This window comes from Cervus elaphus, chromosome 20 (genome assembly GCF_910594005.1).
Source record: "Cervus elaphus chromosome 20, mCerEla1.1, whole genome shotgun sequence".
Classification (NCBI taxonomy): domain Eukaryota; kingdom Metazoa; phylum Chordata; class Mammalia; order Artiodactyla; family Cervidae; genus Cervus; species Cervus elaphus.
Window position 1 is genome coordinate 34641489 of NC_057834.1, and position 72089 is coordinate 34713577.

Genomic DNA, 72089 nt, shown 5'->3' on the forward strand with positions numbered 1-72089 from the left:
GATGTACTGTGCATTATATATTAAATAAACAGGGTGACAATATACAACCTTTCCAAATTTTGAACCAGTCTGTATTTCCATGTTTGGCTCTAACTGTTGCTTCTTGACCTGCATGCAGCTTTCTCAGGAGGCAGGTAAGATGATCTTGTATTCCCATCTCTTTAAGAATTTCCCACTGTTTGTTGTGATCCACACAGTCAAAAGTTTTAGCATAGTCAATGAAGCAGAAGTAAATGTTTCCCTGGAATTTTCTTGCTACTTCTATATTCCAGTGGAGGTTGGTAGTTTGATTTCTGGTTCTTCTCCCTTTTCTATATCCAGCTTGTACATCTGGAAGTTCTCAGTTCATGTACTGCTGAAGCCTAGCTTGGAGCATTTTATGCATTACATTGCTAGCATGTGAAATGAGTGCAAGTGTGAGGTAGTTTGAACATTCTATGGCATTGCCCTTTTTTGGGATTGGATTGAAAACTGACCTTTTCCAGTCCTGTGGCCACTGATGAGTTTTCCAAATTAGTTGGCATATTGAGTGCAGCACATTCACAGCATCATCTTTTGGGAAATAGCTCAGCTGGAATTCCATCACCTTTACTAGCTTTGTTTGTAGTGATGCTTCCCAAGGCCCACTTGACTTTGCACTCTAGAATGTTTGGCTCTTGGTGATGAATCACACCATCATGGTTATCTGGATCATTAAGATGTTTTTTTTTTTTTTTGTATAGTTTGGTGTATTCTTGCCTCCTCTTCTTAATATCTTCTGCTTCTGTTAGGTCCATACTGTTTTTGTCCCATCTTTGCAAGAAATATTCCTTTGGTTTCTATAATTTTCTTGAAGATATCTCCAGTCTATCCCATTCTATTGTTTTCCTCTATTTCTTTGCATTGTTCACTTAGGAAGCCTTTCTTATCACTCCTTGCTATTCTTTGGAATTCTGCATTCAGATGGGTATATCTTTCTTTTTTCTCCTTTGCCTTTCACTTCTCTTCTTTTCTCAGCTATTTGTAAGACATCCTCAGACAACCATTTTGCTTTTTTGCATTTCATATTCAAAATCTCTGAATATATTTTGCTCAAATTTCTGGTTGACTTCTGAAGCATATATGTGAAAAAGACTCAAAGCAGTACAGAAGTACAAAAGAACTAAACAGAGATTTGAACTACCACCCAAGTTAAGAATTTTTCAGTTTTGATCTAAGCTTTTTATCTGCTAAAACTAAAAGTACCATCAATTTTCATTTTAATACAACAGAATCTCTACAACATAATTTTCACTAGATTGTAGTTGAAATCCAAAATTATTTTATGTAAAAAAGCCAGGATTACGTGATGATTTGCAAGACATAAGGCAGTCAGTGTAAAGCTAATGATATATATAATTCAACATTGAAATTACTAAACAGATTTTACAACAGCTCTGATAACTATGTTCAGTGATATAAAAGAAAATGTGTTTTCTTATAAGCATACTAGAAACCTTAGAAGAGAAATAGACACCACAGGAAAACAAAAAAAATGGTAGAACTAAAATACATTATCTGAAAAAAAAGAAAAGAAAGAAAGCTTCATTGGATGAGATTCACAGAATTGAGATAACAGAGTAAAAAAACAGTGACTGTGAAGATATATCAAAAGAAAGAATACAATGTGAAGAGAATTAGAAAACAATGAAAAATGTAAACAGATCCTCAAGCACCTGGAAAACTATGTTAAATTATGCAAAACAAGTGTAATGAGAGTTTCAGAAAGGAATGAGCTAGAAAATAAGGTAGAAAAAATTTGGAAAAAATAACAGCCAAAAATTTCATAAATTTGCTTAAAGATTTCAGTTTATAGATTTGGGGGGGTCTCAACAAACATCTAGCATGGTAAATGGGAAGAAAATCATACCTAGGTACATCATAGTCAAATTGCTTAAAGTAAAGGATAAAAAAAATTCTTGAAAGAACAAAAGAAAAAAAAATAAAGTATCATACAAGGAGTGAAACAGCAGTGAAATTAATGCTGGCTTCTCACCAGAAACTTGGAGCCCAGAGAACTGTGGAACACAAACCTAAACATGATGAAAAAATGATAATTAATAAAAATACCAATTCAGGATTGTATTTCCACTGCAAATATTTTTGAAGATTAAAAACAAAACAAAGACAGTTTTATACAGGAAAAAGAAAAAAAAAAAGAGAGAGAAAGAGAATTTGTCATCAATAGATCCATACTACCTGAAATACTTAAAAATTTTTTTTTCAAAAAAAGGAAATTACACTAGACAGAAATGCAGGTAGGTGTCATAAAGTGAACATTTTTATTTTTCATCTTAGTTAAGTTTTCTGAGTAAAGCAACCTGAGATATAACTTAAAGGACATGTTTTGAAATCTAAAATATAGTGAAATAATTATGAGATAGCCATCTTCCCACAATTGAAATTATTTTGAATTTACATTTCATTGAGGAGGGTTAACAACTATTCATTTTCTACATAAGCTCTAGATTTCCAATTTCAGGATTTCTGTTATGCAGTGCAGGCCCTCATATATGTAGAGTGACATCTGGCTCTCATCAGTAACCTCAGAAGGACTCAGTTTTGTTCAGTCACTCAGTCGTGTCTGACTCTTTGTGACCCCATGGACTGCAACACGCCAGGCTTCCCTGTCCATCACCAACTCCCAGAGCTTGCTCAAACTATGTCCGTCAAGTCAGTGATGCCATCCAACCATCTCATCCTCTGTCATCCCCTTTTCCTTCTGCCTTCAATCTTTCCAAGCATCAGGGTCTTTTCCAATAAGTCAATTCTTCACATCAGGTGGCCAAAGTGTTGGAGCTTCAGCTTCAGCATCAGTCCTTCCAATGAATATTCAGGACTGATTTCCTTTAGGATTGACTGGCAAGATATCCTTGCAGTCCAAGGGACTCTAAAGAGTCCTCTCCAACATCACAGTTCAAAAGCATTAATTCTTCAGCGCTCAGCTTTCTTTATGGTCCAACATTCACATCCATACATGACTACTGGAAAAACCACAGCTTTGACTATACAGACCTTTGTCAGAAGGACTAGGTCAATAAAAACCTATTCAGCTATTGCTTTAAAGAGTAATAATCTATTCTTGCTCCAAAACTTCATCTTTACATTCAGGATGCTATGAATACATGTAGATACTAAAAACTATCATCAAGAAGAAATTGATGAGCATTAAAATAATAAATACTTGAGAAAACATAAAAGACTATTTTTTCTTTATTTATGAATAAATGTATGTAGTGAATATGTATGAATAAAGCAAAAAATTATTACATTTCCTTATGGGTTTTTAATGAAGAGATGAAATACACTTTAAAATAAAGGATAAGTTAGTGGTAAATGGATCTATGCAATTCCAAAGCTTTTACATTTCAGGTATAGTCATACAATATTAACTCTATGCAGACTGTGAAAGTTAAAAATGTAATTGCATTTCAGTTCTAAACTTTCTTTTAATTGTCCTATGATCATGGAACATTTCTCCCTTGCCAGCTGACACTGTACTAAGCTTTGTCCGTAGAAGGTGATAATTGGACTCCAGAGTTAGGAGACAGTTCTGTACCTGTTTCTGATGTGTTTGCTGCTGTCTGGAGGTTAGCGGCATGTGGGACACACAGAAGAATCTCCCTCTGTTTCAGCAGGAAGGTTCCCACAGACATTTTCCCCGTGAATTCCATATTGAGGCAACTTACCATTGACAGCCTCCTCCAGCTCCCCAGAAGGTGGCTTTGCAGCAAGTTCTGCAGTATATCACCTTCTCATATATGACAGAAAATGGAAACAAGAAAACACAACCCAGAGGAAATTATACCAAGACTTATTTATAAAGCTACATTTAAATAGACAGTTTGGTATTAGTGTGAATATAGACAAATAGATCAAAATATGGTGTCCAGAAATAGATCCATATTGATAAAGTCAATTAATTTTCTATAAAGCTGCCAAGGTAATCCAGTGATGAAAGTAGGGACTAGAAAATCTCCTGACTGATTGGGAGGAGGAGCTAATGATGAAAGTGTGACATCTACTCAAGAATGATGAAGAAGATGGTCTTCTTTTCCTCCCCACCTTTCCCACTGATTATAAAAATATAGCCCACTAAACTTCCTTGCCTGCCCACTTGTATCTCTCACAAGTGCCCTATACTAATAAACTCATTCCTGATCTGTCACTCTGCCTCTCAATGAATTCTTTCCTAACAGAGACAGAAGAACATATGCTTTACAACGTCCTAAGAGGATAACCTTTTCAACAGAGTTGCTTTTGGATAGGTGAAAAATAAAAACGTACACTCTTCTCACATCATATAAAATAAAATCAACTGAAAATGAATTATATCCTGGCTGCAAAAGCTGATATTATAAAAGTTTTTGAAAATAGCATTGGATAAAATGTCAACTAGCTTATGTTTTGCAAATATTTCTTGAATATAAGACAAAACACATAAACCATAAAAGTCAAAATCAGTATATTGTACTTCTTTAGCAATCCCCCCAAAAAAATTGCTCTTCAAAAGACACTGATAAAAAAGCAAAAGCAAATTAGAACATGGTAAAATATTTGCATAATATATATGTGACAAAACTTATGCCTAGAAAATATAAAGAACTCTTAAAATTCAATAAAGAGAAAAATGATCCAATCTAGAAATTGGGAAGACATTCAAATTAGGAAATGGATAAAAGATGTGAGAGGAACTTAACTAAAGAAATTACAGAGACGGCCAATAGATACATAAAACAATAATCAGCATCTTTAGTCATCAAGGAAATTCCAACCACAATTTGATACCACTGCCTATCCACTTGAGGGATGAAATTAAGACTGGCGAGTTATATTGAGCATGTCAAGCAATTGGTAACCCTCATATATTGCTGTTGAGAGTGTGTGTAGAGTGTAAAATGGCAAAATTCTTTGTCAATCTCTTATAAAGCTAGCATATATTTACATACAGAGATCATCAATTCCACACCTAGATATTTACATAATAGAATGAAAAATATCTCCACACAGTTATGTAAATGCATGTACACTAATATTTCTCCAAGGAAAGTTATGGCCAACCTAGATAGCATATTAAAAAGCAGAGACATTACTTTGCCAACAAAGGTCCGTCTAGTCAAGGCTATGGTTTTTCCAGCGGTCATATATGGATGTGAGAGTTGAACTGTGAAGAAAGCTGAGCGCAGAAGAATTGATGCTTTTGAACTGTGGTGTTGGAGAAGACTCTTGAGAGTCCCTTGGACTGCAAGGAGATCCAACCCGTCCATCCTAAAGGAGATCAGTCCTGGGTGCTCATTGGAAGGATTGATGCTGAAGCTGAAACTCCAACACTTTGGCCGCCTCATTCAAAGGGTTGACTCATTGGAAAAGACCCTGATGCTGGGAGGGATTGGAGGCAGGAGGAGAAGGGGACGACAGAGGATGAGATGGCTGGATGGTATCACCTACTCAATGGACATAGGTTTGGGTTAACTCCGAGAGTTGGTGATGGACAGGGAGGCCTGGCATGCTGCGATTCATGGGGTCGTAAAGAGTCGGACACCACTGAGCGACTGAACTGAACTGACTGAACTGATTGCTAAGAGCTATAAACTGAGAAAAAGCTAAATGTCCATCATCATGTACCTGGATACATGAAGTGTGGTGTATTTATACAATGAAACAAAAAGAATGTGAACTATTTCATCACTCCAATATGGATACATTTCAAAAATACATCCAGTGAAAGAAACCAAAAAGTAAAAAATCATATACTATGTGATTCTATTCACATGAATTTGTAGTACTGTCATAGTTTTAGTGACAAAAAGTTGGTTTCCTGGGACTAGTGGCGACATAGGGTACTCATAAGGAAGGAGCATGAGGAAAGTTTAGGGGTGATGGATATGTGTTGTATCTTGATGATGGTGGTTACATGGGCGGTTTTGCATGTCAAAACACATCAAACACATTATATAAAATATAAATAAGTATATTTATATTTATTAAATATAAATAATTATATTTAATTATGTCTCAATGTATTTGGTGAAGAGATGAAACATAAACTCACAGCATGAATAAAAGCTAAAGCTATAAAACTTCTAGAAATAAATGTAAGGGAATATTTTTTTAGGCTTGGTTTAAGAAAACTCTTCTTAGACAAGACAAAAGAAACACCAAATATTTAAAAAACTCTGAAAAAAAAAGACAAATATATAAATATTTGTATATAAGTCTAAATATATGGGTTTCCCTGGTGGTTCAGTTGGTAAAGCATCTGCCTGAAGTGCAGGACAGTTGGCAAAGCATCTGCCTGAAGTGCAGGAGACACAAGTTCAATCCCTAGGTTGGGAAGATCCCTTGGAGAAGGATATGGCAACCCATTCCAGAATTCTTGCTGGGAGAATCCCATGGACTTAGAAGACTGACAGGCTACAGTCCATAGTGTCACAAGGAGTCAGATATGACTAAAGCGCTGAGCATGCATGCATGCATATACACATTAGTTCTCAGTAAAATGTATTGTAAAAATTATTTTTTATTTATCTATAAAAAAAGCTTATACTGCTTTTTTGCAACAACACGAATGGATCTTGAAGGCATCATGCTAAGTGAAATATGACAATCAGAAAGGCAAATACTGTATGCTTTCACCTGTATGTGGAATCTAAAAACATTAAAATCATAGACATACAGAGTAGAATGGTGTTTCCAGGTATTGTGGTTGAGAGAAATGGAGAGATATTTATCAAAGGGTATAAGCTTCCATTTGTAAGATGAATAGGTTCTGGAGATCTAATACACAGTATGGCAATTATGTTAACCATACTACTGTATTATCTAATTCAAAGTTGCTGAGAGAGTAGATCTTAAATCATCTTAACAAAAAAGAGAGATAATTATGTGATATAATTGTGGTTTTATATAACCTTATTGTGGTAATCAGTTTGTAATATATACATGTATCAACCATCACATTGTATACCTTAACCTTCCAGAATGTTATTTGCCAATACATCTCAATAAAGCTAGATCAGAGAAACCAATACCATGTTTTTCTGAGGTAGGAAGTCAACTAGAAAATGGCATAAAATAATTTGTGAGTGACAAAAGTCTTGTATTTCTTGATTGGTGTGGTAGTTAAATGGGTTATTGTAAAAAACATACAATTGTAAAATTGTAAAGTTATTGTAAAAACTCACAAATAGCTTACACTTAATATACCTAAACTTTATGCAAACTACCCCTTAATTTAAATGTAAGATAAGGGAAAATGTGAGTGCAAAAGGTACACTGAGACTCCAGAGGTCACATTGCAAAAAGCCAATCGACAAAATATATTCAAGGAACTCAAAATTTGGTATTAAAATTGTGGAAGAAAAATCAAAGAAGCAAATTCTTCTGACAGTCCTAATGTCATGAGAACAGCAAGGACAAAAAAGCAACTTCCAAAAGCAAAAACTCAAAAATCGGTTGGCCAATCTGAGAGCATCAGCCAAAAACAGAAAAGTCTACAGCCTCCAATTAAGAGTTGAATACATTTTAATGACAACACAAGAGGGAGCCCTACTGTTACAAGGCAAGCAATACTATGTTATAGCAGCCTCCCCTTTTAAAAGTACCTAAAAATCAGTCTCACTGAAACATGAACCCAGAAAAAGAGCATGCTCAGATTCCATATAAAATTATTATTGAAAAAAAAGCATAACAGTATCCTTGTAGAAAATTACTCTGTGCTTATGTAGTGGAAACCAAGATGCCCAGTGCAAATTCTACTTCAAAGAAAGGACTTGTTGCCCCAGTGTTGGGTAGTCAGACTTCACAGTCTGTCTCTCTAAGCTTTTTGGCAGCAACATAGACACCTCACACAAATCACCACCCTTTCTGTAGCAGCCATATCCAAACAATGATTGACACAGATTTGTGAACTCCTGGCCATCTTGGCCCAACTCAGAACACCTTTGAAGAGCTCACCTTCAGACCAGCTGAGGCTAACACTGGGAATGCCTTCAGCTGGGCTTTTCTCCCTGCCCAATACACCCCCTTCATTCCCCAGTTGTTAATCCCAGGTATTTGTTAATACATATTCCACATGCCATTGTCTCTCAGAGTGTGATTCTCAGGGAATACAACCTTCAAAAGCCTGGAAGATATACTCACAAATAAGTGGAAACTAGCCAAACATTTCAAAATAAGTTAAAAGAAATTTAAGAAGCCATAGAATATGTGAAATAGCAACAAAGATCAGAATTCAAAATAATTCAGTTATGAGTGGTTGGAGAAAGAGTTTTGGGAATAGAGGAGCGTCTGGAAGCAGTTAGAAATGAAAGTATTAATAAAACCATTTCTGAGAATGTAAATTGGTGCAGCCACTGTGAAAAACAGTAGGGCAATTTCTCAAAAAAACTAAAAATAGAACTATCATATGACCCAGAAATTCTACTCCTGGGTAAAAGCTAAAAAAAAAAAAAATTCAAAAATGTATGTGCACCCCACTATTCATAGCAGTGTTATTAAAAATTGCCAAGATGTAGAAGCAACCTAAGGTTCCATCAACAGATGAATGGAAAGAAAAGTGATGTGGTGTGCATATATATGTATTAATATGTTGACAAAATTTTGCTATTTTCAGCAGCATGGATAGACTTGGAGTGTGTTATGCTAAGTGAAGTGTCAGATGTGTGTGTGTGCTTAGTAAGTTTGTCATGTCTGACTCTTTGTGACCCCACGAACTGTAGCCCTCCATGTTCTTCTATCCAAGGGCTTCTCCAGGCAAGAATACTGAAGTGAGTTGCATTTCCCTCCTCTAGGGAAATGTCAAACAGATAAATACAGACACTGCATTGTATCACTCATATGTAAAATCCAAAATACACAACAAACTAGTAAATAAAACAAAAAAGAAGTAGTCTCACAGATATAGTGAACGAACTAGTGGTTACCATTGGGGAGAGGAAAGGGGGGTGGGCAATACAAGGGTAGGGATTAAGAGGTACAAATTGTTACATAGAAAATAAATTGTAAGAATAGATTGTACAACAAGGGGGATATAATCAATATTTTATATTATTACTAAATGGAATATAACTATAAAATTGTGCTTCCCTGGTAGCTCAGATGGTAAACAATCTGCCTGCAATGGGGAAGACCTGGGTTCTATCCCTGGTTTGGAAAGATCCCCTGGAGGAGAGCAAGGCAACCCACTCCAGTATTCTTGCCTGGAGAATCCCCATGGACAGAAGAGCCTGGCAGGCTACAGATCATGGGGTCTCAAGGAGCTGGACACAAGTCAGTGACTAAGCACAGCACAGCAGATACTGTACAATATGGGGGAAGTTTCAAAAAGAAAAAGAAACTATCTCATACCTTGTTCAAATTTGGAGAAATAATAAGACTGAATAAACATGATAGACAAGGCCATACAGAGAAAGCAGATTATAAAGAGAGGGGGAAAAACAGGAGAAAACTATAAAAATAGTTCTAAAGCATACATTCTCTGTAGTTGTACCATTATAAAGTTTTGAACTAGAAAAATGCTAATGTATGATATTAGAAGTCACAAGTTTTGTCTCTGTTGGATAAGAGGGAGTGAGTAATGAGTGTGTAATATTCTATTTTTGACCCATTCATGTTCACTTTGTGATAATTTATCAATATGCCAACCATGATTTGTCAACTTTTCTATCAGTGTTTTTGTTTCCATAAAAAAGTGAACATAATGTACTGTTCTTTCATAAATATACTTCACATGAGTAAACTAATTATATTTTCTATTCTATGTACTTTTTACATTTCCTCTGAGAATGTGTGTGACAATGTATAGTGTGGGGAATATAGTCAATATTTATGTAGTATCTTTGTATGGTGTTATATAACTAGATTTATTGCGGTGAGCACTTTGAAATTTATAGAAACATTGAGTCACTATATTGTGTAACAGTAACTAATATAGTGTTGTAGAACATTTATACTTCAAAATCAAACAGACAGACAGACATACAAAAAGAGATCATATTTGTGGTTATCAGAGTTGTTGGATGGGAGGAGAGGCAACTGGAGGAAGATGGTAAAAAGGTAAAAATGTCAAATCACAAGATAATAAATATCAGAGACAATGTACATCATGATAATTACAATTAACACTTCTGTATGATATAACAGAAAGTTAAGAAAGTAAACTCTAAGATTTCACACTAAGATTCAATGTCTTTAATTTTGTATGTGTATGAAGTGATAGATGCTCATTAAGCTTATTATAATAACCATTTAATGGTCAACATAAGCCAAAGCATTATGCTGTATACATTAAACTTGTACATTCAGTTCAGTTCAGTTCAGTTGCTCAGTCATGTCTGACTCTTTGCGAACCCAAGAATCGCAGAACACCAGGCCTCCCTGTCCATCACTAACTCCGAGAGTTTACTCAAACTCATGCCCATCGAGTCGGTGATGCCATCCAGCCATCTCATCCTGTGTCGTCCCCTTCTCCTCCTGCCTCCAATCCCTCCCAGCATCAGGGTTTTTTCCAATGAGTCAAAGCTTCACATGAGGTGGCCAAAGTATTGGAGTTTCAGCTTCAGCATCAGTCCTTCCAATGGACACCCAGGACTGATTTCCTTTAAGGTGGACTGGTTGGATCTCCTTGCAGTCCAAGGGACTCTCAAGCGTCTTCACTGACGCTGATTTCCACAGTCTGACACTGTTTCCACAATCTCCCCATCTATTTTCCATGAAGTGATGGGACCAGATGCCTTGATGTTAGTTTTCTGAATGTTAAGCTTTAAGCCAACTTTTTAACTCTCCTCTTTCACTTTCATCAAGAGGCTTTTTAGTTCCTCTTCACTTTCTGCCATAAGGGTGGTGTCATCTGCATATCTGAGGTTATTGATATTTCTCCCGGCAATCTTGATTCCAGCTTGTGTGTCTTCCAGCCCACCATTTCTCATGATGTACTCTGCATATAAGTTAAATAAGCAGGGTGACAATATACAGCCTTGTTACTGTATGCCAATTATATCTCAATAGAAGGGAAAAAATTAATTTTAAGTATTAAGCAACTTTTATAGAATTTGATATTATTGAAACATCTAATCAGTGAACACATTTTTTAGAATAGAGAATGGAAAAGTTAGGTTTTTCTTTTCTTTTTTTCTAGCAATTCATTTTTGTTGCATTTTGCTGAAGTATTGGCTTGTGAGCAAATGAAATAAGTAAACTAACTCATCCTTCATGGCAGATGATTTGAGAAGCACTGACTGAGAAGCTGTTTCTTAGGAAGATGTTAAAGAAATCTTATTCTGAGAGACTCACTTGTGAGGAGGATTCCAAAAAGTTCTGTGCTGTGAACCGGTTCCTTTTGGTTTATTTTCCACCTTGTGCTGCTCTATTTTCAGCACTTACTCTTCTGCTTTTTTCTTTGATTCTGTAATTTTTTAATATCTCCTGTATTCTGTCCTTTCTTGTTTGACTTCTTAATAAATGCTTTTATGTTTCTTTCTTTTATCCTCTTCTCATAGTGCAATTTATTTATTTTTAATTTATTTATTTTTAATTGAAGGATAATTGCTTTACAGAATTTTGTTGTTTTCTGTCAAACTGCAACATAAATCAGCCATAGGTAAACATATACCCCCCTCCCTTTTGAACCTCCCTCCCATCTCCCTCCCCATCCCATTCCTCTAGGTTGATGCAGAGCCCCTGTTTGAGTTTCCTGAGTCATATAGCAAATTCCCACTGGCTATCTATTTTACATATGGTAATATAAGTTTCCATGTTATTCTTTCCATACATCTCACCCTCTCCTCCCCTTTCCCCATGTCCATAAGTCTATTCTCTGTGTCTGTTTCTCCATTGCTGACCTGCAAATAAATTCTTCAGTACCATTTTTCTAGATTCCGTATATATGAGTTAGTAGACAATATTTATCTTTCTCTTTGTGACTTACTTCACTCTGTATAATAGGCTCTAGTTTCATCCACCTCATTAGAACTGACTCAAATGTGTTCCTTTTTATGGCTGAGTTATATTCCATTGTATATATATGTACCACTACTTCTTTATCCATTCATCTGTTGATGGACATCTAGGTTGCTTCCATGTTCTACCTATTGCAAATAGTACTCCAGTGAACAATGTGATACATGTGTCTGTTTCAATTTGGTTTCCTCAGGGTATATGCCTAGGAGTGAGATTGCTGGGTCATATGGTGATTTTATTCATAGTTTTCTAAAGAATCTCCGTACTGTCTTCCATAGTGGCTGTATTAATTTACATTACCACCTCAGTGCAAGAGTGTTCCCTTTTCTTCACATCCTTTCTAGCATTTATTGTTTGTTTTGTAGACCTTTTTATGATGGCCATTCTGACGGGTGTGAGGTGATATTTCATTGTAGTTTTTATTTGCATTTCTCTAATAAAGAGTGATGTTGAGCATCATTTCATGTGTTTGTTAGCCATCTGTATGTCTTCTTTGGAGACATATCTGTTCAGATCTTCTGCCCACTTTTTGATTGGGTTGTTTGTTTTTCTGGTATTGAGTTATATGAGCTGATTGTATATTTTGGAAATTAATCCTTTGTCAGTTGTTTCATTTGTTATTATTTACTCCCATTCTGAGGGTTGTCTTTTTACTTTGCTTATAGTTTCCTTTGCTGTGCAAAAGCTTTTAAATTTAGTCAGGTCCCATTTGTTTACTTTTGTTTTTATTTCCGTTACTCTCAGAGGTGGGTCATAGAGGATCTTGCTTTGATTTATGTCATCAAGTGGAAAACCTATGCTTTCCTCTAAGAGTTTTATAACTTCTGGTCTTGCATTTAGCTCTTTATTCCATTTTCAGTTTATATTTATGTATGGTGTTAAAGTGTTCTAATTTGTTCTTTTACATGTAGTTATTCAGTTTTCCCAGAAACATTTATTGAAGAGACTGTTTTTGCCCCATTGTATATTCTTGCCTCCTTTGTCAAAAATAAGGTACCCATACATGTGTGGGTTTATTTGGGGGCTTTCTATCATGTTCCATTGGTCTATACTTCTGTTTTTGTGCCAGTACCATGCTGTCTTGATGACTGCAGCTTTGCAGTATAACCTGAAGTTAGGAAGATTGATTCCACCAGCTCCGTTCTTTCTCAAGACTGCTTTGGCTATTCAGGGTCTTTTGTGTTTCCGTATGAATTGTGATTCCCCACCCCCCACCCCCAATTCTGTGAAAAATGCCACAGGTAATTTGATAGGGATCACATTGAATCCACAGATTGCATTTGGTAGTATAGTCATTTTCACAGTATTGATTCTTCCTACCTGGAAACATTAAATATCCCACAATCTGTCTATGCGGTCTTTGATTTCTTTCATCAGTGTCATGATTTTCTGTGTACAGCTCTTTTGTCTCCTTAGGTAAGTTTATTCCTAGATATTTTATTCTTCTTCTTCTTCTTTTTTTTTTTTTTTTTCATTTATTTTTATTAGTTGGAGGCTAATTACTTCACAACATTTCAGTGGGTTTTGCCATACATTGACATGAATCAGCCACGGAGTTACATGTATTCCCCATCTAGATCCCCCCTCCCACCTCTCTCTCCACCCCATCCCTCTGGGTCTTCCCAGTGCACCAGGCCCGAGCACTTGTTTCATGCATCCCACCTGGGCTGGTGATGTGTTTCACTATAGATAATATACATGCTCTTCTTTCGAAACATCCCACCCTCGCCGTCTCCCACAGAGTCCAAAAGTCTGTTCTGTACATCTGTGTCTCTTTTTCTGTTTTGCATATAGGGTTATCATTACCATCTTTCTAAATTCCATATATATGTGTTAGTATGCTGTAATGATCTTTATCTTTCTGGCTTACTTCACTCTGTATAATGGGCTCCAGTTTCATCTATCTCATTAGAACTGATTCAACTGAATTCTTTTTAATGGCTGAGTAATATTCCATGGTGTATATGTACCACAGCTTCCTTATCCATTCGTCTGCTGATGGGCATCTAGGTTGCTTCCATGTCCTGGCTATTATAAACAGTGCTGTGATGAACATTGGGGTGCACGTGTCTCTTTCAGTTCTGGTTTCCTCAGTGTGTATGCCCAGGAGTGGGATTGCTGGGTCATATGGCAGTTCTATTTCCAGTTTTTTAAGGAATCTCCACACTGTTTTCCATAGTGGCTGTACTAGTTTGCATTCCCACCAACAGTGTAAGAGGGTTCCCTTTTCTCTACACCCTCTCCAGCATTTATTGCTTGTAGACTTTTGGATAGCAGCCATCCTGACTGGCGTGTAATGGTACCTCATTGTGGTTTTGATTTGCATTTCTCTAATAATGAGTGATGTGGAGCATCTTTTCATGTGTTTGTTAGCCATCTATATGTCTTCTTTGGAGAAATGTCTGTTTAGTTCTTTGGCCCATTTTTTGATTGGGTCATTTATTTTTCTGGAATTGAGCTTCAGGATTTGCTTGTATATTTTTGAGATTAATCCTCTGTCTGTTGCTTCATTTGCTATTATTTTCTTCCATTCTGAGGGCTGTCTTTTCACCTTGCTTATAGTTTCCTTTGTTGTGCAAAAGCTTTTAAGTTTCATTAGGTCCCATTTGTTTATTTTTGCTTTTATTTCCAATATTCTGGGAGGTGGGTCATAGAGGATCCTGCTGTGATTTATGTCAGAGAGTGTTTTGCCTATGTTCTCCTCTAGGAGTTTTATAGTTTCTGGTCTTACATTTAGATCTTTAATCCATTTTGAGTTTATTTTTGTGTATGGTGTTAGAAAGTGTTCTAGTTTCATTCTTTTACAAGTGGTTGACCAATTTTCCCAGCACCACTTGTTAAAGAGGTTGTCTTTTTTCTATTGTATATCCTTGCCTTCTTTGTCAAAGATAAGGTGTCCATAGGTTCTTGGATTTATCTCTGGGCTTTCTATTCTGTTCCATTGATCTATATTTCTGTCTTTGTGCCAGTACCATACTGTCTTGATGACTGTGGCTTTGTAGTAGAGTCTGAAGTCAGGCAGGTTGATTCCTCCAGTTCCATTCTTCTTTCTCAAGATTACTTTGGCTATTCGAGGTTTTTTGTATTTCCATACAAATTGTGAAATTATTTGTTCTAGTTCTGTGAAAAATTCTGTTGGTAGCTTGATAGGGATTGCATTGAATCTATAGATTGCTTTGGGTAGAATAGCCATTTTGACAATATTGATTCTTCCAATCCATGAACACGGTATGTTTCTCCATCTGTTTGTGTCCTCTTTGATTTCTTTCATCAGTGTTTTATAGTTTTCTATGTATAGGTCTTTTGTTTCTTTAGGTAGATATACTTCTAAGTATTTTATTCTTTTTGTTGCAATGGTGAATGGTATTGTTGCCTTAATTTCTCTTTCTGTTTTTTCATTGTTAGTATATAGGAATGCAAGGGATTTCTGTGTGTTAATTTTATATCCTGCAACTTTACTATATTCATTGATTAGCTCTAATAACTTTCTGGAAGAGTCTTTAGGGTTTTCTATGTAGAGGATCATGTTATCTGCAAACAGCGAGAATTTCACTTCTTCTTTTCCTATCTGGATTCCTTTTACTTCTTTTTCTGCTGTGATTGCTGTGGCCAAAACTTCCAAAACTATGTTGAATAGTAGTGGTGAGAGTGGGCAACCTTGTCTTGTTCTTGATTTCAGGGGAAATGCTTTCAATTTTTCACCATTGAGGGTAATGCTTGCTGTGGGTTTGTCATACATAGCTTTTATTATGTTGAGGTATGTTCCTTCTATTCCAGCTTTCTGGAGAGTTTTAATCATAAATGGGTGTTGAATTTTGTCAAAGTCTTTCTCTGCATCTATTGAGATAATCATATGGTTTTTATCTTTCAATTTGTTAATGTGGTTTATTACATTGATTGATATTAAAGAATCCTTGAATTCCTGGGATAAAGCCCACTTGGTCATGGTGTATGATTTTTTTTTTTTAATATGTTGTTGGATTCTGTTTGCTAGAATTTTGTTAAGGATTTTTGCATCTATGTTCATCAGTGATATTGGCCTGTAGTTTTCTTTTTTTGTGGCATCTTTGTCTGGTTTTGGAATTAGGGTGATGGTGGCCTCATAGAATGAGTTTGGAAGTTTACCTTCTGCAATTTTCTGGAAGAGTTTGAGTAAGATAGGTGTTAGCTCTTCTCTAAATTTTTGGTAGAATTCAGCTGTGAAGCCATCTGGTCCTGGGCTTTTGTTTGCTGGAAGATTTCTGATTACAGTTTCGATTTCCTTGCTTGTGATGGGTCTGTTAAGATCTATTTCTTCCTGGTTCAGTTTTGGAAAGTTATACTTTTCTAAGAATTTGTCCATTTCTTCCAAGTTGTCCATTTTATTAGCATAGAGCTGCTGGTAGTAGTCTCTTATGATCCTTTGTATTTCAGTGTTGTCTGTTGTGATCTCTCCATTTTCATTTCTAATTTTGTTAATTTGGTTCTTCTCTCTTTGTTTCTTAATGAGTCTTGCTAATGGTTTGTCAATTTTATTTATTTTTTCAAAAAACCAGCTTTTAGCTGTGTTGATTTTTGCTATGGTCTCTTTAGTTTCTTTTGCATTTATTTCTGCCCTAATTTTTAAGATTTCTTTCCTTCTGCTAACCCTGGGGTTCTTCATTTCTTCCTTCTCTAATTGCTTTAGGTGTAGAGTTAGGTTATTTATTTGGCTTTTTTCTTGTTTCTTGTTGTAAGCCTGTAATGCTATGAACCTTCCCCTTAGCACTGCTTTTACAGTGTCCCATAGGTTTTGGGTTGTTGTGTTTTCATTTTCATTCATTTCTATGCATATTTTGATTTCTTTTTTGATTTCTTCTATGATTTGTTGGTTATTCAGAAGCGTGTTATTTAGCCTCCAGGTGTTTGAATTTTTAACAATTTTTTTCCTGTAATTGAGATCTAATCTTACTGCACTGTGGTCAGAAAAGATGACTGGAATGATTTCATTTTTTTTTAGTTTTCCAAGACCAGATTTATGGCCCAGGACGTCATTTATTCTGGAGAAGGTTCCATGTGCACTTGAGAAAAAGGTGAAGTTGATTGTTTTGGGGTGAAATGTCCTATAGATATCAATTAGGTCTAGCTGGTCCATTGTGTCATTTAAGGTTTGTGTTTCCTTGTTAATTTTCTGTTCAGTTGATCTATCCATAGTTGTGAGTGGGGTATTAAAGTCTCCCACTATTATTGTGTTACTATTAATTTCCTCTTTCATACTCGTTAGTGTTTGCCGTACATATTGCGGTGCTCCTATGTTGGGTGCATATATATTTATAATTGTTATATCTTTTTCTTGGATTGATCCTTTGATCATTATGTAGTGTCCTTCTTTGTCTCTTTTCACATCCTTTATTTGAAAGTCTATTTTATCTGATATGAGTATTGCGACTCCTGCTTTCTTTTGGTCTCCGTTTGCGTGAAATATTTTTTTCCAGCCCTTCACTTTTAGTCTGTATGTGTCTCTTGTTTTGAGGTGGGTCTCTTGTAGACAGCATATATAGGGGTCTTGTTTTTGTATCCATTCAGCCAATCTTTGTCTTTTGGTTGGGGCATTCAACCCATTTACATTTAAGGTAATTATTGATAGGTGTGGTCCTGTTGCCATTTACTTTGTTGTTTTGGGTTCATGTTTATACAACCTTTCTACATTTCCTGTCTAGAGAAGATCCTTTAGCATTTGTTGAAGAGCTGGTTTGGTGGTGCTGAATTCTCTCAGCTTTTGCTTGTCTGTAAAGCTTTTGAATTCTCCTTCATATCTGAATGAGATCCTTGCTGGGTACAGTAATCTAGGTTGTAGGTTATTCTCTTTCATTACTTTCAGGACGTCCTGCCATTCCCTTCTGGCCTGGAGGGTTTCTATTGATAGATCAGCTGTTATCCTTATGGGAATCCCTTTGTGTGTTATTTGTTGTTTCTCCCTTACTGCTTTTAATATTTGTTCTTTGTGTTTGATCTTTGTTAATTTGATTAATATGTGTCTTGGGGTGTTTTGCCTTGGGTTTATCCTGTTTGGGACTCTCTGGGTTTCTTGGACTTGGGTGGCTATTTCCTTCCCCATTTTAGGGAAGTTTTCAGCTATTATCTCCTCGAGTATTTTCTCATGGCCTTTCTTTTTGTCTTCTCCTTCTGGGACTCCTATGATTCGAATGTTGGGGGTTTCACATTGTCCCAGAGGTCCCTGAGGTTGTCCTCATTTATTTTGATCTTTTTTTCTTTTTTCCTCTCTGCTTCATTTATTTCCACCATTTTATCTTCTACCTCACTTATCCTATCTTCTGTCTCCATTATTCTACTCTTGGTTCCCTCCAGAGTGTTTTTTATCTCATTTATTGCATTATTCAGTTTTAATTGACTCTTTTTTATTTCTTCTAGGTCTTTATTAAACATTTCTTGCATCTTTTCAATCTTTGTCTCCAGGCTATTTATCTGTAACTCCATTTTGTTTTCAAGATTTTGGGTCATTTTTATTATCATTATTCTAAATTCTTTTTCAGGTAGATTCCCTATCTCCTCCTCTTTTGTTTGACTTGGTGGGCATTTTTCATGTTCCTTTACTTGTTGGGTATTTCTCTGCCTTTTCATCTTGTTTAGATTGCTGTGTCTGGAGTGGGCTTTCTGTATTCTGGAGGTCTGTGGTTCCTTTTTATTGTGGAGGTTTCACCCAGTGGGTGGGGTTGGACGATTGGCTTGTCAAGGTCTCCTGGTTAGGGAAGCTTGTGTCGGTGTTCTGGTGCATGGAACTGGATTTCTTTTCTCTGGAGAGCAATGGATTGCCCAGTAATGAGTTTTGAGATGGATCTATGTGTTAGGTGTGACCTTGGGCAGCCTGTATGTTGACGTTCAGGGCTATGTTCCTGTGTTTCTGGAGAATTTGTGTGGTATGTCTTGCTCTAAAACTTATTGGCTCTTGGTTGGTGGTTGGTTTCAGTGTAGGTATGGAGGCTTTTGGATGGTCTCTTATTACTTAAAGTTCCATGTAGTCAGGAGTTTTCTGGTGTTCTTAGGTTTTGGGCTTAAGTCTCCTGCCTCTGGATTTCAGTTTTATTCTTCCAGTAGTCTCAGGACTTCTCCAACTATACAGCACTGATAAGAAAACTTCTGGGTTAATGGTGAAAAGATTCTCCCCCGTTAGGGACACCCAGAGAGTTCACAGAGTTACATGAAGAAGAGGAGAGGGAGGAGGGAGATAGAGATGAGCAGGAGGAGAAAAAGGGGGACTCAAGAGGAGAGAGACAGATCTACGCAGTTGTTTGTTCCCAGAGTGTTCTCCGTAGCCCAGACACCCACAAAGATTCACAGAATTGGATTGGGAAGAGAAGGGGAAAGGAGGAAATAGAGGTGTTCTGAGGTAGAAAATGGAGAGTCAAGATTGGGAGAGAATAATCAACACACTCCTGAATAAAAATGGGAACTGAATATTGGATTCTTAAATGTCCACAATTTATATCATATACTGAAAAACAAAGATTAAAAGTCTAGAGTAGAGGTTAGACTCTTAAAAATACTATATTAAAAACAAAAACCAAAACACACAAAAAAATTTTAGAAATATATATGAAGTTTGGTTTAAAAATAGGGTTTCTCTTTTCTTTTTTTTTTGGTAAGGTTATAGTGTAATGAAAATGAAAATTAAGGGGTAGTAGAGGAGTAATAGGGGACTTTACAAGGAAATAAGAGAAAAAGAAAAGTAGAAAATAGAAGAGAAAAAGGAAAAAAAAAGAAAAAAAAAAGAAAAAAAATTTTTCCTAATTAAAAAAATCGTAAAAATCTATGAAAATGAAAGTTAAGGAGTAATGGGGGAGTAATAGGGAATTTTAAAAGAAAATAAAAGAGAAAAAAGAAAAAAGAAAAAAAAATTTTTTCTTACTTAAAAAAAAAAAAAAAGTAAAAATATATCTAGGAATTTCTCTGGAGCTGCTGTGGTCAGTGTGGGTTCGGTTCAGTTTCAGATAGCTCCTCGTTCCAGCTTACAGTTCTCAATATCTACAGGCCCCTTCCAGTGTAGTCGGTGTTATCTACAGGGATTTTGATCTGTTGCACCGGTCCCTTCTGAAGCGGTTCCCTTTGTTTATTTGGGTTCTGTTTGCCGGTCTCTTCAGGGCCTAATTTCTGCCCTGACACAGGCGGGCGGAGGTGGTCTCATATTCAGGTTGCTAGTTCCGTCGCGCTGCGGAGAGAGGCTGGTGCTGTGGAGAGGGACTGGTGCTGCTTTCCCCTCTATGCTGCTCAGGCTCCCAGCTGTTCTATATGGGGCGTGCCCTGCGCTGCGCGGTTCCAGCCCTCAGGTGTTCCACTAAAGCACGGAACAAAAAGCCGCGCCTGCGTTTTGTGTCTTCCCGGTCCGAGTGGCTCAGGCAGCCAGGAGCTTGATGGGCGCACTCTCCCTGGGTGCGGCGCACCTTCTCCCTTCCGCGGTCCCAGTCTCAGTTTCCGCCTGCGCCAGTCGGGTGCGTGCGCCTTCTGCCCTCTGCGTCCCCAGCCCCAGTCCCCGCCTGCGCTGGTTGGGTGCCTGCACCCTGTGTCTCCCCGCGACCTTCCTGCGGATGTAGCCCATCCAGAATCTCAGGAGGTGTTTGATTAGAAACTGGAGGCCTGTTTGCAGTGTGGTAGGGGATGCGGTCCTTGGGGCCGAGCCTGCCCCTTTCCCCTCCCCCCTGCCTCCTGCCTCTGGCAGGGCTGGGCTGGTCCGCAGCCGGCTAGCTCCTCTGGACTTGCTTGGTCCCTTTGTTCTGTGAACGGCCAGCAGTGTGTTCCGGCCGGTTAATTTTCTCTCTCTCTCTTTTGCTACCCCACAGTTTAAGTTGGTAAGTCACAAAAGCTCCCTCCGATTGTCCTCAGGGCACTCAGGCCCGGTCCTTACCCTAAGCAATGCTGCCCACTCCTCTCCGTTCCGTCCCCACTTACTGGTGGCAGATGCGGGTGTCTGGGGTACTTTTCTGCTGGGAGTTGCTTTTAGGCATGTAATCTGTGGGTTTTATTTATTGTTCCCCTCCCAGTCAGTTTGCCCTCCGAGATTGAAAAACTTCCCCCAGACCCGCCAGTGCAAGGGTTTCCTGGTGTTTGGAAACTTTCTCTATTAAGACTCCCTTCCTGGGATGGATCTCCGTCCTTAGCTCTTTTGTCTCTCTTTTTATCTTTTATATTTTGTCCTACCTCCTTTCGGAGACAATGGGTTGCTTTTCTGGGCGCCTGATGACCTCAGCTAGCGATCAGAAGTTGTTTTGTGAAGTTTGCTCTGCGTTCAGTTATTCTTTTGATGAATTTGTAGGAGAGAAAGTGGTCTCCCCATCCTATTCCCCCGCCATCTTGGCTCCTCCTCTATTCCTAGATATTTTATTCTTTTTGTTGCAATGGTGAATGGGATTGATTCCTTAATTTCTCTTCCTGATTTTTCATTTTTAGCATATAGAAATGCAAGTGATTTCTGTGTATTGATTTTGTATCCTGTGACTTTGTTAAATTCACTGATTAGCTCTAGCAATTTCCTGATACTGTCTTTAGGGTTTTCTATGTACAGTATCATGTCATCTGCAAACACTGAGAGCTTCACTTCTTCTTTTCCTATCTGGATTCCTTTTATTTCTTTTTCATCTCTTATTGCTGTAGCTGGGACTTCCAAAACTATGTTGAATAATAGTGGTGAAAGTGGACACGCTTGTCTTGTTCCTGATCTTAGGGTGAATGCTTTTGGTTTGTCACCATAGAGAGTAATGTTTGCTGTAGGTTCATCATATATGACCCTTACTATGTTGAGGTAGGTCCCTTCAATGCCCATTTTTTGAAAAGTTTTAATCATAAATGGATGCTGAATTTTGTCAAAGGCCTTTTCTGCATCTATTGAGATTATTGTATGCTTTTTCTCTTTCAATTTGTTAATATGGTATATCACATTGATTAGTTCATTTATATTGAAGAATCCTTGTATCCCTGAAATAAACCCAACTTTATCATGGTGTATGAGCTTTTTAATGTGTTCTTGAATTCTGTTTGCTAAAATTTTGTTGAGGATTTTTGCATCAGTGATATTGGCCTGCAGTTTGCTTTTTTTGTGTTGTCTTTGTCTGGTTTTGGTATCAGGGTGATGGTAGCCTTGTAGAATGAGTTTGGAAGTATTCTTTTGCTTGTAGATTTTTTGATGATGACCATTCTGACCAGTGTGAGATGATACCTCATTGTAGTTTTGATTTGTATTTCTCTAATAATGAGTGATACTGATAATCTTTTGATTTGTTTATTGGTAAATTGTATGCATTCTTTGGGGAAATGTCTTTTTAAGTCTTCTGTCCATTTCTTGATTGGACTGCTTGTTTTCTGATATTAAACTATAACAGCTACTTATATATTTTGGAGACTAATCCTTTGTCAGTTGCTTTGTTTGCAATTATATTCTTTCATCCTGAGGGTTGTCTTTTCACCTTGTTTATAGTTTCCTTTGCTGTGCAATAGTTTTTAAATTTAATTAGCCCCCATTTGTTTATTTTTATCTATATAACTCAAGGAGGTGGGTCAAAGAGGATCTTGCTGTGATTTATAACAGAGAGGGTACTGCCTAAGTTTTCTTTTAGGAACTTTATAGTTTCAGGACTTACATTGAAGTATTTAATCCATTTTGAGTTTAGTTTCATGTACAGTGTTAGGAAGTGTTCTAGTTTCATTCTTTTCATATGTAGCTCTCCAGTTTACCTAGCACCATTTATTGATTAGGCTGTCTTTTCTCCATTGTATTTCCTTTGTCAAAGATAAGGCATGCCTAGGTGTGTGTATTTATCTCTTGGCTTTTTATCTTATTCTATTAATCTATATTTTTTGTTGTTGTTTTTAACAGTACCATACTATCTTGATTAATATAGCTTTGCAATACAGTCTGAAATCAGGAAGGTTGATTCTTTCTGTTCCATTTTTCTCTCTCATGATTGCTTTGCCTATTTGGGGTCTTTTTTGTTTCCATACAAATTGTGAATTTTTTTTTTTAAATCTAGTTCTGTGAAAAATATCATTGGCAGTTTTATAGGGGTTGCACTGAATCTGTAGATTGCTTTGGGGGAAATACTCATTTTCACAATATTGATTTTTCCACTCCAAGAACATGATATATCTCTACTTCTGTTTGTGTCATCTTTGATCTCTTTCATCAGTGTTTTATAGTTTTCCACATACCTGTCTTTTGTCTCTTTGGGTAGGTTTATTCCTACATATTTTTTTTTTGTTGTTGTTGTAGTGAATGGGATTGTTTCTTTAATTTCTGTTTCTCACTTTTTATTATTAGTGTATAGGAGTGTAAGGGATTTATGTGTATTAATTTATTGACTTTATTATATGCATTGATTAGTGCTAGTAATTTTCTGGTGGCCTCTTTAGGGTTTTCTATGTAGTGAATCATGTCATCAGAAAACAGTGAGAGTTTTAACACTTTTTTTCCAATCTGGATTCCTTTTATTTCCTTTTCTCCTCTGATTACTATGTCTCAGTTCAGTTCAGTCACTCAGTCATGCCCAACTCTTTGAGACCCCATGAACTGCAGCACACCAGGTTTCCCTGTCCATCACCAATTCGTGGAGTTTGCTCAAACTCATGTCCACTGAGTCGGTGATGCCATCCAACAATCTCATCCACTGTCATCCCCTTCTCCTCCTGTCTTCAGTTTTTCCAGAATAAAAGTCTTTTCCAATGAGTCAGTTCTTCACATCAAGTGGCCAAAATAATGGAGTTTCAGCTTCAGCATCAGTCCTTCTAATGAACATTCATGACTGATTTCCTTTAGGATTCATTGCTTTGATCGCCTTGCTGTCCAAGCAACTCTCAAGAGTCTTCTACAACATCACAGTTCTAAAGCATCAATTCTTCAGTTCTCAGCTTTCCTTATGGCCCAGCTCTCACATCCATACATGACTACTGAAAAAAAAAACCATAGCTCTGACGAGATGGACCATTGTTGGCAAAGTAATGTCCTTGCTTCTTAATATGCTGTCGAGGTTTGTTATAACGTGACTTCCAAAAGAGCAAGTATCTTTTAATTTCATGGTGCAATCACCATCTGCAGTAATTTTGGAGCCAAAGAAAATAAAGTCTATCACTGTTTCCTTTGTTTACCCATCTATTTGGCATGAAGTGATGGAACTGAATGCCATGATCTTAGTTTTCTGAATGTTGAATTTTAAGTCATTATATTTTTCACTCTCCTCTTTCACTTTCATCAAGAGGATCCTTAGCTCCTGTTTCCTTTCTGCCATGGGGTGGTGTCATCTGCATATCTATTCAGTTCAGGTCAGTTCAGTCGCTCAGTCACGCCCAACTCTATGAGACCCATGGACTGAAACACTCCAGGCTTCCCCGCCCATCACCAACTCCCAGAGTTTGCTCAAAATTATGTCCATAGAATTGCTGATGCCATCCAACCATCTCACCGTATGTTGTCCCCTTCTCCTCCAACCCTCAATCTTGTCCAGCATCAGGGGCTTTTCTAATGAGTCAGTTCTTGGCATCAGGTAGCCAAAGTATTGGAGTTTAAACTTCAGCATCAGTTTTTCCAATGAATAGTCAGGACTGATTTCCCCTAGGATTTGTGGGTTGGATCTCTTTGCAGTCCAAGGGACTCTCAAGAGTCTTCTCTAACACCACAACTCAAAAGCATCCATTCTTTGGTGCTCAGATTTATTGTCCAACTCTCACATCCATACATGACTACTGGGAAAACCATAGCTTTGTCTAGATGGACCTTTGTCAGCAAAGTAATGTTTCTGCTTTTAAGCTAGATGCTGTCTAGATTTGTCATAGCTTTTCTTCCAAGGAGCAAGTGTCTTTTAATTTCATGGCTTCAGTCACCATCTGCAGTGATTTTGGAGCCCCCCAAAATAAAGTCTCTCACTGTTTACATTGTTTCCCCATCTATTTGCCATGAAGTGATGGGATCAGATGCCATAATCTTAGTTTTCTGAAGTTGAGCATTAAGCCAACATTTTTGCTCTCCTCTTTCACTTTCATCAAGAGGCTCTTTAGTTCTTCACTTTCTGCCATAAGGATGGTGTCATCTGCATATCTGAGGTTATTGATATTTCTCCCAGTAATCTTGATTCCAGTTTGTGCTTCATCCAGCCTGGCATTTCACATAACATATGCTGCATATAAGTTAAATAAGCAGGGTGACAATATACAGCCTTGATGTTCTCTTTTCCTGATTTAGAACCAGTCTGTTGTTCCATGTCCAGCTCTAACTGTTGCTTCTTGACCTGCATACAAATTTCTCAGGAAGCAGATAAGGTGGTCTGGTATTTCTATCTCTTTAAGAAATTTTCACAGTGTGTTGTGACCCATAGAGTCAAAGGCTTTGGCATAGTCAATAAAGCAGATGTTTTTCTGGAACTCTGTTGCTATTTTGATGGTCCAGTGGATGTTGGCAATTTGATCTCTGGTTCCTCTGCCTTTTCTAAAACAGTCTGAACACTTGGAAGTTCACAGTTCATGTACCGTTGAAGCCTGGCTTGAAGAATTTTGAGCATTACTTTGCTAACATGTGAGATGAGTGCAATTGTGTGGTTGTTTGAACATTCTTTGGCATTGCCTTCCTTTGGGATTGGAATGTAAATTGATCTTTTCCAGTCCTGTGGCCATTGCTGTTTTCCAAATTAGCTGGCATATTGAGTGCAGAATTTTCACAGCGTCATCTTTTAGGAAATAGTTCAGCTGGAATCCTATCACCTTCACCAGCTTTGTTCGTAGTGATGCTTCCTAAGGCCTAACTGACTTTGCAGTCTAGGATGTCTGGTGTGATTAATCACACCATCATTGTTATCTGGGCCTTAAGATGTTTCTTGTATAGTTCTTCTATGTATTCTTGCCACCTCCTCTTAATATCTTCTGCTTCTGTTAGGTCCATACGGTTTCTGTTCGTTATTGTGCCCATCTTTACATGAGATGTTCCCTTGGTATCTCTAATTTTCTTGAAGAGATCTCTAGTCTTTCCCATTCTATTGTTTTCCTCTATTTCTTTGCACTGATCACTGAGGAAGGCTTTCATATCTCTCCTTGTTGTTCTTTGGAAATGTGCATTCAGATGCTTTTGTCTTTCCTTTTCTCCTTTGCCTTCACTACTTTTCTTTTCTCAGCTATTTGTAAGGTCTCCTCAGACAGCCATTTGGCCTTTTTTTCATTTCTTTTTGTTTGGGATGGTATTGGTCACCATCTCCTGTGCAATGCCATGAACTTCTGTCCATAGTTCTTCAGGCACACTATCAGATCTAATCCCTTGAATCTATTTGTCTCTGTCACTGTATAATCTTAAGGGATTTGATTTAGATCATACCTGAATGGTCTAGTGGTTTTCCCTACTCTTTTTCAATTTAAGTCTGAATTTTGCAGTAAGAAGTTCATGATCTGAGATAGTCAGCTCCTCATTTTGTCTTTGCTGGCTGTATAGAGATTCTCCATTTTCAGCTGCAATGAATATGATCAACCTGATTTCAGTATTGACCATCTGTTGATGTCCACAGGACTTTCAAAAATATGTTGAATAATAGTAGTGAGATTGTGTACCCTTGTATTATTCCTGATCTTAGAGGAAATGCTTTAAAGTTTTTCACTGTTCAGAATAGTGTGTGCTGTAGGCTTGTCATATATGACTTTTACCATATTGATGGTATGCCCACTTTCTGGAGAGTTTTTATTGTAAATAGGTTTCAAATTTTGTCAAAAGCTTTCTATGCACTATTGAGATTATTAAATGGCTTTTATCTCTCAATTTGTTAGTATGATGTATCACATTCTTTGATTTATATACTGAAGAATCTTCACATCCCTAGGATAAAGTCCACTTGATCATGATATGTGATCCTTTTATTGCATGTTGGATTGTTTGCAAGAATTCTGTTGAGCATTTTTGTATCTATGTTGATCAATGATATTAGCTTGTAATTTTCTTTTTTTGGAGGTATCCTTCTGCAGTTTTGGTATCAGGGTAATGGTGGCCCTGTAGAATTGATTTTGATGTTTTTCTCCCTCTGCAAATTTTCTGGAGAGTTTGAGCCATGTCGGTATTAGTTCTTCTCAGAATGTTTGGTAGAATCTCCTGTGAAGCCATCTGGCCGTGGACATTTTTTTTGGAAGATTTTGATCAGTTTCAATTTCAGTGCTTGTGATGGTCTGTTCATACTTTCTATTTCTTTCTGGATCAGTCTTGGAATGCTATACTTTTCTAAGAATTTGTCCATTTCTTCCAAGCTATTCATTTTATTGGCATATAGTTGCTCAAAGTAGTCTCTTTTAATCATTTGTATTTCTGTGTTGTCTGCTGAAACTTACCCTTATTTTATTTCTAATTTTATTGGCTTGAGTCTTATTTTTTTTTCTTGATGAATCTGGCTAATGGTCTGTCAATTTTGTTTATCCTCTCAAAGAACCAGCTTTTAGATTTATTAATCCTTGCTATTGTCTCCTTCATTTCTTTTTAATTTATTTCTGCTTTATGGTTTCTGAACCCAGGTCTGCTGCACTACAGGCAGAACCTTCACTGTCTGAACCTCCAGGAAGGTTCAATGAGGTGCATCTGGTCCAAGCTATCATTTAAAGCTTGTTTTTCCTTATTAATTTTCTGTCTGGATTATCTATCCATTGGTATGAGTGGGATGTTAAAGTCCCCCACTATTATCATGTTATTGTCAATTTCCCCTTAATGGTTGTTAGCATTTGCCTTATGTATTGAGGTTCTCCTGTTTTAGGTGCATATATAATTATAATTGTTATATCTTCTTCTTGGATTGATCCCTTGGTCATTATGTAGTGTCCTTCCTTGTCTCTTGTAATGGTATTTTTCAAAAGTCTGTTTTATTTAATATGAGTATTGCTATTCGCACTTTTTTTGATTTCTGTTTGCATGGAATACTTTTATCCAGCCCCTCACTTTCACTTTGTATTTGTCCCTCAGTCTGAATGGGGTCTCAAGTACACAGCATATATAGGGGTCTTGTTTTTGTATTCATTCAGCGTGTTTTTTGACTGGATCATTTAGTCTATTTAAATTTATGGGAAATTATTAATATCTACATGTGATTAGATTGGTTAGTTTTTTGTGATGGTGGTTTTCAGTCTATCTGCCCTCTGAAGGAGAAGGATAAGAGGCTTATGAAAGCTTCCTGATGGGGTATGAAGACCTACAAGACTTTCTAGAATTAACACACATAAAAAGATGTCCTTTTCATTATAGGGGACTGGCATGCAAAAGTAAGAAGTCAAGAAACACCTGCAATAACAGGGAAATTTGGCCTTAGAGTACACGATGAAGCAGGCAAAGGCTAATAGAACTCTGTCAAGAGAATGCACTGGTCATAGCAAATACCCTCTTCCAACAACACAAGAGAAGACTCTACACATGAACATCACCAGATGGTCAACACCGAAATCAGATTGATTATATTCTTTGCAGCCAAAGATGGAGAAGCTCTATACAGGCAGCAAAAACAAGACTGGGTGCTGACTGTGGCTCAGATCATGAACTCCTTATTGCCAAATTTAGACTTAAGTTGAAGAAAGTAGGGAAAACCATTAGAACATTCAGGTATGACCTAAATAAAAGCCCTAACGATTATACAGTGGAAGTGAAAAATAGTTTTAAGGGACTAGATCTGATAGACAGAGTGCCTGATGAACTATGGATTGAGGTCATGACATTGTATAGGAGACAGGGAGCAAGACCATCCTCAAGAAAAATAAATGTAAAAAAGCAAAATGGTTGTCTAAGGAGGCCTTACAAGTAACTGTGAAAAGAAGAGAAGCCAAAAGCAAAATACAAAAGGAAAGATATACCCATTTAAATGGGTTCCAAAGAATAACAAGGAGAGATAAGAAAGCCTTCCTCAGTGATCAGTGCAAGGAAATAGAGGAAAACAATAGAATGGGAAAGACTAGAAATCTCTTCAAGAAAATTAGAGATACCAAGAGAATATTTCATGCAAAGATGGGCTCAATAAAGGACAGAATTGGTATGGACCTAACAGAAGCAGAAGATATTAAGAAGAGGTGGCAAGAATACACAGAAGAACTGTACAAAAAAGATCTTTACGACCTAGATAATCACGATGGTTGTGATCACTCACCTAGAGCCAGACATCTGGGAATGCAATGTCAAGTGGCCCTTAGGAAGCATCACTACAAACAAAGCTAGTGAAGGTGATGGAATTCCAGTTGAGCCATTTCAAGTACTAAAAGATGATGCTGTGAAAGGGCTGCACTCAATATGTCAGCAAAACTGGAAAACTCAGCAGTGGCCATAGGACTGGAAAAGGTCAGTTTTCATTCCAATCCCTAAGAAAGGCAATGTCAAAGGATGTTTAAACTACCACACAATTGCACTCATCTCACATGTTAGCAAAGTAATGCTCAAAATTCTCCAAGCCTGGCTTCAGCAATACGGGAACCGTGAACTTCCAGATGTTCAAGCTAGCTTTAGAGAAGGCAGAGGAATCAGAGATCAAATTGCCAACATCTGTTGGATCATTGAAAAAGGAAAGATTTCCAGAAAACCTCTATTTCTGCTTTGTTGACTATGCCAAACCCTTTGACTCTGTGGATCACAATAAACTGTGGAAAATTCTGAAAGAGATGGGAATACCAGACCACCTGACCTGCCTCTTGAGAAACCTGTATGCAGGTCAGGAAGCAACAGTTAGAGCTGGACATGGAACAACAGATTGTTTCCAAATAGCAAAAGCAGTATGGCAAAGCTGTATATTGTCACCCTGCTTATTTAACTTATATGCATAGTACATCATGAGAAACGCTGGGCTGGATGAAGCACAAGCTGGAATCAAGATTGCCAGGAGAAATATCAATAACTTCAGATACGCAGATGACACCATCCTTATGGCAGAAAATGAAGAAGAACTAAAGAGTCTCTTGATAAAAGTGAAAGAGGAGAGTGAAAATGTTGGCTTAAAGCTCAACATTCAGAAAGCAAAGATCATGACATCTGGTCCCATCACTTCATGGGATATAGATGGAGAAACAGTGCAAACAGTGTCAGACTTTATTTGAGGTGGCGGGGCTCCAAAATCACTGCAGATGGTGACTGCAGCCCTGAAATAAAAAGATGCTTACTCTTTGGAAGAAAAGTTATGACCAAACTAGATGGCATATTAAACAGCAGAGACATTACTTTGCCAACAACGCTCCGTCTAGTCATGGCTGTGGTTTTTCCAGTAGTCATGTATGGATGTGAGAGTTGGACTATCAAGAAAGCTGAGTGCTGAAGAATTGATGCTTTTGAACTGTGGTGTTGGAGAAGACTCTTGAGAGTCCCTTGGACAACAAGGAGATCCAACCAGTCCATCCTAAAGGAAATCAGTCCTGGGTGTTCATTGGAAGGACTGTCACTGTAGCTGAAACTCCAACACTTTGGCCACCTAATGAGAAGAGCTGACTCATTTGAAAAGACCCTGATGCTGGGAAAGACTGAAGGCAGCAGGAGAAGGGGACGGCAGAGGATGAGATGGCTGGATGACATCACCGACTCAATGGACATGAATTTGAGTAAACTCTGGGAGTTGGTGATGGACAGGGAGGCCTTGCATGCTGCAGTCACAAAGAGTTGGACACAGCTGAACGACTGAACTGAACTGATAGATATATACAATCCTGTTACCATTTACTTTATCATTTTGGCTTTGTTTTTGCAGGTTTTTCTTTCTCTTGTGTTTCCTATCTAAAGAAGTTACTTTTGCATGTGTTATAGTGTTTGTTTTGTGGTGCTAAATTCTCTTAACTTTTGCTTATCTGCAAAGCTTTTGATTTCTCCTTTGAATCTGTAGGATATCCTGTTGAATAGAGGAATCTTGGTTGTAGATTTTTTTTTCTTTCATCACGTTTAGTATATCCTTATACTCCTTTCTGGACTGCAGAATTTCTGTTGAAAGATTAGCTGTTAGCCTTATGGGGATCTCCTTATAAGTTATTTATTGCTTTTCCCTTGCTGCTTTCAATATTTTTCCTTTACTTTTAATTTTTGTTAGTTTGATTAATACATGTCTTGGCATGTTTCCCCTTGGGTTTATCTTGTATGAGACTCTTGGTCTTCCTGGAGCTGAATAGTTATTTCCTTTCTTATGTTAGAAAATTTTTCAGCTATAATCTCCTCAAGTAATTTTTCATACACTTTCTTTTCCTTTTCTTCTTCTGAGACCACTATAATTTGAATGTTGGAGCACTTAATGTTGTTCCACTGTTAGTTGCTCCATTGTGCTTCTTTTGGTCCCATGGAGTATAGCCCACCAGCTCCTCTGTCCAGAGAATTCTCCAGAGATCTCTGAGAGTGTCCTAATTTCTTTTAATTCTTTTTTCTTTATTCTGCTCTGTTTCAGTTATTTCCACCATTCTATCTTGCAGCTTCGTTACCCATTCTTCTGCCTCAGTTATTCTGCTATTGCTTCCCTCCAGTTTATTTTTATCTCAGTTATTGTATTGTTCATTGCTGATTGTCTATTCTCTATTTTTTCTAGGTCCTTGTTAAACATTTTTTGTATCTTCTTAATCCTTGCCTCCATTCTATTTATTTATACCTTCATTTTATTTCCAAGATTTTGGATTTTCTTAACTATCATTACTCTGAATTCTTTTCCAGGTAGACTGCCTGTCTTCTTCATTTATTTGGTCCTGTGGACTTTTACTATATTCCTTCACCTGCTGCTTGTTTCTCTGTCTTTTCATTTTGCTTAAGTTACTGTATTTGGGGTCCTCTATCTGCAGGCTGGAAGGCCATAGTTCCTCTTAATCATGGCGTCTGCCCCTTGTGGGTGGGGTTGCACCAGTACCTTTTGAACGTTTTCTGGTGGGAAGGACTGGTGCCTGTGTTCTGGCGGGTGGCACTGAATCTTGTCTCTCTGAAGGGTAATGCTGTATCCAGTGGTTTGTTTTGGGATGCCTGTGGATTTTGTATGGTTTTGAATAGGCTGTCTACTAATAGGAAGGATTGTGTTCCTATTTTACTGATGGTTTGGCATGAGGGGTCTGGCACTGCTTGCTGGCCTTTGGATGGGGCCTGGTCTTAGTGTTGAGATGGAGACCTTTGGGAGAGCTCTTGCCAATTAATGTTCCATGGTATTGGGGGTTCTCTGGTGGCCCAATGTCCTGGACTCGGGTCTCCCACCTCAGAGGTTCAGGCCCAACCCCCTACTCTAGCAGTTAGACTCCACAAGCCACCCAGCACAGAAGATAAAGAGAAAGATATATCAGAGGGGGGAAAAAAGGGGGGAAAAAAAGTCACATAAACAAACAAAACAAAAAAGAACAGACAGATGAAACCCCAAAGCAAATGGTGAAAGCAACACTCAACAGACAAGAACACCCAAAGAAACTTATACACTCACAAAGAGGAAAGAAGAGAGGAAAAAAGAGTAAAAACAGAAACCAGAGAAGAAGACAGCAATCAAGCCAATCATCAAACCTATAAGCGAAAATGAATACTAAAAACTAGTCTAGCGAATATACAAAATCAAAAACATGGGAAAATGCAATATAACTAGAGAGTACTATAAAAATAGGATAGGAAAGATAAATTTTTGTAAGAAAAAGCTTTTTATAAAGGAAAAACGTAAGTTAAAAGTAAAAATGAATGGAATAATAATTTAAAAAAGAACAATAGAATACAAAAAACAAAAACAAAAACAAAAAAAACATGAAATATGTATAGCGATAGAGTGGTAGTGAGAAGAGTATTCTTCTGTGTCCTCCATTGTCCTCACCACACATTGAGCATGAGCCAATCTGCCTACTCAGGAAGTCCTCTAGTATGTCTAGGAAGGTTTCTGGGCCTGCTGTGGGTGTTGTGAGGTCAGCTCAGACTCATATCTGGCCTTACTCCAGATTGCACTTGCTTCCAATGTCCACAATTGTTCCCAAAGTCCACAGCACCAGGCTAATTAAGGGGTAAGTTTTCTGTACCTTTAGCTGCAGGAGTAACTTACTCTATCCTGTGGTCACACAGCCCCTGGTGTGAGCAGCTTTGATTTTTTGTCCTCCCTCTGCTTGTAGGCTTCCCTCCAATGTCTGCTCCCTACCCAGACAAGAAAGGGTGAAAGTGACAGCTTATGAGGGCTTATTTGCCCCTTCACCCTGGGGAGATGAAGGGATACATTAGACACAATTGGGATGTGCTATGGTGGAAGGAAAGTTATGACCAACCTAGATAGCATATTAAAAAGCAGAGACATTATTTTGCCAACAAAGGTCTATCTGGTCAAGGCTATGGTTTTTCCAGTAGTCATGTATGGATGTGAGAGTTGAACTGTGAAGAAAGCTGAGTGCTGAAAAATTGATGCTTTTAAACTGTGGTGTTGGAGAAGACTCTTGAGAGTCCCTTGGACTGCAAGGAGATCCAACCAGTCCATCCTAAAGGAGATCAGTTCTGGGTGTTCATTGGAAGGACTGATGCTGAGGCTGAAACTCCAATACTTTGGCCACCTCATGCAAAGAGTTGACTCATTGGAAAAGACCCTGAAGCTGGGAGGGATTGGGGGCAGGAGGAGAAGAGGATGACAGAGAATGAGATGGCTAGATGGCATCACCGAATCGATGGGCATGAGTTTGAGTAAACTCTAGGAGTTGGTGATGGACAGGGAGGCCTGGTGTGCTGCGATTCATGGGGTCGCAAAGAGTCAGACACGACTGAGCGACTGAACTGAACTGAATGGTGCCTGCTGCAGCCAAGGCCTGTAGGAAATTGCTACAGTTCAAGCTGGTTTGTGTGCTCCTCTAGGGGAGTTGGCCCCTAGTTGTGTGTTCCTCAACAGAGCCAAGCTGCATAGGTTCCCAGGGATGTGTGGGGAATGACCTGTTCCTGCTAATGGCTTGATGGCAGCTGCTACTTCTGGGTTTGGAACCACAGAGCCATTTCTTCCCCCACCTCTGGAACTTGCCCTGGCTTTGGAAGTGACCATTTGACCTGCATTCACCTCTTTGGGATCTCAAACTGCAATCGCAGGTAGTCCCGCCTCTAGCACTCATGGCAGCTTTGGCAGTCTATCTCTGAGGTTGCAGTCCACACCACTGCTCATCCCACCTACGGCACTTGCAAAGGCAGGGTCCTGTGATCTGTGAGGGTGTGAAGGGATGTGGTCCCTGTGACAATGATCTCTTGCCTCTCTGGCAGGCTCAGGCTTTTCTCTGGACTCCCTCAGCTGTGTTAAATTAGCCCCTTCACCTTCATGGCAGTCAACCCCAGTCGTCTCCCTGAAGTCCAACCCCTGAAGCCCAACCCCCGAAGCCTGAGCCTCAGCACCCAGTCCCTGTTAGGCATGATGGGCGTACAAACAGCATCTCTGCTGGGAAGTGCTGGCCAACAACAATCCCTGTGATAAATTGTCTCCATTTTGCCTTCCAAGCACCTGTTGCTGTATTCTCCTCAGAGGTTCCAGAGTTTCCCCTTTCCCCACCCATGAGAGGGTTTCCAAGTGTGAGGAAACTTTCCTCCTTCATGGAGCCCTCTCCGAGGCACAGGTCTTATTCCAAATCCTTTGTCTCTTTGTTTTCTTATATATTTTGCCCTACTTCATTCTGTGGAGATTAGTTTGCCTTTTTGAAAGTCTGGGGTCTTCTGCCAACTTTCAGAAAGTGATCTGAAGGAGTTGTTTCACATGCAGATGTATTTTTGATATAGCACATTCCCTACTTCCTAAAGAGTAGTTCAAATGGCTGGTCAGAAAAGACACCTAGAAATATAATTTTTGGAGACTCTGAAAGAAACAGAAGGTCATGCAGAGATGTGTAAAGTCTTAGACTGGCTCTTAAGTCTTAAGAGTCTTAAGTTATATCCAGCTTTGCATTTTACTTATGCTTGCTTTCATCTTATCCATTAGATACAAACAAAAACCCTGGAAAGTATAAAAGGAAAATTATATTATCCCTATATTCTATATACAAAGTTTAGATTTGGGGAACAACCATAGTTTTCTTAGTCATGACCTAAATAGTTTTCTAATTACTAGTACAGTAACTTTTCCCCCAATCAGATGTTCCTCCTATATCCACACTATATTCAGGCCTCAGCAACTCATTTTCAGCTGGGCATAATCTTAAACAAAGGAGACAATCAGAGATTTGTGGCTAGCAAGCCAAACATAGGGTAAGAGATAATGACTGTTAAGATCCTTTTGAGAACTATCTCTGGAGGAAGAGGAGTAGGAGAGTTGCCTTTATTGACAGTTGCCTTGATAAGGAAACTTTTGCCCTTAATTCAGCACAAGCCTTGAGATGAACATACTACTAAGTTTGTTTTACATAAGAACACTACAGCCTCACAATGTCAAAAATCTCATCCAAGGCCACAGAGTTATACAGATGAATAGACTAGAAACTTTCATGACTTAAACATTAGTGATACGTTTGATCCAAATGTGTGTGTACTATTAAAAAAGAAATTAGTTATAAAGTCTTAACAGAATTATAAAATCTTAACCTAGCCTTCTCAATCATTTTCCTAATAGCCAGCTGTACATCTTTGTTCCTTAGGCTATATACCATAGGGTTCAACAGTGGGGTGATGACTGTATAGGTTACTGTCACCAGCCTGTCTTTTCCTGATGTATATTTGGCTGAGGGTCGCAGGTAGACAAAGGAAGCACAGCCATAGTGGACAATGACCACAATGAGATGGGAGGCACAGGTGGAGAATGCTTTTCGTTTGCCTTCAGCTGATGAGATCTTCAGGATAGCAGAGGTGATAAATCCATAAGAGATGCAGATGAAGATCAAGGGCACAACAAGGACCAAGACCCCACCAATGAAGATGACCAGTTCATTAATGTAGGTTTCCGCGTAAGCGAGGCGGATGACTGGTGAAATGTCACAAAAATAATGGTTGACCTTGTTGGAGCCACAGAAAGGGAGGCTAAAGACCAAAGTTGTTCCCAGTAGAGATATTAGGAAACCACTGACAATACAAGTCACTGCCAGTTGCCCACATACCCTCCAGCTCATGAGAACGGAGTAGTGCAAAGGCTGACAGATGGCAGCATAGCGATCATAGCCCATCACTCCCAGAAGCAGGCAATTGGTGACAGCAAAACCAAGAAAGAAGTACATCTGTGAAGCACAACTCACAAAGGACAGTGTCCTGAGCACAGAGAGCAGATTGATAAGCATCTTGGGCAGAATGACAATTGTGTAGAAAGTTTCAGAGGTAGAAAGGACACATAGAAAGAAGTACATGGGTGTGTGGAGGCTGTGATCCAAGCAGATGACTGAGATGATGGTGATGTTTCCACTCAAGATAATCAAATAGAGGCAGAGAAAGACCACAAAGAGGACAAGCTGCAATTCCCCAAGGCTGGAGAAACCCAGCAGGAAGAACTCAGTAACACAGGAGGAATTGGCCATGGAGAATTGATCCCATGGAATAAAGTCAATATGATCAAGTCCAGAGTCCTCTGAAACTAAGAAATCAGGGAGATTTAACCTTCATAAAGTCACCAGTCTGGTATAAAAGAGAAACAACAGGAATGGGAGAGAAAAAAGGAAACCAAGATAAAATAATAAAGCATTTTACAATAAACTAAGCAAAATTTATCCTAAATTAACATGTGCCCACATTGCTAATTTTCTGCCAATGATTTTAGCAGAGAATTCAGGGACAAGTGTTCAAATGAAATGGATAGACATTTGCTCAAAAGAAGTCTATTCTTCTGGCGCCTAAGAAATAAGGTGGCGGCGGCGTGTGAATGGAGGCCTCGGCCCCGGGCCGGGCGCGGCGGGGCTGGCGGCGGGCCCGGGCCGCGGGGTCCCCGCTCTCCCGGGCCGCGGTGGTCCTGGTGGTCTCCGCGCTGGTGCTCTGGGCGCCCCCGTCAGTTGGATATTTGGATCGATTACCAAGAAATGCTAACTTGCCCCAAGATTCAGTGAAAATAGTGGGATCACCAAATATTCCAGTGAAAGTATATGTTATGCTCCATCAAAAGAGTCCACATGTGTTATGTGTAACCCAGCGTCTGCGGAATTCCGAACTGATAGACCCATCATTCCAGTGGCATGGGCCTAAAGGAAAAATCATTTCAGAAAACAGCACTGCACAAATCACCTCCACAGGAAGCCTTGTATTCCAGAACTTTGAGGAAAGCATGAGTGGTGTTTATACATGTTTTCTGGAGTATAAACCTACTGTGGAAGAAGTCATTAAAAATCTCCAACTGAAATATGTTGTATATGCTTATCGTGAGCCGCATTATTATTACCAGTTCACAGCTCGATATCATGCAGCTCCTTGTAACAGTATCTATAATATTTCTTTTGAGAAGAAACTTCTTCAGATTTTAAGCAAACTTGTTCTTGACCTTTCATGTGAAGTTTCCTTACTCAAGTCTGAATGTCATCGTGTTAAAATGCAAAGGGCTGGTTTGCAAAATGAATTGTTTTTTACATTTTCAGTTTCATCTCTAGACACTGAAAAAGGACCCAAGCCATGTGCAGACCATAGTTGTGAATCTTCCAAAAGACTATCTAAGGCTAAAAATCTCATAGAGCGGTTTTTTAATCAACAAGTGGAAGTTTTGGGCAGACGTGCAGAGCCATTGCCTGAGATATACTATATTGAAGGTACCCTCCAAATGGTTTGGATTAATCGCTGCTTCCCAGGGTATGGAATGAATATCCTGAAACACCCACGATGTCCTGAGTGCTGTGTAATCTGCAGCCCTGGATCTTATAACTCCCGTGATGGAATTCACTGCCTTCAGTGCAATAGCAGCCTGGTGTTTGGAGCAAAAGCATGTTTATAGGCCATCATTTTGAGCTCGACGATGGTTTGTCAAACACAAAAGTTTATTTTTGAAGTATTAATATATAATAAATCACTATTATGCCAAAAAAAAAAAAAAAGAAATATAGTCCCTGCTTATAGACTTATATAATCTCTGCTTAGTTTGTTGATAATCTAATCCTCAAAAAACTTTTATTTACATTAATTTTGATTTTAAGTGGTCATAATTTTATCCATATTATTGATACATATATTCCACAGGGAATACCAGCAATGTATGAAGATCTACATCCCACCTGATTTTAATGGTTTCTTCATCTAGGTCAGTCAGTAATCATTGATTTGTCTTTTTGTTGCTTGTCCTTAAAAAACAGAATTCTCTTTCATTACTAACAACATACTCCATTTCCATGCAGTTAATAGCCAGGACATGGAAGCAACCTAGATGCCCATCAGCAGATGAATGGATAAGGAAGCTGTGGTACATATACACCATGGAATACTACTCAGCCATTAAAAAGAATTCATTTGAATCAGTCCTAATGAGATGGATGAAACTGGAGCCCCTTATACAGAGTGAAGTAAGCCAGAAAGATAAAGAACATTACAGCATACTAACACATATATATGGAATTTAGAAAGATGGTAACGATAACCCTATATGCAAAACAGAAAAAGAGACACAGAAATACAGAACAGACTTTTGAACTCTGTGGGAGAATGTGAGGGTGGGATATTTCAAAAGAACAGCATGTATACTATTTATGGTGAAACAGATCACCAGCCCAGGTGGGATGCATGAGACAAGTGCTGGGCCTGGTGCACTGGGAAGACCCAGAGGAATCGGGTGGAGAGGGAGGTGGGAGGGGGGATCGGGATGGGGAATACATGTAAGTCTATGGCTGATTCATATCAATGTATGACCAAAAAAAATAAATTAAAAAAAAAAAAAAAAAAACTACAGCTACTGTTTTAGAATTAGTGTATGGTTCCCCTACAAACTCTAGCATTAGTTTTTTTTTTTTTTTCAACATTCACTGTTTTCCCACTTGGTTATATATCTTATTCTTGATATACTTGACTTGGAAACCCAACAGACTGTTCCCAGGCTCCATCTCTGAAGTCTTGAGCAGGGAGGCTCAGATACTTTCCCTGATGACTCTGACACAGTTCTTATTGCTGGTACTAGATTATGTGTTTTTATTTGGAACATTCTTATCCTTTCCAGCTTATCACCCAAATCTGTTCCTTTGCCTGACTTCTATATCTCAATAAGAAGTTTCCAAAGCTTCTTAGTCATCCAAGCTGTATACTTATGGGGCATATTAAAACATATGAAAATTCTCACCCTCCACATCGGATCTGTTTTTTCTTGTGTGTGTGTGTGTGTGTGTGTGTGTGTGTGTGTGTGTGTGTGTAACACGTCTATGATACATTTTCCCCCCATTTTTCCAGAAATTAACCCTTAATCTGCATTATTACAAGAACATTTTGAATGGACTCTGAGGAGTCTGTCTCTTCCCATTCTATCACCTTCATAATAGCAGTAGAGTTGTCTTTTTATAGGGCGAAATCTATACTATTAACAAAACTAAATGGTCTTCAATTATTTATAAAGTTAAAATAATTATATTCTGTCTTTCTACTGTTTCCAAACATACCTTTCCTCTCATAACTGTCAATATACATATTCCTTCAGATGAACTTTAGCATAGAGAAAATTTGAATAATCATTTCCTTTTACATACTACCCCCTACATCTGGAAATAGTGCATATTTGAAGTGAAGTTGGTCAGTCGTGTCCAACCCTTCCTACCCCATGGACTGTAGCCTACCAGACTCCTACACCCATGGAATTTTCCTGGCAAGAGTACTGGAGTGGGTTGCCGTTTCCTTCTCCAGGGGATCTTCCTGACCCAGGGATCGAACCTGGGTCTCATGCACTGCAGGAAGACTCTTTATCATCTGAGCCATCAGGGGAGTGAATATTTATTGTCATTTTATTCCTCTTCTTTTAATTGGACAACTCGCTTTAAGTTCTCAAAGTGGCATGTACGCATTGATCCTTCCTACAACTTCTTAATTTTGCTATATTATTTTATCTGGGCTTTAGCAATCATTAAAATCATATTGGCTTTGCCATTAGTATTTTAAGCTTATCTCTAGTTCCACAAATTATAACTTTCCAGAGACAGAAATTGCATACCCACACATGACATACTGTCTAGTATATAGCAGTACTCGAAAACTTGTTGAGGAAACAAAGTGACCAATAACAATAACCTCAGTTTCTCTTCTAAATTACTTTGGAAAACTCCCAGGTAGATGGCATTTGATTTCAGGGATTTTCTAAACTTGTTCCCTTGCTATTAATCTAGTATACAATGTTAACCTTCTGCTTCAACATTTCATGATGAAAAATCTCTCTAACATTGTTCTCTAAATGCAGAGACTAATGCTTCATTAAAAATTGCTGTCATCCCCCAAACTATAATTCTGCTGTATGTTATATATGATCATTATTAAGAGAGTAAATTGGCTTCCCAGGTGGTGCAATGGTAAAGAATCCACCTGTCAATGCAATAGAGCCAAGAGATGCACATTCAATCTCTGGGTCAGGGAAGATCCCTGGAGCAGGAAGTGGCAATCCACTCTTGGATTCTTGCCTGGAGAATTCCATGGACTGCAGAGCCTGGTGGGCTACTGCCCATGGGATCACAAAGAGTCAGACACAACTAAGCAATTGAGCATGCACACACAAGAAATTAAACCCTTAGAGTTCTCATCACAAGAAAAATATATAATTATTAATATTTTTCTCTAGTTCTTTAAGTTTTTACCTATTTGAGATGATGGTAGTTCATTAAACTTGTGATAAACATTTCAAGATGTATGTAAATCAGATTATTATGCCATATATCTTATGCTTATATAGTATTGTATGTCAATCATATTTCAGTAAAACTAGAAGAAGAAGTGCTGCTTTTTCATTTTCTTTCTGGTTATTGGGTAGTTTTCCCCATTGTCTCACTAATTAAACTTTTAATTTTAATAGCACTTTATTATTGGTCAACCCACTCCAGTATTTTTGCCTGGGAAATCCCATGGACAGAGGAGTCTAGCAGGCTATAGTCCATGGGGTCACAAGAGAGTCAGAAGCTACTTAGAAACTAAACAACAATAATTGATCTCAAAGTACTCTACAAACAATAAAATGTCTACGTTTTTGTTCTTTTGCTTAGGCAAAGCTCTGGTAAAATTTTGAAATGGGACTTTTGAATTACCTCGTCTGTTGTTTGTTTCTGTTGGTTTTAGTCATTAAGTCTTGTCTCTTTTGCAACCACATGGACTGTAGTTCACCAGGTTCCTCCATCCATGGGATTTCCCAGGCAAGCATACTGGTATGGGTTGCCATTTCCTTCTCCAGGGGAACTTCCCAACCTAGGGATCGAACCCACATCTCCTGCATTGACCACCATGGAAGCCTTATCTGTAAACTTTATAAATAAGAAGTACACACTGTGCTTTTGACCAGAACAAATACTCCTGTATTATTCCTCCTTGGATATAATCTCTACCTTTCCAACTTCCTGGTCTCCTTTCTTTAACTATTTTCTCTTTTATAGGATCATCTTCAGAAAGAACAGTGACTAGCTATTCAAAGAAAGACAGAGCTTCTGAAAGGAAGGAAAATCCACATTATTCAATGGCTATTCCATTACCCTCCCTGCCAACTGCTGCAACATATCACATAATTTTTCAAACTCATCCTCAGAACTTGTGTGGTAACTGAAGTTGGAAAAGAAATTTACTTTGGAAAATGTTGGCTGTACTTAACCCAGTCTGGGATATTGTACATAATATTGGTATTTGGTAAACAGGAAAAATGCTTTAAATATAGTTATTGATTTATTCATTTGACAAATATTTACGGAGTTTCTGTAAAATGTCAGGTACTATCAGGAACTGTGGGTAAATAAAAGAAGAAATGACAAGTTCCTTGGTTACAAGTAGCTTATAGTCTATTGGAGATAAGACATTTACACAAAGTAGAACATGAAGCACCATGAAATGAATATGGGAATTCTGTGGGGGGGGGGAAGTTTTGCTATTTACAGAGTCTGGGATCTGAGATAGCTGCATGGCAGAGAGATGACAGTTGAAATGAGTTAGGGAATTTATTTTGAATTTGGACGTGAAGACTTGGACAAGAAAGAAAATAAAGGCCCTTCAGATCACTGCACTACATTACATATTTTACAAAAGAACCATAGAGGGGCTGCTGCCATAGTCCTTGGGGTATGCAGGCAAACAAGTGGTATTGCTGGGTTTGGTTTTGTTTTTTAATTTGGAGAGGGGGATATTTTGTGTTCAAAGAAACCTCGGGAAAAAATGAAAAGATGGAAAAGAACGTATAGGATAATTAAACTGCCTTCTCAAAAAGTGGAAAAAGAAAGCTGATTTTTCATTATTTTGTTTCATTGCCTACACAGTAAAGCCAATTTCTTAAGTTGACTAAAAAGGCAACAATTTTATCATCTATCAACATTTGCAATCTAAATCTTAATAACATAGAACTGGCATTAAAATGCACAGTTTTCTACACATGATTTTCTATTTCAAGACTTCATAGAAAGGGAGAGAGGGAAATCTCAGCCTTGAATATCTTTTAATTTTCATCTGTGGCCCACTCATTCCTCAAGCTTTTTACAGGCACCAGTTATTGAAATTTCTCTAATCTGTTTAGGGAGAATTTGTTGTTTCTAGTGTATCTAAAGCTTAGGATATTTAGAGGTTGTTTCATGTATCTTTATTTTCTCCTGATTGTCTCTCCAATAGACTAGACAATCTCAAGGATAAATTCCACAACATATGCCTTGTATATCATCAAAGCATAATCTATATTTAAATATATGGAATATGTGAAATACAAAGACTTGATGAATAAATAGTTCATTAATGAATTATTGATAGTAATGATCTCAGTTAGCTTACTTTAGAGCAGCTTGGCCCCCTTTGTACGTACCATCATGTGCCTCCTAGGTAAAATTACTTTGTGTTTCCATATGTTCCATATTCCATTTAAATTTGTCATCTTTCTTTCTTATATTGCATGAAATATGAAAAATTTCATGAAAAAATTCAAAACTTATCCTGCAGCCCTACCTTCTTCTTACTGTGGTCTTTATTTTTAGCCTTACATTTTTCAGCATCCAACTGCCGTGTTGATAATTTGATCACTTTTTCTATTTTCCAATACTAACAACTAGGGGGAAACAGATCAGTAGCTCCATGGAAAAGCCTACAGTTTAAAAATTTGACATAAAAATAAATGATGAGGTTGTCACTTGTCTTCTCAATAAGAAAATAAAAGTCCCTAAATAAAAATAAAATGTTTAGAGTCTAATGCCCAGTGATATCCTGATGTCTTTACTCTCAGACACATCTTGGAATCTTTTATGAAACTTTCTGGTGAAATTTGCCAAAATTATCTTCCCTATCATAATGTCCCAGGGCCCTTCTTCCATTTTCTACAAACTCTAGACCAATATAAGAGAGTTATATACATTGTTCAACACAAAAATTTCACCTGTACCTTGGATAGTTTAGGTGTGTCCTCAATGAGTATGACAATGGTCTTTCCTTTTTACATCAGCAATGATCTCAATTCTTTGTTTATTATTGAGATCGCTATCTCCATAGGGAGCTAATTACCACATTCTGTCCAATACTTGTCCATAATATCCCCGGTTAGCAAGTAGAACTATAGCAATACACTATGAGAATTAGTTGGTCGAAGACAAGGCCCTTTCTAACACATTGTGGAGATTACTTGGTTTCCTCTTAGAAATTCTCTGGGGACTTATTAGAGTGTTAAAGGTTTTCTTGGTCTTATTTGTTAAAACAGACATAGTAGAACTACTTCCTGTGAGTATTCCTACCTAATGGTTAAATTTTTGCACTCAATCTGGCAAAAAAATATTCACTTTATAGTCTCATTTCTGAAAGTTAGAAGAGGAAGAAAGACACAAAGAATAGAGAACATAATATAGAGTATCAGAGGCAACATAAGTCTTTCAGACACATGGGAGACTGATTTTTTTCCTGGAATATAATGTGACCATGATTGATATTTGTTCAATAAACAAAGAAAGAAAATTTGGGTTGTAGAGTAAAATGTCACAGTGCCCTGTTACAGGTGTTAGCTGAGACTTCTCCCTTAGTAGGATTACCTTCTAATTTCATATTGCATATTTACTCCCTCTGCCAGTGAGTCCATATACTTTGGACTAGAAATGGGAAAATATTGTACTAGATACTCAAAGATGTCTCTCTTAGGGACTCATGTGACCCAATCTTGTATAAGTTACATCAGAGATGCTACAGGGATGGAAAAGGAGGAGGAAATTCCAAGGTATTAAATAAGAATTTGATGACTAGGATTTAGTGAATTTACTGTCTTTCAGTTATGTCATAGATTGGGACCATGGCTAGAGTTTCAGGAAATCCGTTAGTGAAAAAATTCATTGGCAGTCTATACCTTTCCACTGAATCTGGGTAGGCCAAATGACTACTTAAATCAATAGATTATAGCAAATGTGACGGTATAGTGGTTTACAAACTTTGATCTCTAGAGTCTGACAGTTTCTACTTCCTAACTCGGAATATCAACTTTTGTTCCCTAGACAGCACTTTTTAAATTGAAACATAGTTGATGTTAGGTTAGCTTCAAGTATACAACATAGTGATTCAATTTTGTCATGGATTATACTCCCTTTATGATTATTGTAAAATATTGGCTCTATTCCCTCTGTTTACAATATATATTGCTGACTCAGATGGTGAAGAATCTGCCCACAATGCAGGAGACATGGGTTTGATCCCTGGGTCTGATCCCTGGGTCAGGAAAATCCCCTGGAGAAGTGAATGTCAACTCACTCTAGTATTTTTGCCTGGATAATTTCATGGACAGAGGAGCCTAGCAAGCTGCAGTCCATGGGGTCGCAGAGTTGGACAAAACTGAGCAACTGACTCACACACACACAACATATACACACACACACACACACACACTGGCAGTTTATTTGTTTTATACATAGTAAATTGAATCTCTTAATCTTCTATCTCCATCTTTCCCATTACACCTTCCCTGCTCCATTGGTATCTACTGGATTGTTCACTGTATCTGTGAATTCTTTTTCTTTTTTTTTTTTAGAATCTGCATATAAATATAGCATACAATATTTGTCTTTGTCTGTCTAATTTCATTAAGTATAATGCCTTCCAAGTTCATTCAAATCATTGCAAATGGCAAAATTTCATTCTTTTCATGACTAACATTCCATTGTATATGTGTGTGTATATATGTGTATATATTCACTCAGTAACAGTGAATCTCTAGAGAGAAAGAGACAGAGAGAGAGAGAGAGATTCTGTACCTTGGCTATTATAAATAAAGCTACTATGAAAATTAGGGTACATGTAACTAGTACAGCCGCTATGGAGAACAGTGTGGAGATTTCTTAAAAAACTGGAAATAGAACTGCCATATGACCCAGCAATTCCCACTTCTGGGCATACACACTGAGGAAACCAGATCTGAAAGAGACACGTGCACCCCAATGTTCATCGCAGCACTGTTTATAATAGCCAGGACATGGAAGCAACCTAGATGCCCATCAGCAGATGAATGGATAAGGAAGCTGTGGTACATATACACCATGGAATATTACTCAGCCATTAAAAAGAATTCATTTGAACCAGTTCTAATGAGATGGATGAAACTGGAGCCCCTTATACAGAGTGAAGTAAGCCAGAAAGATAAAGAACATTACAGCATACTAACACATATATATGGAATTTAGAAAGATGGTAACGACAACCCTATATGCAAAACAGAAAAAGAGACACAGAAGTACAGAACAGACTTTTGAACTCTGTGGGAGAAGATGAGGGTGGGATGTTGCGAAAGAACAGCATGTATATTATCTATGGTGAAACAGGTCACCAGCCCAGGTGGGATGCATGAGACAAGTACTCGGGCCTGGTGCACTGGGAAGACCCAGAGGAATCGGGTGGAGAGGGAGGTGGGAGGGGGGATCTGGATGGGGAATATGTGTAAATCTATTGCTGATTCATGTCAATGTATGACAAAACCCACTGAAAAAATAAATAAATAAATTTTTTAAAAAAAGAAAGAAAGAAAAAAAAAAAAGAAAATTAGGGTGCATGTATCTTTTTTAAGTACTGTTTTCATTTACTTTAGATATATGTCGAGTGGAATTGCTAGATCGTGTGGTAGTTCTATTTTAATTTTTTTTTTTTTTATGAAACCCAATAGTGTTTTCCATAGTGGCTGTACCAGTTTAGACTCTCATAAACAGTGTGCTAGGTTTCTCTTTTTCCCTTATACTTGCCAACATTTGTTATTCATAGACTTTTTGATGATATTAATTCTGACATCATGGTTTTTATTGCATTTCTTTATTAGTGATATTGAGCATACTTTCATGTGTCTCTCATCTGTATGTCTTCTTTGGAAAACTGTCTACTCAGATCTTCTACTCATTTTTTAATCTTTTTTTTATATTGAGTTGTATGAGCTGTTTATATATTTTGAATATTAAGCCATTACCGGTCACATCATTTGCATATATTTTCTCCTATTCAGCAGGGAAAACATTTTGTCACTGGTTTCCCTTTCTGTGCAAAATTTTTTTTATGTTTAATTGGGTCCACTTGCTTATTTTCGTTTTTGTTCTGTATGGGGTAGGAGACATAAAAAAAAATTGCTATGATTTCTGTCAAATCATATTCTGCTTATATTTTTTTATCAATTAGAGGATAATTGCTTTTGAATATTGTGTTGGCCTCTGCCACACATCAACATGAGTCAGCCACAGGCATACATGTTTTCTCCCTCCTGAAACCCCTCCTCTTTCCCACCACATCCCACCCCTCTAGCTTGTCACAGAGCACTGAGCTGAGCTCACCGTGTTACACAGTAAATTCCCATTTGCTATCTATTTTATATACGGTAATGTATATGTTTCCATGGTATTCTCTCAATTCATCCTACCTTTTCTTTCCCCCACTGTGCCCACGAGTCTGTTCTCTATGTCTACACCTCCATTACTATCCTGCAAATAGGTTCATCAATACTATCTTTCTAGATTCTATACACATGTGTTAAAATGCAATATTTGTCTTTCTCCTTCTGACTTATTTCCTTCTCTATAATAGGCTCAGATTCATCCACCTCATTAGGACCGATTTGAATGCATTTGTTTTATTGCTAGGTAATATTCCATTGTATATGTGTACCACAGTTTCTGTATCCATTCATCTGTTGATGGAGATCTAGGTTGCTTCCATGTCCTAGCTATTGCAAAAAGTGGTGTGAAAACATTGGGGTACATGTGTCTCTCAATTATGGTTTTCTCAGGTTATGTGCCCAGTAGTGAGACTGTTGAGTCATATGGTAGCTCTGTTTATTTAATTTATCTGCAGAGTGCATCATGCAAAATGTGGGGCTAGATGAAGCACAAACTGGGTCAAGATTGTTGGGAGAAATATCAACAACCTCAGATATGCAGATGATACCACATTAACGGCAGAAAACAAAGAGAAACTAAAGAGCCTCCTGATGAATGTAAAAGAGGAGAGTGAAAAAACTGGCTTAAAACTCAGCATTTAAAAAACAAAAATAGTAGCATCTGGTCCCATCACTTCATGACAAATGGATGAGAAAGCAATAGAAGCAGTGACAGATTTCATTTTCTTGGGTTTCAAAGTCACTACAGTGACTGTAGCCATGGAATTAAAAGACACTTGCTCCTTGAAGGAAAAGCTATGCAAACCTATACAGCATATTAAAAAACAGAGACATCACTTTGCTGACAGAAGTCCCTGTGATTAAAGCTATGGCTTTTCCAGTAATCATGTATGGATGTGAGAGCTATACCATAAAGAAGGCTGAGTGCTGAAGATTTGATACTTTCAAATTGTGGTGCTGGAGAATACTCTTGAGCGTCCTTTAGACAACAAGGAGATCAAACCAGTCAAACCTAACAGAAATCAGTCCTGAATATTCATTGGAAGGACTCATGCTGAAGCTAAAGCTCCTATACTTTGGCCATCTGACGGGAAGAAGTGACTCATTGGGAAAGACCCTCATGCTGGGAAAGATTGAGAGCAAGAGGAGAGGGCAAAGAGGATGAAATGGTTGGTTGGCATCATTGATTCGATGGGCATGAGTTTGGGCAAACTCAGGGAGATAGTGAAGGACAGGGAAGCCTGGAATGCTGCAGTTCATAGGGTCACAAAGAGTCAGACATGACTTAGTGACTGAACAACAGCAAATGGTAGTTCTATTCCTAGTTTTTTGAAGTCTCTCCATACTGTTCTCCACAGTGGCTGTATCAATTTACATTTCCATCAACAGTGCAAAAGGGTTTGCTTTTCTCCACACCCTCTCCAGCATTTGTTGTTTGTAGCTTTTTTTAAATGACGACCGTTCTGACCAGTGTAAAGTGATACTTCATTGTAGTTTTGATTTGTATCTCTCTAATAATGAGCGATGTTGAGCATCTTCTCATGTGTTTGTTGGCCATCTGTTTGTCTTCTTTGGAAAAATGTCTGTTTAGGTCTTCCAAACTTTTCTTAATTGGGCTGTTTGTTTTTCAACCCAATTAATGAGCTCAAGTAGTTCACTGAGAGGCATAAGTTACTTGAACATTTTGAAGATTAATCCTGCCAGTTGTTTAGTTTGCAATTATGTTCTCCCATTCTGAGAGCTGTCTTTTAATCTTTAATTTTTCCTTTGCTTTGTGAAAGCTTTTACATTTGATTAAGTCTCACTTGTTTATTTTTGTTTTTATTTCCATTACTCTAGAAGGTGAGTTAAAGAGGATCTTGCTGTGATGTACTGCCTATGTTTTCCCCTAAGGGCTCTATAGTTTCTGGCCTTACATTTAAAGCTTTAATCCATTTTGAGTTTATTTTTCTGTATGGTGTCAGAAAGTGTTCTGGTTTCATTGATTTACAGTTTGCTTTTTGTTCCCTGTAGAACAGAAGGAGGTAGGAGATAGAGCCAAAAAAAAAAAAAATTGCTACGATTTCTGTAAAAGCATGTCCTAATTTTTTTTCTAGAAGTTTTATAGCTTCCAGTCTTACATTTAACTTTTTAATCAATTTTTAATTTATTTTTGTGTGGTTTAAGAAAATGTTCTAATCTTTTCCTTTAACATGTAGTTAGTTTTCCACTTCTCTCAAAACTATTAATTGAAGAGACTGTCTTTTCTCCAGTGCATATTCTTGCTTTGTTTGTTATAGATTAACTGATCATAGGTATATGGGTATATTTCAAAACAGCATGTACTGTTTTGATGACTATAACTTTGTAATATGATCTAAAGTCAGGAGTGTGATACCTCCAGCTTTGTTCTTTTATTTCAACATTGCTTTGGCTATTGAGGGTCTTTTACGGTTCTACATAAATTTTAGGATTATTTGTTCTACTTCTGTAAAAATATTTTGGTAAGAATTGTACTGACTCTGTATATTGCTTTCAGTAGAAAGGACATTTTAACAATATTAGTTCTTCTAATCTGTAAACACAGGATATATTTTCATTTCTTTGTATCATCTTCAATTGCCTTCATTGTTTTACAGTATTCAAAGTACAAGTCTTTCACATCGTGGTTAAATTTATTTCTAGGTATTTTATTCTTTTTGATGTGATTTTAAATGTAATTGTTTCATTGCTTTTCCCTTCTGACAGTTCATTATTGGTGTATATAAAAACAACAGATTTCAGTGAATTAATCTTGTATCCTGCACCTTTACTAAATTTATTAGGTCTAATATTTTTGTGGAGACTTTAGCATTTCCTATATTTAGTATCATGTCAACTGCAGATAGTGACAATTTACCTCTTATCTTCTAATTTGGATGACTTTTATTTCTTGTTATTGTTTGCTGTGGCTACAACTTTCAACATTATGTTAAATAGAAGTGTTAAGAATGGATACCCTTGTCTTGTTCCTGACTTTAGAGGAAAAGCTTTCAGCTTTTCACCATTGAATATCATGTTAGCTGTGGGTTTGTTATAAATGGGATTTATTATGTTAAGATATACTCTGTCTATAACAATGTTGATGAGAGTTTTTATCATGAATAAAAAATTTTTTCCAGGGCGTCTGGGCTGCGGGCGGCGCCGGCCGTCTCCCGCGCTCCCCCTCGCGGAGGCCGGGCGTCCATGAAAAAAAAAAAAAGAAAAAAAAAAATTTTTTTTTCCAGTTCTTTTTCTGCATCTACTGAGATCATCATGTGATTTTTGTCCTTTAGTTTTGTTAACATGGTGTATAACATTGAAGAATTTGCAGATATTGAACCATCCTTGTATCTCTGGAATAAATCCCACTTGATCAAGGTGTATGAGTCAGTTTATATATTTTTGAATTAAGTTTACTAAATTTTGTTGGGAAATTTTGTCTCTACATTCATCAGAGATATTGGCCTATAATTTTCTTTGTTTCTGGTTTTGGTATTAGGATAATGGGGGGTCTTGAATAATATATAAAATTGGGGGTATTTCCACCTCTTCAATTTGAGGGAATAATTTGATAATAAACATTAGTTCTTCTTTATGTGTTTGATAGAATTTGCCCTGTGAATTTATCCTGTCCTGGATTTCTATTTGCTGGGAGGTTTTGTTTCTTTATAAAGTTATAAATTTAATTTTATTTCTAGTGGTAAGTTTGTTTAGACTGTATATTTCTTTCTGAGTCAGTATTAAGAATTGTATATTTCTAGAAATTCATCCAGTTCTTTTAGGTTAGCACATTTGATGGCATATAATTGTTTGTAGTAGTCTCATGAAGTTTTTTCATATCTCTGTGCTATTGGTTGCTATTTCTCTTATTCCATCTTTGATTTTGTTTATTTTGATCTTATCTCTTTTTAGTTATTGAACTTGGTGTGTGAATTCTTTGTAATCTTTAAAAAAAAACAGGTTTTTGTTTCATTTATCTTTTTTATTGTTTTTTGGTCTCTAATTTATTTTCTCTCTTCTCTTTATTTTCCCTCATTCTACTGACTGACTATGGCTTTGCTTGTTCTTCTTTTTCTAATTCCTTTAAATGGCATGTTACATAGTTTATTTGATATTTATATTCTTTCTTGAGGTAGGTCTTTATCACTATAAACTTTCCTCTTAAAATTGCTTTTGTTACATCTCTTAAATTTTGGAAGGCATGCTTTATTTTCATTTGCCTTGAGATAGTTCTGAGTTCTTGTTTGAAGAAAAAAAAAATTTTTCATTGACCTATTGGTTTTTCAGTAACATGTTGTTTTGTCTCTGCATGTTTTTGTTTTTTTCTCATTTTTCTTACCATAATTTACTTCCAGTATCATACTGTTGTGACAAGAAAAAAATGCTTGGTATAATTTCTGCTCCCTTAAATTTGTTAAGACTTGTTTTGTTGTAGTATTTTATCTATCCTGGAGAATGCTCCCTGTGCACTTGGGGCGGGGGGAGACTATATGTATATACTGACATTTTTGCATAAAACAGCCTGTATACTTCTATAATATTCAATTGATTTAGCATAAATAAGGGCATGGGCTGATGCTATCCAAGCACCAGTCAGAATTCTGGGCCACTTCTGACCCTCTGCTCCCATGGAGGCCAATAATGGCTGCCAGCACTCAGTTTGAATGTTGTGCTTATCTGAGCAGACTCTGTTCCCTGAAACTGTGGGCTCTCCCCTAGTGTGGAGCTGTGTCACAGAAAAAGAGGGACCAGAAAAGGGCTAGAGTGAGCACTGGGGTGACTGTGGAAAGCTGGCCACAGTTCTGGGCAGTTTCAATCTATTTCTTCTACCTTGTTTGGTGTGTAAGCAAGCATGTGCATGTGCTTCATGAGTAGGGCCTAGGTTCTACAACCCTGCTGTCAGTCCCACTGCTTTTCAAAACAGCTAATGGACCTAGGCTTTCTGGTGTCAGACCTCAGGAAAGTGGCAAGCAATATATGATTTCAACTGCTTACTCTAAGTCTGTGTAATTTCCCTCCTTTCCTCTGTCCCCTCTCAGAGATGCATGGCCCAACCTGATCATTCTCTTCCCTTCCAACCCAACCCTGTATGGCTCTTTCTTATAGTCTTAGTTATATAAGAGTCTTTCTGCTAGTCTACAGTTTGTTTTCACTGTGAATTGTTCCACGTGAACCTGTATTTTTAATGCATGGGTGGAGCACAGTGAAATTGCTGTCCTCCTACTATGTCATCTCCTTTTTAAATTTTTATTTATTCATTCCATTTTTAATTGGATGATAACTGCTTTACAATGTTCTGTTGGTTTCTGCCATAAAACATGGATCAGTCATAACTATATATATATATATATGTATGTATGTATGTTAGTTACGCACATATATACCCCCTCCCTTTTGAACCTCCCTCTCACTTCCCCATCCCACCCCCTCTAGGTCAATACAAAGTGCCAGGTTTGGCCCCCTGTGTTACAGAGCAGCTTCCCAATGGTGGTTCAGATGGCTAAGAACCTGCTTGCAATGCAGGAGACCTGGGTTCAGTCCCTGAGTCAAGGTCCCCAGAGAAGAGAATGGATATCCAGTCCAGTATTCTTGTCTAGAGAATTCCATGGAGAGAAGACCCTGGTGGGCTATGGTCCATGGGGTTGCAAGGAGTTGGACATGACTGAATGACTAACATATTAGTTATCTTTTATGCATGATGGTGTATATATTTCAATGCTACTTTCTCAGTTCATCCCACACGCTTCTTGCCCCTCTGTGTCCAAGTCTATTCTCTTTGTCTGTGTATCCATTCCTTCCCTACAAATAGGTTTATCAATACCATTTTTTAAGGTTTCATATATATATGTATATGCATTAATACACTACATTTGTTTTCTTTGACTTACTTCACTCTGTATAACAGACTTTAGGTTCATCCACCTCACTACCAATGACTGAATTTTCACTCCTTTTTATGGCTAATATTCTGTTGTATAAATGTACCACAACTTTGTCATCTCTTCATCTGTCTATGGACATCTAGGTTGCTTCCATGTACTGGCTATTGTAAATAGTGCTGTGACGAACATTGGAGTACTTGCGTCTTTTTTGATTATGGTTTCTCATTGCCAATATCTGTTGGATCATTGAAAAACCAAGAGAGTTCCAGAAAAACATCTATTTCTGCATTGTCGACTATGCCAAAGCCTTTGACTCTGTGGATCACAATAAACTGTGGAAAATTCTGAAAGAGATGGGAATACCAGATCAGCTGACTTGCCTCTTCAGAAACCTGTATGCAGGTCAGGAAGCAACAGTTAAAACTGGACATGGAACAACAGACTGGTTCCAAATAGTAAAAGCAGTACGGCAAAGCTGTATATTGTCACCCTGCTTATTTAACTTATATGCATAGTACATCATGAGAAACGCTGGGCTGGAAGAAGCACAAGTTGGAATCAAGATTGCCGGGAGAAATATCAATAACCTCAGATATGCAGATGACACCACCCTTATGGCAGAGAGTGAAGAGAAATTGAAAAGCTTCTTGATGAAAGTGAAAGAAGAGAGTGAAAAAGTTGGCTTAAAGTTTAACATTCAGAAAACTAAGATCATGGCATCTGGTCCCATCCCCTCATGGGAAATAGATGGGGAGACAGTGGAAACCGTGTCAGACTTTATTTTGGGGGGCTCCAAAATCACTGCAGATGGTGCCTGCAGCCCTGAAATTAAAAGACGCTTACTCCTTGGAAGGAAAGTTATGGCCAACCTAGATAGCATATTAAAAAGCAGAGACATTACTTTGCCAACAAAGGTCCGTCTGGTCAACGCTGTGGTTTTTCCAGTAGTCATGTATGGATGTGAGATTTGGACTGTGAAGAAAGCTGAGCACCAAAAAATTGATGCTTTTGAACTGTGGTGTTGGAGAAGACTCTTGAGAGTCCCTTGGACTGCAACGAGATCCAACCAGTCCATCCTAAAGGAGGTGAGTCCTGGGTGTTCATTGGAAGGACTGATGCTGAAGCTGAAACTCCAGTACTTTGGCCACCTCATGAAAAGAGTTGACTCATTGGAAAAGACCCTGGTACTGGGAGGGATTGTGGGCAGGAGGAGAAGGGGAAAAGAGAGGATGAGATGGTTGGATGGCATCACCGACTCGATAGACATAGGTTTGAGTAAACTCTGGGAGTTGGTGATGGACAGGGAGGCCTGGCGTGCTGCAATTCATGGGGTCGCAAAGAGTCGGACACGACTGAGTGACTGAACTGAACTGAATAATTAGTGATGTTGAGCATCTTTTCATGTGTTATTTTGGCCATCTGTATGTCCTCTTTGAAGAAATATCTGTCTAGGTCTTCTGCCCATTTTTTGATTGGGTTCTTTCTTTTTCTGATATCGAGCTACATGAACTGCTTATATATTTTGGAGATTAATCTTTTGTAAGTTCCTTTGTTTGCAATTATTTTCTACCATTCTGAGGGTTGTTTTTTCATCTTGTTTATTGTTTCCTTTGCTGTACAAAAGCTTTGAATTTTAATTAGGCCCCATTTGTTATTTTCATTACTCCTGGAGTTGGGTCAAAGGGGATCTTGCTGAGATTTATGTCAAAAAGTGTACTGTCCATGTTTTCCTCTAAGACCTTGATAGTTTCTGGCCTTACATTTAGGTCTTTAATCCATTTTGAGTTTTTTTTTGTGTGTGTGTGTATAGTGTTAGGAAGTGTTCTAATTTCATTCTTTCACACTTAGCAGTCCATTTTTCTCAGCACCATTTATTGAAGAGGCTCTTCATTGTAAACTCTTGCCTCCTTTTGTTAAAGATAAGTTTCTCATAGGTGCATGGGTTTATCTCTGGGCTTTCTACTACTCTGCCATCTTGATCTCCTTCTCTAGGCACCATGTTTTGAGCAAGCCCAAGCAGCCTTATAAAATCCTTGTGGTAAGAAACCAAGACTAAACAGCCCCAGATTTCCACACAATCAGCATTTAACATGAACTATCCAGCCACATAAGTGAGCAGTTTTGTAAAGGACCCTTCAGCTTTAGTTGGGCCAACCAAGGTGACCTCACCAAGAGTAGATACAAGTTGTTACATGAAGGCCTGCCAAGTGGATTTGTTTGTAAAATAAGTAACTGTTATCTTAGCTCAACTTCTGGCTAGTTTGTTAAATGGTAATAAATAACTAAAACAGAATTTGTTATCTAAAGTCAAGGTGATATTATAACTTAAAAATATGGCATTGAGTTTGCAGCTGATGGTGGGAAAATCTGTAATTTCTTTACGTATGTGTCACTGAAAGGTAGAAGAACCTTGAGGCAGCCGGTGGCAAGCAGCTGAAGGGCAGAGAGAAAGTGGTTATATAGTTTGGGACAAAACAAGGTTCCCAGGTGGCTCAGTGATAAATGCCAAGCAGGAGACACCGATCTGATCCCTGGGTCATGAAGATCCGCTGGAGAGGAAATGGCAACCTACTCCAGTATTCTTGCATGTGATATCCCATGGACAAAGGAGCTTGGAAGGCTCAGTCCATGCGGTTGCAGAGAGTCAGAAACAACAATCAAACAACCAAAGGGGAGCATTTATGTGCTTTCTTGGAAAGTTTGCATTGTTATAGCTTGGAATACAGAAAAAAAAATTTAGTTAAACTCATGAGAAATTTCTAGGAAGGTGAAAGAAAGTGCCAGGCTTGAAAATAAAACTTTTCCTCATACTATCCCTAATCTCTCCAGCAAAGATTCTGAGAACAAGAAATGGCTTCAAGGCAAAAATCAAATTCAAGGTACTTCAGGAAACTATTGCCGCAGAGTAAAGACCTCAAGATTGTCACTGTAAGACTGTAAGATTTTCTGTTAGAGTTGAGAAATACTGAAGCCTATGCCCAGTGAGTTTTAACTTTTAATCCCACATTATCTGAAATAGAAATTTGTGATAATTGCCTTCTTCACAGGAATCCAAATGCATGGTTTATTCTTTGAGTGATGTTATTCATATTAAGAATGGATTTATGCATATGCCTTCATGCTACCTTACTCCATCCCTTTGTGAACAAAGGCATACTTTGCTGTAATGACCAAAAAAGTGTGGTCAAGGAGTCTATTGAACAGGGCTATTCAAGCTATTGAACAGGGCTAAGCAAAATTACTCTGATTAAAAAAAACAAAATTCTGGGATTTTGCTGGCTTAGATTTTCCACCCTTCTGCTGAAGGAAAAAATCCTTTATATTTCATCTCAGAATCATTTCAATGAAAGAATATTGACGAAAACCAAGAAGTGTTGACAATGATGTATTTAAAATCTGTGGTTTTCAGGAAATTCAGATTCATTATATTAAACATGACTTTGTCTACACTGTTCCTCATATAATGCCTGGAACCAAAGGGATGTTTGTACAATAGCCTTGCCTATTCTACCATCTTTTGCTGCCAAACCTGCTCAGCTACCTTCATGTCCTGTCTTGGTGAATGTCAGCTCATCCACATAGGCCACCATGCACCTAGAAGTGGTTCCATTGCTCCTTTTTATTATTATTCCAGAGAAGAAGCAGCACATGAGATACCATGGCAGAACACAGAATAGTCTCACTTTGAGGACCAGTAAATAATACACTAACTTCAAAGTTCATGATGAGGCACATCTGAGAAATGGATAGTAATAATGTTAGAAATAATAATGCCACAGAAGCAGGCAGGGATTAGGTTACAAACCCTTGCTAACAGGGCATTCTTGACATCATCTTCTATGGAAAGTGAAGTCACTGAAAGAATTTTCCGTGGATTTTCTGGTCATTAGAAAACTCATGCTCTTCACCCTATTAATATTAACTCAACTCCTTTGTTTAGATTACTTGAGATACTTCAACAATTATTCAGTGTTAGTAGCTGCCTTGAAGAGAATAGATAGGTATAGCGTTCAGGGTATAAATTTGGGGGCTATGATAGGATAATATTAAAATAGCATAAATATACATAGGAAGGAAACTCCGTAATAAGGTTCCAATCTCCAACAAGGAAAGGACAGAACAATCCCAAGTAAAGGTAAAGCCATTTCAATATGTAGATTGAGCTGGGAGTGGAAGAATCAGGAAACAAAAAGGGCACTAAAGTCTGTGGTAGAATGAAAGGGACCAAGGTTACCTGTTGTCTTCAGGAAAGGGAGAACTGATAACAGGAGGGGTAAGAATAGATAGTTATCTTTTCTTCTGTTCTTTGAACTAGATAGCTTGGGTGCATCTTTGCTCTCATTAACTGATATATTTGTTTTTGAATGATTAATCTTTACAAGAGTGAAATAAAATGAAATTTATTCTAGAAATGAATTATATTTTCATGTCTGCATGGCCTTCTTAGAATATTACTCATGGCAGATAACCAGAATATCTTAACTTCTTTGAGTCCCATTCTTTTCATATGAAAAATGTCTTTTCAGCACATTCTACATTTAAATAAAAAAATATCTGAAAGCACATTTTACTTGGCATATAAAAGGCTTACAATTAACTGAAGAGTTTAAAAAAAACTAGCTCTAATGAGATAGATGAAACTGGAGCCCATTATACAGAGTGAAGAAAGCCAGAAAGATAAAGACCAATACAGTATATTAATGCATATATATGGAATTTAAAAAGATGGTAATGATAACCCTATATGCAAAACAGAAAAAGAGACACAGATGTACAGAACAGACTTTTAGACTCTGTGGGAGAAGGCAAGGGTGGGATGTTCTGAGAGAATAGCATTGAAACAAGTATACTATCAAGGATGAAACAGATCACCAGCCCAGGTTGGATGCATGAGACAGGTGCTCAGGGCTGGTGCACTGGGAAGACCCAGAGGGATGGGATGGGGAGGGAGGTGGGAGGGGGGATCGGGAAGGAGAACACATGTAAATCCATGGCTGATTCATGTCAATGTATGGCAAAAACCACTACAATATTGTAAAGCAATTAGCCTCCAACTAATAAAAATAAATGGGGGAAGAAAAAACAAAACCAGCTCTTTAATTAACAGGGTATGACATCTGAACCATTGCTTTTCGAAGAGCTGATTTGAATTCCTTATTTCTTAGACTGTAAATCATTGGATTGAACAATGGAGTGAGGATTGTATAAGACACAGATATTAGGGCATCTTGACTTGAAGAGTAATTGGATTTGGGCCTTAAGTAGATGAAAGAGGCACAACCATAATGCACAGTTACCACAATGAGATGGGAGGCACAGGTAGAGAAGGCCTTGTATCTTCCAACAGAGGATGGGATTTTTAGAATGGCAGAAATGATATGGACATAGGAGACCAGGATAAGTAACAGGGGAATAGTCAAGACAAACACACCAAGCATGAATATGACCAACTGACTGAGACGAGAGTGGTGAGATGCCAGCTTGAGGACAGGAGAGATATCACAGAAGAAGTGATGGAGCTGATTGGAGGAGTGGAATGGCAGGTGAAATACCAGAGAGGTGGTGACCAGTGACACAGAGAAGCCACAGGCACAGGCAGCAGCCACAAGTCCCAAACACATCCCAAAACCCATGAGCACTGTGTAGCGCAGAGGGTTACAGATGGCCACATAGCGATCATAACCCATGGCTGCCAGCAGAAAGGAGTGAGAGCAACCTAGAAAGAGGAAGGAAAACATCTGGATGGCACAGCCCAGAAAGGAGATGGTCTTCTTCTGGGCCAGCAGGTCAACCAGCATCTTGGGTACAATGACGAAGGTATAACAAGTCTCAAAACAGGAGAGTACAGCAAGGAAGAAGTACATGGGGGTGTGGAGGGCTCTGTCCAGCACAATGGTGGAAATGATGATGGCATTGGTACCCAGGGTGAACAGGTAGACGAGCAGGAAGACAGCAAAGAGCAGCCACTGCAGCCCAGCCAGAGAGGAGAAGCCGAGGAAGACAAATTCTCTCAACAAGGTCTCATTGACCCACTCCATGGTCACTGCAATACAGGAGAGCTAGAGCCAGAGGCCAGAATTCAGAGATGGAGAAGTGCATGGGGAGCTCAGCACAAAGTCTGAGGGTGGCAGGCATCTCCAGATGTTTGACGGAACTCATTGATTCCCTTCAAAAAATACCTGCCAAAATAAGAATTAAGGCTAAATGTGGGACAGAGTAACTGACAAACAATTAACAGACTTTTTGCCAAGACCAAGAACATGTTATCTCTCTAGCTAAGAACTGAGGAATTATCTGAAATTATTTTTCCCTTGTGCTTTACTTATGAACTACTGTGTTTTTCTTGCTCACTACAAGCTAAAGGAAAGCAGCTCTCCAAAAGTGAAAAACGTGTTAAACTTCAGCTATCTGAGCTTGATCAGAAATTAGAATAAAGAATGAGATGTTTAGGCACAGTATGTGAACTTTAGATAAGCAACCACAAAATGGGAAGGGACAGGAAGAATTAGATGATCTCTGAGCAAAAGTGTGGGAGGGATTTGTATCATTGACAGCTTGTTATAAGATATGCAGTAAGACTATCATATACCTTATGTCAGTTACTCATCATGCCAATTTTATGTCAAATTTTGTGTCAATAGACAAAACAATATGAAAAAGAAAGAAAAAAGTTTACAGACCAATTAGGAACATTGCCGGCAGTTCCACAAACTAGAGCACTGAGCCAAGAGTGGAACAGAAGACAACATAAATTTAAAGAAAAGTTTATGCTTTTTTTGGAAAAGAATCATCAGACTGTTTAAAAGAATCTCATGTACTTTGTGGCATTCTAAACACACTTCACTTTCCCCATTCTGAGATGCCTCAGAAAAATAGAGCTTTTCAAAAATGTCATACAGAGTGACAGAGAATGAGACAATTGGACAGTTTTCCAGGATTACATCTCCTAATCAAATCATAGGTTTTATATATTTTTCATATCATTATGACAATAAGATTCATTTTTAATATTCTGTTACTACATCCAGTTTGCAAACTGCTATTTTAAAGTCATTCTTAGGGCTTATATCAAATAATTTTATCAAGGGTGTATTTCCCAACTGTCAAAGCCTAAGAAGCAAACAGAATGCTTTTTGGGTACAAAATCATTTAGCATTTTATTGGTTGTAACCAGCCTTCATTTATGCAGTTTTCAGTATATTTAAACTTTTACATCATTTTGTGTTGAGGAATTACTTGTATCTACTACCAGAAATTTTTGTTTTTGCCTTTTTTATGACAATAGCAAATCTTGACTTTTTAGACCTTAAGTTAGGTAATTGGAAATTTCTGAAAAGATAAGTTTTTTTCTTTCTCAATTACTGTAAATTGATCATAAACTTAGTAAATGTAATTACTTGAAGTTCATATTAAGATATATATGCTGATTTTAAACTCCCTTAACACAAATGACAGCTATTTTTTTTTCATTCTGTAACTGTAGAGGTATTTTTATTACATATAAATACAGATAATGTAAATATCATGCACATCGCCATTATATACATATATATGGATCTGTATACTTAAATATATAATACATATATGTTTTGTACATGAAGAAATTGCAAACCAGTGAGGCAGTTTCTCTGTATAATATCCTATCTGGGTAGAGAGATTTCTGTCTCTTTTGAAACACTGAGGAAAATCTCAATTTATGATCACTGCTTATCATTTTCTTATCATTTTCCCAAGATTTTTCTGGATCTACTGTCAACTAATCCATATCTAATTCTAACTATATTCTCATGCCACTGAGTATAAATGATAGAGTAGACCAAAGAAGTTAGAACTATCGGATACTGAAGGAGCACCTGTTATCTATCCAATACCAAAAAAAAAAAAAAAACTATCATTTATCACTCAGACTCATAAGGGCAGCTGATTTCAATTAGGTGACATTTTTTATACTATAAGTATAACTCTATGTCCTAAATGAGTTACGTGATTGATATATTTGCCCTTTTCATGATGTACGGAGACCCCCTGGCAAAGTATATCCTAGAAGGCAGGCCCCTCTGCCCAAGAAAACATCAAAGGTCACTACAGTGTGTTATATCAGCACTAGGGATAGAAAGATATAAGAGTAGAAGATTAAAAAGACCTTCCAGCTGAAAACCCACAGGCTGTAAAATTAAGGTTAAAGATGCCTCAACTGGAGATCTATATTTCAGGTATAGTTTTGTGTGACTTTGCCAAAGTACTTAACATGTATATTCAGTTTCTTTATTTTTAAAATTAAATGTAACCAGGCAATAACTGTAATAAACATAAAGTACTTAAACAGAGCCTCTTAAAATAATATCCTGTAGAAGTTTTGACTTAAGCTAAGAGTTGATTACTGACCCTCAAGAGGCATTTCACCTGAGAAAGTGCAAAACTCTCTAGTTAGATGATCCCTAAACTCTGCCCCACACCTTGGGCTTCCCTGGTGGCTCAGAGGTTAAAGTGCCCGCCCGCAATGCAGGAGACCTGGGTTCAATCCCTGGGTCGGGAAGATTCCCTGGAGAAGGAAATGGCAACCCACTCCAGTATTCTTGCCTGGAGAATCCCATGGACAGAGGAGCCTGGTGGGCTACAGTCCGTGGGGCTGCAAAGAGTTGGACACGACTGAGTGACTGCCAGGCCAAACTCCCCTTATGCTATTTTAGAACCTAGGGATGGAATTCAGGTTATGATCCTTAAAGATGACATTTCTGCATTTATTTTTGTAACTCTTTAGATGCTTCAAGGAATTTTTATATAATTTAGAATTAAATACTAACCCAATAATCTAGGGTACTGGGTACCTCAAAAAGGGGTAAATCTATAATTTTTCAGATGCAAAAATTTGATATTTTCAAATACTTAGGGAACATATTAATCAATCAATTAACCAAGAGAAATCATGTACACAGCCTCAGATGCTAAAGAAATGGAATTTTTGTATTCTTAGATACACATGAAAATCCTGAATTGTCTTACTAAAATGGAGCTTAAGTATCAGGTTTCAATTATAGCTAAAAACATATCCATAAGTACACAGCAAATAGAGAAGTGTAGGTTCAGTAAGTATGTGTTTCACTTAGTTCATGAGGCAACCAGTTTAAAAAAAAAAAAAAGAAAAGAAAAGAAAAGGAGATCTAGCTGGGAGCAAAACTGACCCAGTCTGACCATTAAGGAAAAATTGAAGAACTATGTGAACCAACTCCAGTCACTCTTGGTACCTGGAGTTAAAAGCAGACCCTGGTTTTCCTTCTTAAGCCTGTCACTTGCCAGAATTGCAGTGGGAAGAGGTGTTGACAATACTACAACTCACCAAGATTTAGAGCCCACAAAGCCCCAGACTAGCTAGGTCAATATTTCTCACTGCTCAATAAATACCTACATTGCTCTCCTCCTTTCAGCTGACAGAAGCAGCTATTCAGGATCTAGGACCCCTTGACAAGTGGATGCTAAGCCAAAGATCAGAACTTGAAGAAATATCAGGAGAAGAGTGTGAACCTGCCTTGAGACAGAAGCTCTCCTCTGTATCAACAGAGCTAGCCTCCCCTGTTCATAAGGACTCTCAGCATCTCCAGGCAAAGTCTTTATCTTTAGAAATTCTGGTGACCAACATGGGGTATGGTTATTAGAAGTATATGCTGTGATTGTTGGACTCCTGAGGCTTGATCTATTGCCTTGGAGACATTGTCCTGGGGTTTATTAGAAGTTAAGGTCATTATGGAAAAATAATGTCACAAGGTAGCTTTAGCTGAGGAACCTGGGGAGTAGGAGCCACAAGGATAATTGGCCCATGCCTTCACTGGAAGTTGAGTCCATCTGTTAGGGATTCTGAAGAGAAATCACCACAATTAAGCCTGTAATGCAAAGACCAAGTGGAAATTTTTCATTGAATTTTAAGTCAGGAAACTAGTATGTTTTTCCAGTGAGTCTTGGCTTTATTTATGAGTCAAAAGAAGGTATAACTGCAAATTTATCTTCTCAGGTCCTTGTTCATAGAAATTCTAAGTAGCAACATAGGAGTGTTCTGCAAAAATCTAAATTTTTGACAAGTGTCTTGTTAAAATCTAGTTGAGCATTATCATTAAATTTCTTGTTATTTTAAAAATTTTTACTACTATAACTAGATATATATAGTTGTCAATTTCATCCAAGCTAATCCAAAATCAATATAATTCTAATCCAAACTCCAGCACAAATTGTGAAAGCAACCTAACAATACAAATTTATAAAGTTTACATGGAATAATAAGATACTTTTGAAAAAGGACAAGTGATATAGAGGTTCACTTTTCCTAATAGTCAGATGCCTTAGTGATAAAAAGAGCTTGCTTCTAGAATAGGAAGAGTTAAATATTACAAAGAGGCAGAAAGGAGATCTCTGAAATTGATCTATGTATATTTGGAAAATTTGTCTTTGACTAATTACCTCACAAATCAGTAAGACCATTGTAATTAGTAAATAATACTGAGAAACCAGACTTTCTCTATGTACACATCACTTAGAAATAGGTGTCATAATATAAAATTAAATGGTTTACTGAAGGCTCAGGCAAAGCACCACCTGTGTGACAACACATGATGCAACCCCATAGGTCTACTCAAAGCAGTGTATACTCTGAACTAGCAAACAATGTATTGTGACTATTCTCCAACAAGAATATGTTAAGTCTGGGAAACAATGTAATGGGGGGGTGGGGTGGAAATGATTCTTTTCATTATTACCTCTAGTGACTTACATAATATCGTGCTTCATAGTTTAGAGGTGTTCTTTTTCCAAGGAGTGTTGCTTCTATCAGGAAACACAAAGACAGAAGTTGAAACTTGACCTTGGTTACTTGAGTCTACTTTGTCCTATTTACAAATCACCCACAAATGGAAAGGAGATTTTTACACTAGTTAGGACATTGATCCTACTTTTTATAATTACTACATATTTGATTTTATTTTTCTGAAAATTTTTTGCTTAACACAAAAGTTTAAATGTAAATTATAGATCTGCAATATGCATAGACCATAAATGGATGGATTTAGTTCTCTGCTTTCTATTCAATTCCTCTGGTCTATGTGTTTGATTTTGCCAATAGCATACCATTTTGAATACTGTAGCTTTGTAATATATTTTTAAATCTTAAAGAGTGAGGCCTCAAGCTTTGTTCTTCAAGATTGCTTTGGCTATTCAATGTCCTTTGTGGGTCTATACTTAATTTCAAGGTTTTATTTTCCTATTTCTTTAAAAAAATGTCTATGGGATTTTCAAAGGAATTGAACTTAGTTTGTAGATCACATTGGGTAGTACAGACATTTAAACAATATCAATACTTTCAGCCTGTGAATGCTGCATGTCTTTCCACTTATCTGTTGGTTAGATGTCTTTTATGTTTCTTCATTCATTTCCTTCTTCAGCATTTTACAATTACCAGTGTACAAGTTTTTCACCTCTTTGGCTAAGTTAATTCCTAAATATTTTATTCTGTCTGTTGCTATTATGAATGGGGTTATTTTCTTAATTTCCTTTTTGGATAATTTATTGACAATGTATAGAAACATACTTGGTTTTATGTTGATTATGTTTCTTGCTACTTTACTAAATTTGTTTATTAGTTTCAATACACATTTTCTGATTGAATTGTTAAGAGTTTTCTATGTATATGGTTGCATCATCTGCAAATAGAAATACTTTTACTTTTCTCATTCTGATTTGGTTGCCTTTTATTTCTTATCCTTGTCTAATTGTTCTGACTAGGATTTCTAGTACTATGCTGAATAGGAGTGATGAAAGTGGGAATCCTTTCCACTGTACCCAATCTTAGATAACAAGCTTTAAATTTTCTTTCATTGACTATTATTTAGCTGTGGGCTTTTTATATACCAAGTTTACTGTGTCAAAGTAAATTCTATAACTATTTGGAAAGAGTTTTAATCATGATTGGATGTTGAACTTTGTCAAATACTTTTTCTACATATATTGATTTGATGATGCTTTTTATTTCATTAATGTGATAAAGAACATTGATTGATTTGTATATCTTCAACCACCCTTGTATCTTAAGAATAAAATATAATAAATGTAATGTTCTCTTGTGTTTACTTTCCTAGTATTTTGTTGAGGATTTTTCCATCTATGCTCTTTAGGGATGTTGGCTTGTAGTTTTTCTGTTGTCTTTATCTGGTATTGGTATCAGGATGATGTTAGCCTCATTATTTAAATTTGAAAGTGTTCCTTCCTCTTCTATTTTTTGGAAGTGTTTAATAAGGGTGTGTATCAATTCTTCTTTGCAGGCTTGGTAAAATTAGCTCACAAAACCATCTGATCTTGGGTTCTTCTTTATTGAGAGATTTTTGAGTACTGATTAATATCTTTACCTGTTATTTGTCTACTTAAACTTTCTGTTTCTTCTTGATACAGTTTTTAGTAGATTAATGTTTCTATAAATTTATTCATTTCTTCTAAATTACCCAATTTAGAGGTACACAATTGGTGATAATATTCCTTTATTATCCTTTTAACATTCTGAGGCATACATTATAATGTCTCCTCTTTTGTTTCTTTTATTTTATATGAGTCTTCTCTTTTTTCCTACTTAATTTAGCTAAGACTTTGTCAATTTTATTTTTTAAAAAAACCAGCTTTTAGTTTTATTGATTTTTATGTCTTTTTCCTTAGTCTATATTTGATTGATTTCTTAAGTTCATTATTTTACTCCTTTCATTAGCTTTGGGTTAACGTGTCAATTAAGCAAATCATTTTCTTCTTCCATAAAATGGCAGGATTGCATGAGATAAGCTTAAAATCACTTATTGATTTAATGTGCTTTGTATGAATCTTCTGTGCAAATCATAGTACAAAGAATGAGAACAACTTACAGAAATAAACTTATTCAGATATCATTGACTCGGAATATTTTAAAACTTACGTCACTGCTTCTCATGCCTCCTGCTTTCCCCTCCTTCCTTTATTAGTGTGCTTAACTTGTTACTAATTTTTTCATATCAGTATCATTAGCCTTGTACAGAAATGCATTTGTGGTTTCCATGGAAGCCTCACTTTTGCCGTATTCTTTCTTTTCTGGATGTAAGGATGTCTGAGTTCAATTCCCAGTGCCTGTTGGTGAGGTAGAACCAGAATATAACCACCAAGTCCATCCATATAGGCTTCTCAAAGCTGTACATCTGCAGATCCTTCTCTTCTTCTTTTTCTCCTGGTCTACCTGACCACTCTAATGGCCAAAGCCACCATCATGATTGTCATTCCTTTGGATCAGGCTTTCTACACTCCTATGCACTTCTTTTTCTTTGTCTTCTCCTGCTCTGAAACCTGTTGCGTCTTGCTCATTGTACCAAAATGCTGACCAGCTGCTTTCCACAATACTATTTCTTTCTCAGAATATAGTTACTTCCCTGTTCTATTTCTTTGTGGGCTTGGCATATACCAACTGTTTTGTAAATGCTGTGATGGGCTATGATCACTATACTGCCATCTGCAACCCTCTCAACTACACACTCATTGTAAGCTGTGCCACCTGCATGTTGGTTTCAGCCTCAAGCTTCTGTGGTTTCCTGATCTCTGTGGTTGTCAACACCTTGGTGTTTAGTGTACCCTTCTGTGCCTCCGGTCGGATCAACCACTTCTTCTGTAGCATTTCCCCAGTCATAAAACTGGGCTGCACAGACACCAATCTGAAGGAGATGGTTTCTTCTTTCTCAGCATTCTGGCATTGCTGGTTCCCTTAGTGCTGACCTTCATCTCCTATGTCTTCGCTGTTTCCACCAACCTCAAGATCTCTCTGTAAGGAGGTGTAAAGCCTTTACCACGTGGTCCTCCCACCCATAGTGGTCATTGTCCACTATGGTTGTGCTTCATTTATCTCTTGAGGTTCACATCCCTGTACTCCTCATACACCGGCTTGTGGCAGTGACCTATATAGTGATCACCTCTCTACTCAAACTTGCCTACACATTGAGGAATAAGGAAGTGAAGACTGCTCTGAAAAGGTTCTTACTAGTACTCATTTCCCAAAATGATATGTGTGAGTTGATAAGTTGGCAAATTTATATTCATGAAAGTGTCCTGGGTGGAACTTCAATTTGATAGACAAATAAACCTTTTTTGTCAAAAAAAAAAAAAAAGAAAGATAGAAAGAAAGACTTAAATCTACCTGAATCTTTTTTATTGGAAAGTCATTATGAGTGGATTGGACAAGATGGTGGAGTAGGAAGACTCTGAACTTAACACCTTCCATGGGCACACCAAAATTACACTATTTATAATCTCATCAGTTACAACTATTGATGAGAAAGACTGGAAAACTAGCAGAAAAGATCTTCTACAACTAAAGATATAAAGAATGAACCACAACCACAAGAAGAATCACAACTGATGACCTGAGTGTGCAACTCACAAACAGATTATTATTACAATCACAGAGATTCTCCATAAGAAGTAAGAAGCCTGAGCTGAACCCCAAATCGGGGGCCTTACAAGAGAATGATGACCTCAAGAATGTTTGGCTTTGAAAGCCAGCAGAGCTTACTTTCAGGAAATTCAGAGGGTTGTACAAAATAGAGACTCCACTCTTAAATCCATAGTGATGGTTCATATAAACCAGAGATCTGAGTGGGCTGAGAATAGATAAACTTACATTTTTCACTTAGGCTATTAGGCTGATATTTAAATGTGTGATGTGGTCACATTGTTTTGTAGATCTTTTATTCTGCCTAGATAGCCAATGATTATTTATGATTTAACCAATATGATCAATACTTCTACTTGAAGTACTGTTGGAAATCATATCCTTTAGATGTTTTATATCTGAGAACAATAAGACTAAATTATGTATGTTTTGAATTAGCTAGTATGAATCTTGTTGTTTAATTTTAAGATTAAATTTAATACATATGTTGGTTCACTGTATACATTTCTATGTAATGGCTCCTCTCAAATTCACCTTATTAAGATATTATTATTTACTTTTTATTCTAATGTCTTATATTTTTACACAATAATGCTTGCCTTAATAGGACATACTCTAAGTCATCTTCAATCTGTCATGGAATGCAATCAGGTCTTATAATTTAAGATTCTTTGGGTTGCAAATATAAGATAATCCAACTCAAACTGGCATTAGCAAAAAATATAACACGGTTCATGTAAGCTTGAAAAGTCCAGTGCTACTGTGGTTCTGGCACCACATTTGATACAGAGTTCAAACAGTCATCCTGAGTTATCTGGATGCATCTCATAGATCTGCTTCTTCATTCTTGGCTCCATTTTTTTAAGCCTAAACTCAGCAGTCTCTGACAATTTTAGCTCACAAAATCTAGTCCAGAGGAAGAAATAATTCACTTCTTTGGATGTAAAAACAAAAGTTGGGAGACTGAATCTTGTTGATCCTCATTGAACAGATTTGGATCACATTCTCATCTTGAATCAAACACTACAGAAAAAATCCAATGTCCTGACTGACTTAGTAAACATTACCTGCTCCTCCTGAAATTTCAGGATGAAGCAATTTGATGAACATAATAACAACATTTAAAATATAATAAAATTGGGATATTACTCAAAGTAATGGGAGTGTCCATTTGTATTTCTTTCTGGAAAAACCTCTACTCAGCTTCTTTACCCAATTTTAATCAAAATTTTTGGTTTTTTGTTTTTTTGCTATTAAATTGTATGAGTTCCTTATATATTTTGGATATTAGTCTTTTACCAGATACATTGTTTGCAAAACTATTTTTGCATTTCACAGACTGTCTTTTTAATTTATTGATTGTTTCTTTGCTGTGCAGAAGTTGTTTTACCTGAATCTACTTACTTATTTTTGCTTTTGTTCCATGTATTTTTGGGGGCATATTAACAAACCCTGCAATGGCAAACGTTAAGAAGCTTTTTCTCTGTTTTTTCTTACAAGAATTTTTTAACTTCAGGCCTTATGTTTAAGTTTTTAATCTATTTTGAGTTCATCTTTATGTATGGTGTAGGGAAAAGGTCCTATTTTATTATTTTGCATGTTGCTATCCAGTGTTTCCTAGAACCATTAATAGAGGCTATGCTTTCCCCAATTTGAAAACAATACAAATAGTCAAAGGTATATAAAAAATACTCAAAATCATTAACCATCAGGGATATGCAAGCTATAACCATAGTGAGCTATCATCTCACATCTGTTAGAATGACCTTTATCAATGAAAAGATAATACATTGGCAAGGATGTGGAGAAAGGGAACTCTGGTCCACTGGTGATGGAAATACAAATTGATACAGCTGTTAGGAAAAACAGCATGGAAGTTCTTTTAAAATTCAAAATAAAACTACCATGTGATCTAGATATCCCACTTTTGAGGCACTTATCGAAAGGAATTGAAATTAGAATCACAAAGCAATACTTGAATTCACATGTTAATTGCAGCACCATTCACAATAGCAAAGATATGAAAACAACCTAATGGTATGTATTGACGAAAATAGATAAAGAAAAAAATGTGGTATATATAGAGAGAGAGCACAATATTATTCAGCCTTAAAAAAAAAAGGAAAGCCTAACATTTGCCACAACGTGGGTGAATTTCAAGAGCATTATGCTAAGAGAAATAAGCCAGACACAGAAAGACAAATATTGCATGGTCTCCTTATGTGTGGAATCTGAAATAGTTAAACTCATAGAAGCAGACAACAGGATGATGGGAATAAAGGAAATGTGGAGATGTCGGTTAAAGGCTACAAAATTTCAATTAGCAAGATAACTGGAGATGTACTATACAGTGTAGTACTTTGAGATAACAGTAATGTATCCTTAAAATTTGCTTAGAGGATAGGCCTTATGTCTTCTTATCACAATTAATAATAAATGATAATAAAGTTAGCTAGAGAAAATTTGGGGAGGTCATGAATATGTCTATGGTTTTGATGGTGGTGATTGTTTCATGGATATATATATTGTTGTTTGTTGCTCAGTTGTGTCCGACTCTTTGTGACCCCATGGACTGCAGCACACCAGGCTTCCCTGTCCTTCACCATCTCCTGGAGCTTGCTCAAACTCATGTCCATTGAGTTAGTGATGCCATCCAACCATCTCATCCTCTGTCATTCCCTTCTCCTCCTGCCTCCAATCTTTCCCGAGATTAGGGTCTTTTCTAATGGGTCAGTGCTTCCCATCAGGTGGCCAAAGTATCGGAGCTTCAGGTTAAGCATCAATCCCACCAATGTATATTCAGAATTGATTTCCTTTAGGATTGATTGGTTTGCTCTCCTTGTAGTCCAAGGGACTCTCAAGAGTCTTCTCCAACACCACAGTTCAAAAACATCAATTCTTTGGTGCTTAGCCTTCTTTATGTTATAACTCTCACATCCATACATGACTGCTGGAAAAACCATAGCTTTGACTAGATGGACATTTGTCAGCAAAGTAATATGTCTGCTTTTTAATATGCTGTCTAGGTTGGTCATAGCTTTTCTTCCAAGGAGCAAATGTCTTTTAATTTCATGGCTGCAGTCAACATCTGCAGTGATTTTGAAGCTGAAAAAATTAAGTCTGCCACTATTTCCACTGTTTCCCCTTCTATTTGCTATGAAGGGATGGGGCTGGATGCCATGATCTTCATTTTTTGAATGTTGAGTTTTAAGCCAACTTTTTCACTCTCCTCTTTCACTGTCATCAAGAGGCTCTTAGTTCTTCGCTTTCTGCTATAAGGGTGGTGTCATTTGCATATCAGAAGTTATTGATATTTCTCCCAGCAATCTTATTCCAGCTTGTGTTTCATCCAGCCTGGCATTTCTCATGATGTACTCTGTATAGAAGTTAAATAAGCAGGGTGACAATATACAGCCTTGATGTACTCCTTTCCCGATTTGAAACCAGTGCCTTTTTCCATGTCTGGTTCTACTGGTTGCTTCTTGTTCTGCATACAGTTTCCACAGGAGGCAGGTAAGGTTGTCTGGTCATGGGTGTATACTTATATGAAATTCATCGAGTTGTTTATATTAAATATGTACAGCTTTTCCCATCTCTATCATACCTTAATCAAAAAAAATAACCTTTAAAAAAGTAAAAAAAAAAAAAAACTACTTTCATTTGGAGTAAATGATGGACAGCAATAACAACAACACCGATGCTTGGCATTCAGAATCAGATATCTAAAATTTCACTTTTCTTTCTTCTTTTGGGACATTATTTCTCTATCTCACTTATTTTTTGTTATTCCTTTGTTTTCATGTGTGTTCTCAATATCATTATTTCTCAATTTATCAGATAGTTGATGAGTTCTTACTATGCATCAAGCCATTGTTAGGGGATTTTAACATTTATTGACATTTTTTTAATTGACGTTGCTTTTGAAATCAATCATTTCTAGCTTAGCCACAGGCAAGTGGAAACCAGAAATTTTGGAAACTGGAAAATACATGATGATATTTTTGTTTAAACTAAAAGGTCATTCATATAATTGGGATAATGCTCCCTGTGACCATTTATTCACCCAACATTCAGCACACCTTTAGTGTCTCCTATGTGTAAGAGTATGCTATATTAGTTTCTGGATAATGGAATAAAGAGGCAGAGAAAATGAACTCAGTGGTTAATGGTGAAATTAATCTCCTTTTGACTTTTCCTGACCTGGGCCTTTACTGTAAAACATTGCTCAGTTGGTCCTCTCAGCCTGACAGAAAAATATATTCCCAATTATAAGTGCAAAAGCACATTTTACACTGAACAAACATGCTTTATAATGTACCCATCATCATGAATTACACCTTTCCAATCCTTTGGCAACATAAAATTGAGAAATCAATTTAAAATAGCCAATTTTTGAAAATTGCTGCATCTGAGAGTGGCTTAGAGCCTTCCACTCCCCAAGCCCTAATGCTTGAGTACAATTTGGAGCAATTGGGCATTTGATAACTTGCCTCTATTTTCCACAATCAATTCAGCTGTTTAATTAAACCCAGTGCAACGTCTCCATGGCAATGACTCTGGCATCAGGAGACCCACAGAGAAACCTCCGATTGCCAATATATGAAAGTGCCAACAGTTCTGTGGTCACTGTTAGATATGACTTGTGGTCTTTGGTCAGTTGGCACAAAATGTCAAGAAGAAACTAGTTACATCTGATTTGGCTCTGGGTCTAAGTCCCCAGACCATTATCATATCTCTACCCCTGAGTAGAGATTAGTAGCCTCTGCCCTGTTTTGATCTTTTTCCCATTTCCCATTTCAACTGGATTCTAGCTCCTGTAGTCACTGTGCCTCTGGCTTTTCTTACAGAGCGGGAGAGGCAAATGGGGACCCATCTATGAATAACAGACAACACAGTGGACTGAGCACCTCCAGCAATGAGCAACTGGACAATGGACAGGGAATAAAAGTAAACATCTATCCCCAGCAGGACTGGGCTTTCTCAGCTCAGGTAAGA

The 72089-nt window shown here is 37.5% G+C and overlaps 4 protein-coding genes across 5 annotated transcripts in view; 1 reads left to right on the plus strand and 3 right to left on the minus strand.

Moving 5' to 3' along the window:
• Positions 1-3619, minus strand: part of LOC122676438 (olfactory receptor 10R2-like) — a 14770-nt gene extending 11151 nt beyond the window's left edge. The window contains exon 1 of the mRNA XM_043875632.1: positions 3578-3619. Coding sequence (XP_043731567.1) covers positions 3578-3619 — 42 coding nt within the window. The remainder of the gene's footprint in view (positions 1-3577) is intronic.
• Positions 3620-35394: 31775 nt separating this feature from the next.
• On the minus strand, positions 35395-36348 carry LOC122677211 (olfactory receptor 10R2-like). The gene has a single exon (XM_043877129.1). The coding sequence runs from the start codon at positions 36346-36348 to the stop codon at positions 35395-35397; it is 954 nt and encodes a 317-aa protein (XP_043733064.1).
• Positions 36349-36676: 328 nt separating this feature from the next.
• LOC122677210 (zona pellucida-binding protein 1) lies at positions 36677-37826 on the plus strand. Of its 2 annotated transcripts, XM_043877128.1 has the most exons (2): positions 36683-36816; positions 36898-37826. In XM_043877128.1, exons 1-2 carry the CDS (start codon positions 36690-36692, stop codon positions 37740-37742), a joined length of 972 nt encoding a protein of 323 aa, XP_043733063.1. In that variant the 5' UTR covers positions 36683-36689; the 3' UTR covers positions 37743-37826. The 2 variants fall into 2 exon arrangements, with proteins under 2 accessions (XP_043733062.1, XP_043733063.1); XM_043877127.1 differs by having other exon boundaries at positions 36677-37826.
• Positions 37827-57750: 19924 nt separating this feature from the next.
• On the minus strand, positions 57751-58737 carry LOC122677804 (olfactory receptor 10K1). Its single transcript, XM_043878068.1, has one exon. It carries the CDS (start codon positions 58696-58698, stop codon positions 57757-57759), a length of 942 nt encoding a protein of 313 aa, XP_043734003.1. The 5' UTR covers positions 58699-58737; the 3' UTR covers positions 57751-57756.
• Positions 58738-72089: the final 13352 nt, after the last annotated feature.

Bases quoted from the DNA above. Each gene is read 5' to 3' on its own strand.
- LOC122677211 (XM_043877129.1), bottom strand. From the start codon at position 36,348: ATGGCCAATTCCTCCTGTGTTACTGAGTTCTTCCTGCTGGGTTTCTCC.
- LOC122677210 (XM_043877127.1), top strand. From the start codon at position 36,690: ATGGAGGCCTCGGCCCCGGGCCGGGCGCGGCGGGGCTGGCGGCGGGCC.
- LOC122677804 (XM_043878068.1), bottom strand. From the start codon at position 58,698: ATGGAGTGGGTCAATGAGACCTTGTTGAGAGAATTTGTCTTCCTCGGC.